The sequence below is a fragment of the Haliotis rubra genome, unplaced genomic scaffold, assembly GCF_003918875.1.
Source record: "Haliotis rubra isolate DU_JTF1 unplaced genomic scaffold, ASM391887v1 Scf48, whole genome shotgun sequence".
Lineage (NCBI taxonomy): Eukaryota > Metazoa > Mollusca > Gastropoda > Lepetellida > Haliotidae > Haliotis > Haliotis rubra.
The window spans coordinates 481,992-554,080 of NW_025767168.1; the positions used below are offsets into that span (position 1 = coordinate 481,992).

At 38.1% G+C, this 72,089-nt stretch overlaps 1 protein-coding gene across 1 annotated transcript; it reads left to right on the forward strand.

Moving 5' to 3' along the window:
• The first annotated feature begins 1,017 nt into the window (after positions 1–1,017).
• Positions 1,018–42,426, forward strand: LOC124290963 (neuronal acetylcholine receptor subunit alpha-10-like). Its single transcript, XM_046727806.1, has 7 exons — positions 1,018–1,283; positions 3,873–4,092; positions 28,593–28,801; positions 33,904–33,948; positions 34,300–34,409; positions 37,623–38,158; positions 39,189–42,426. The coding sequence occupies exons 2-7, from the start codon at positions 4,029–4,031 to the stop codon at positions 39,821–39,823; spliced, it is 1,599 nt and encodes a 532-aa protein (XP_046583762.1). The 5' UTR covers positions 1,018–1,283; positions 3,873–4,028; the 3' UTR covers positions 39,824–42,426.
• The last annotated feature ends 29,663 nt before the right edge of the window (positions 42,427–72,089 follow it).

Genomic DNA, 72,089 nt, shown 5'->3' on the forward strand with positions numbered 1-72,089 from the left:
CCTCTTTCACTTGTGTGAGGATAATGCATAACGCATCTCAGATGCTTATTGGTATCGCGTAATTGGAATGTGTGTTTTTTCTCAAATGATAATCAAATTTTTTGTTCTTTTCCATTACGGACAAATATCACGGGTCTTATGGGAATAATCTCTTGAGAGTTAACATGCAAATTGTCATCTTCATATTTGGGAGCATTCAGACTCATATTAAGTTCGTCAGTGTTTAAGCTGAGGTATTAAGGCTCTCTGTTCCGAAAAAAACACATTTAGATCTATGCCCGTAGGCATTTGCATGTTTGGGGAAAGAAAAGGTGAAAACAAATAGAACGAAATAAAATAAAAGAATAAAACCCGTACTCAACAACAACAGGAAATCTTAAACTTCTGTGTAATTTGAATCAATTATGATTAGAAACTTTATAGGTCTTGACAAATATATATAAATATCAATAAATACATAAATGTCTTTTCGCTAGAACCTTCTATTAACATTTTCTTCCTCGTGTTTCGGATGTGATACTTGTAAATATCCACTGTCGTTTTAATAAATCAATATGCAGTGTTAGTTACAATGTCCGTGGATTAAATGCTGGGCATAACAATGTATGTCAAACAAAAATCTGAATATATTATCAATACATTCCAGTTAGGATTTCAATTAATGGTCTTTGGCAAAATGTTTTGGTATAAATGGTCCAATATATGAAATGAACACATATGCTTAATTGTGTATAAACATTCCCAATCAAGACAGTTGTTTAATATGGTGTGATAATCATTACGCCTTTTGTTGACATGTCCGGTCCGTGTTCATAGTGTCGCCTCCAGTACGACCACCCAAGCCCGACAAAAGGCTAATAGAGAGCTATTATGAGGAGTAAGTCGCAGGGGATATTCCGCTTTCACTGCTGTCGAGCTTAGAGGATGTATACATCACATTTGAGGCTGTCAATCGAAGGCGGTTCCTCCAATCAATAGCAAGCTTGGAGCCTAGACTCAATCCTGCAGTCACTTGGTTTGGTTTGCAGGAGCAGGTAGCACCATGTGCTAGAATGCTGAAGAACTGGACACAGATAATCAATGACAATTCCTGGATTATACTGCTGTGTAGACAAGACGAGTAGAAATATTACAAAACAAATATTTGAGTGTGATTTGTCAAGCTGTATCTGTTCTGTTAGAAAGCGGGACCGGTAGAGAAGTGCCTGCCTGAATAGCTGCTGATACGTTCTCGTGAATAAGGAACACGCACATGGCTTAACTGATTGTGGACTACCATTAAGGTGAGTGTATGCATGCAATGTCATGTTTCCGTTATTCATTACATCAGTCATGAAACTGGTGATGTCGTGGCTGTGTCGAATACTATGTATGTGTTATTTGTCTATATTGACTACCTACATGTATATATACACATTTGGGGAAGTGCATGTACCGTAACTACCCTTTGTTAAACTTTTGGTCGCAAATGTGTCAATCAAGAAAGACATTTTCATATGTAGAAATAATGACTAATGAAAATGAAGGTGTCTTACCGTTATGAAAGCATGTGTCTTGTTTTGCGAAATGGTTTAGGAAAATCGTAATTATGTATGATAGTGCAATAAGATAATTGTCTAGTTCCTTAAATCTTCTCTGTTAGCAGCGTTTTTTGCATCTAGATTCTATGTCCCTTCCTCCCTTACGATTTTTGCGCTAAAGGAACGCCTTGTAGTCAAACGGTTGACGAACAGAAGAAAGGTGAACATTTGATCTTATGTTTAATTATTGGTCATGAACCTGCCATATCTCACCACTTTCAAAATACTAGTAGATGCAGAAGACAGTGAAATCAACAGTGAGCTGAAAGTTATACTAAATTTACTATGATGTATAATGTTACTGTATACTTCAAATCACTTTATTGAGATAAATATCTCTCATGTGTTTCAGATCATACTATATCCCTTTGTATGAGATGTCATACTATGTCCCATTGTGCGACTACTATCTGAAATTTGACGTGAATTCGAAGTGTTCGTATTTTGAAGAACAGCCCAAAATAGTTATCGATTTCTCTTATTCCTCGGCATTGTATTAAATCTTTCATAGCTTTCTTTTGACCTTTCCACAACTGGAAGCTTGATATGGGAACAAGAGCCATCAGAATTATTCTACTCAAGTATATTTCTGCTGAAATTCACTCAGTGCAGACTATAATGCGTATGACGTCTTTGGGAGCATTCAGACAGTATCTGTCGATAAATGGCGCACAAAGTTCACATGAATATAACTTCATTAAGGAACATGGGCCGAGCTAAAGCTAAAGAAAAGCGATAATCTGATAAAGAAAAACCCGAAGAATGGTCAGAAACTGAATATGTTAAAACAAATTTTACGGTTCCAGATCATGACCACATATTCTGAAGTCAAGAATATATGTGGCTGTCATTGCTTCTAATCTTGGAGTATAATGGTATTTGGGGGGGGGTAGTGTAGCATATCGAATTACTTTACCAACACCCACTGAGGCGATGTGATTTCACTACAATGAACACATCATAACATCCTTCACTTCACTTTGCATTCATTATCAATTCCAAAGTAGATCATAATCATAATGAATGGTTCTTGACATAAAGGCTTGTTCTTACTAAACTGGTAGATTCAGATTAATTTATAGGTTATAAATGTCTATCAAGGTTACACGTAAATGTAGTAATTGAAACCGATAGCTTGAGTTCAAGCCAGGCAAGTACCTGGGCGTATTTACGCAGGCTATGTGGCAAGCAATGCCAGAACACAGAGCCTAAATGAGATGCAGATTATCTATGGAATCATTGTTTCTATCATAGCTCCTGATTATCTATTATTATATCTATTTCTAATGTAGATGAAATGAAGACTAAATTCGAATAGCTTATAACCTATACTCCATCACTCGTTAGATTTAATGTAAAACGTCATCGCCAGAAAATAACCAGTCTCTATTGGCTAGAAAACAAAACCGCTGAATATCAAAAGGATGAATCACTGAAGACCAATGTGGTTAGTTTATCCTGAGATATTGTACACTTTTATATATCTTCTACATCGTTTTGACATTACTGATAGTGTGTGCACTTTTATCAATATCAAATATAAATATATATACTACATATTCCAGCGAAGTTTCGAAAAAAAACCTTCGAGTTGAATATTGCTGTATGAGGTCGACAGGTGTTTTTCTCAAACGTGGATTCTATTTTGTTGCCCCCTTGACTTGATATTGAAAGGGTACACTGAAATATTTAATGCATTGTGAGTAGAAATGCAATCGGTTTTGTAATAAAGCAGATGTATAATTGGGCTTTAACAGGTATGTCAGTATTGACATGTTCATGAATATTTAATACCACCACTGAGAGTTATATTCAACTTAACACGGACGTCCTGCAACTGAAGGATGTGATTAAGGTCTTTGCTGGCTATGCCCTTTCACGTTTATTGTCCAATTATCATCAGATGTGTTGGAAGTTCAAACGAATAACAAAGATCCCTTTTGGTGACGTCACAACATATGTCATACACCGGAAACACGTTATAACATATAGGATAATGATGATCTATGATTGATCTCCACGTTAACGGCGATGGAATCGCCCCCGTCATTCCACAACCATGTGAACTACGAACGAAGTGAACAAAAAATACATTTCTTTCCCATTTCCTTTAGCAAATACAGGCCCTTAATTGATGTGACCTTTTTGTGGGTATGGATCCACTTGATATTGAAAATTACGCCTAAACTCGACAAGCAACCTTTCTTCTCATCTGTTGGTTTAAGACATGCAACAGACACTATTCATGTTGCAAGAATTGTTGACGGTGTCGATAATTGTATTGCTTTCCAGATTCAGCCCAATTGGAAATATCTCAAGATTTCCCCAGTACCAGAGTGAGGCATTTGTCCGAATCTTACATGGACGCCTACCAGAGATGACAGCCAACTACTGATACACGGAACCATCCCCTCTCGGACCGCACACCCTGATGGGTGAAGGTACCCTATGATGATTGTGGACAACCTCTGTGTGTGGATTAGTGTCCTCAGCTCCATCCTAGTGTATGGAGGTAAGGCTTGCTTGACCTTTCTCGGACTTGTCCGATCAGGAGATTGCCATTTGTAATTAATAAGTTTAGAAATTCCTATGTGGCAATTTTATGAGACTGTCTGGATCAATGATGTCTCGGATGTGAAAACTAGCCATTATCTTGGGATCATGTCTCTATATTTGCTACAAATTATGATTGATGCTGAGACATAAATTAGGGGAAATCAAAGTATTATTCACATTCTTATTATGGCATTGCCTTGGCAAATAGTTTTACCGATGTATTAGTTGCAGATAAAGAAGAACCCCATATGTCACAAGATGAAACATTAGCCTTGTTTATATTAGTGTTGTTATGTGTTATTTCTTCACCAGATAATACCAGTTTGTTGGCATTTTACATCTGTGAGCATGTGTATGTGCATACAGGAATGAAACAGCTTTACAATCAGTACAAAAATATTTTTAACAATAGTTTAATAATACGCGTAGAACTGAACCAGTTTAGTTGAACCACGCCTACGAGTGCGTTATATTCACGTACAGGTATTGTATTGTTAGGACATGTTCACGTTTAAGTAAAACAGTATACATGTACAGTTATTATGAAAACACGTATACCTGAACGACAGTGTAAAACAAAGGAAATATTTTTTATTAATTGTTTCTTTGTTGACCGTGCAGTGTATTTCCAACTGTTGTAAGATAACTGAAATAATAATTGCGGCTTAAAACTCACTCACTCACTCATCCACTTACATCTTCACATGAGTGAGTGAGTGAGGTTAGTTTTACGCTGCACTCAACAATATTCCAGCTATATGGCGGCGGTCTGTAAATAATCGAGTCTTGACCAGACAATCCAGGGATCAACAGTATGAACATCGATCTACGCATCTTCACATGAAAGCAGCCCCAACGTTGCATTGTGTCCGCTCTAAACCGAAGCGACACTTTCCTAATTCCCAAAAGATATTTGAAGGAACCACTTGAGACATATTCAAACATGAAAAGCAAAAGGAATCACATTTTTGCCGTATCTTCTTAACGAATCTTCTGTCATAATCTTGCATTTCATAATTAAAGCCACATCGTCTAATTAGTGCCATGATGTATCCGCTAACATCACAATGTCCAGATAATTATACACGCTAAACAAGCATTAACAGGAGTGTCCTCATCATAATCCATCACAAACCTAATGCAGCGAATAGTACAACCGGTATTTTACGCTGAAATACGCAGTCTCCATGTTCTTAAGCCTGTCTCAGACATTGAAATCCCCGCTAGAGTAACTTCAAACGTGATATGGCATAGCGTCAGCCGAGCAAGCTCTCAAGTTTCACCGCACCGTATATCGGTATAAGTCAATCGGATCACTGACAGCTAAAGTCATTTGTTAATGCAAGAATAGTTATTGAAACCATACTCGTCCGACAAACCAATATCTCCCTGTTATCATGGACGTTTGCGGATGATTCCAACCCGCTGGCAAGTCATTTCAGTGACCAGAATATCGGGAGAAAATTCTATCTTGAAATACACAAGTGTGAAAATCGTTATTACGTTACATGCGTGTTCACAATCTGCTGACATACGAATCCATTATAGACTTATTATTGACTCACCAGCATCGCCTGTACAGAGAGTGCCAACCTATATTTTACCATGACCGCCTACACAGACAGTTTAAAAGTGTCTCACCTTTCTCCACCTACACAGACTGACGACCTTGTCCTATCTCTTCACAGAGAGTCCCGACCTTGTCTTAACAAAATCTTCTTCACAAAAGGTCCCCAACTTCAACATGACCGTCTAAATTCATGCTGCAAGTCCTTGACTTACCATGACTGCCTACATGGAGGAGTCCTGGCTTTATCATTACCTGCTGAGTCCCGACCGTGTCATAGCATGATCGTACACATAGAGGGTACAAACCTCGACTTAGTATGTCCGCCTATACAGAGGCCCCAACCTCTTGTGACAATGGCCTCCTAAATATAAATATGGAGCCCCGACCTCCTCTTACCATAACCCACGCATGCTCTTCCCATGACCGGCTACACAGAGACTCCCAGTCGTGTCTTACGATCACTGTCTGAACAGAAACTATGCCGATAGAACTCTTGTTGCACCATGGTCGCCTATATCGTAAGTGCCTATATCATCTATAGGCCTAACAATATTTTGCCCTGGTCACCTGCATGCGGTGCATGTTCCAATTCTCCTTTTGTTCCTTCACGGTCATGACACGAACATGCCATTGTAAACAGGATTTCACAATGACCATACCTCTAGGTTCATGCTATATATAAAAACAATTATACCTTGCGTTCCCGATAGGTTTGTCATTTTTTGGAGACACACATGCCCTTGGCTACGTCTGGCTAAGTGCGATTGATTCTGTCCGCAAACCAAAAGCTTTTAATCTCAGTTCAAAAACAACATACAGACGCAGAATCGCCTGCATATCGTTATACAAAGTTTTTACCTTGTTGATATACTGTAAGGAGTGGAACACATATGTCATGAAGTGTAGCGCTGTCTTTACTGAGTTGTGTACACAGTATGGACAAACATATCATCCATAAGGATACGTCCTGCATCACAAATTCATCCTTGTGATGAACACTATAATGTAACCTGCCAAAGGTCGTTTGGTGCTTTAGGCATTCGTATATTTTAGATCGATTTCTTTGTCATTTTGGGTTTGTGGAGTAAAAGCTATTTATTCTATAATTATAAGTATAATAATGTTCATGACGAATGAACATTATTCTCTAAGAATCTTTATTGGCATGTTGAAGTTTGATGTTATTATCATGAATAATGCCCCTTTGTCCGGAAGAAGAGTAAGTCCTGAAAAAACTGAGTATGCTTAATATAGGAGTCGTTGTTCATGACGATGTTCCTTGTCAGTTATTGTCTAACTGCATGTAACGAACTACATGTATAAGAATACCAGGATATGTCAAGGGAAGTACATGTAGTTTCCAACATGTAAGCTATCTCTTGCCCCTTGTCAAGAAGAGTAAGTCCTGAAACACTGAAACACTGAAATGTTTAATAAAGGATATGTTATTCATGACGATGTTCCTTGTCAGTTATAGTCTAATTACACGTAACGCAGTGTAAGAAAACCTCTAAATGTCAAAGGAAGTACATGTAGGTTCCTACATGTAAGTAATTACGTCTTTAACGTTTATATTTGTTTGTGTCGTTAAAACACATATGCGTCCTATAAACATTCTGTCTAAAAGATATCTACATGTTGGTAACGGAGACCTGCCCGGAACTCAAGTATGACGAACACATGCTGTGTAATGTATAAAAGCAATATTCTCTCCAGTACATCTGTCAATCGTTTCTTTCCTTACAATGCGCTTGTGTAATTTCGCTATGTTTTGTTCATAGCACGAACGTTTAAACGTGGTAGCTAGTTTCTTTACCCCAAAGCTTTGTTGCTACACTTAAGGACCACTTCTTACCCTCGCTATCCTCTGTTTTCGAGTGACAGAGGACGTACTGCACGTCGGGTGAAGGCGCCATCTACAAGATACTGAGAGCCAGTTCCTTGAATGTTTTCTGAGCCCTAATGAACGGGTAGCATCAACACGACATTGTTTTGTGGAGACCGTTTTGTGGAGACTCTTGCGTATACATCTTTGAAATTACAGCCCTCGTTTTGATCGGAATTGGTCCATAAACATTGTTATTTCATGCTCGATGGAGTAATGATTTCGTGTGGTTGAGTTTTATGTTGAGAACCATTTAACATTAAATTGATAATGACAAAATGACTAATTATTGACTCTGATGCAGAGAGATAACATTTTCAGAAATAAAAATATATATATTCCTAATTAGGTTTTTAACCATCTAAAAAATTATGTTTGCGTTGTAATAAGAAGACGGAAATACAAGAAAAACGTTTTAACCAGTCCCGACAGTGGATTACTGGGGTGATTAAGTAATTGAAGCTTGTAGTTCATCGATCGCTACAGTCGATAAACACGGAAATATACTGTTTGTTGTAAAATCTTTTCGGTATCGATATTCAAGTCATTCGTTACTCTTCTTCGCGTAGTCCAGTTTGCTGTTCAGAGAGGTACGCCAGAAGCCTGAAATTGTGGCTTCGCATCCCGTTTCATCTGGGTGTGACAGATTCATAATAGTCCTTGAGGTTTTACCAAACTAGTAAATGTCTAAGCCCGGCATCACTTCGTGATTTCCCCGTACACTGCGCAGACACTTTGGGACTACATTTAAATGTGGCGCTTTGTTATGTATCGCCCTTTTAGCTTTGTGTTTTACATTACAGTACCATACATCCACAGATAAGTGTGTATCGGGCAGATTGAAAATGCAGCAGTTATAAATCATTGATTATGTTCACGTTAAGGTATCGGTAGAAGCTAATTGATGTGTGTGCATAATTTTATTATGAAACGATTGCACTTCGTACATTTGGTTGATCAGCTCAAATGAACATGTTCAATATATTATTTTATTAACTATACTATAAATACCGTTATTTAAAAATGCATTTATAAAATACTATTACGTTTGAAATAATGTCCGTGACGTCAATACGATCAGATTATTGCCGTAGGAAAAAGCTAAACGTTTCGTTACAAGCCTTCAACTATATAAAAAACAATATGATATCAATGCCTTTTTCTCCGTGTGCACATTTTGTTCATACATAAAACGCAACAAGAGTACTTCATGTTACCCTGCCTGGACATCGACATTAAGATGAGAAACCAAAGTCGGCTCGCAGTCAATATAATATGTCTGGATACCCACACTAATATCACAGTTGAGTAGCACTGTGAAACTATCTTGGGTCCTGGCTGGTATCAGTAGCTACAGACACACAAACACACACACACACACATAGGCATCACTATTTGAGTAAACCAATCTTACACATTTCGAATACGTCATCCTGAGTTGAAAATAGTGTTGCCATTTTCAGCTTCCTCGTGTTTTCTAGTGCACCCATAAAACATATTACTTCCATGATATTGATTGATGTCATGTGACTGCATAACTATGCCCACATGTCAATAACAGTGTAGCTTGACTAGGAAAAGAACTGCGTGATTGCATGCTGATAATTCGGTATCAACACATATGCTAATCTGCTTGTTACTGAAAGAAATAGGAAGGCAAGGGCTTCCTTTTCAACCTGATTCTTGATAGTGACATGTGTACAAGAAGAAAGGGTCTTCTTGGTGCCGTGTTCTGATCGCATGCTTCTGTTCCATAGTCACTCTCTCTATGTCCTTAAAAGCGACCGACAGAAACAGGAAGCCGAGGTTCCGGCATCGGCAGGAGCATCCAAGATTTCCATGACTGTTCCAGGCATAAAATGCATTGCCACAAGAAGTAATTTTTTTAAACTTTCTGTATTTCCTTATCAAAGATGGTAATGGGTTATAAAAAGAACTGTCTCTACACACGATCTTGGAATTACAGATTTCCTTTTCATGTGATGTTTGAAGCAACGTGAAATTCATTCGGGCACATGATAAGTAGCATCGTTGCTGACACGAATTTGTCTTGATAACTTATGTTTTTGAATCTTTGAATAATTTGCATGACATCTTTTGGGTTGTAAATGTTGCCCACATCGATACTAGGTTTCATATTCCGTTAACAAATACATGTATATGGTTACACATTTGAAAACATGTTTACGTGAGTTGGTAACTGAGGTTCGACACTTCTGTAAATATTTGAGTAAAATCACAACGGCTATTTTAATGATGTACATTTGAATACTTATATTAAATGCCTTTGTTGTAAACGGACCAACTTACTTCTTTCTATTGTCAGACAGACAGACAGTTTTAAATCACTAAATTATTGTCTTAATAAAGAACTATGAGCTTTTTAATTATAAGCCACCTGAATAATAAGCATTTCTAAATTCTGCATCTGATTTTCACTTAGTATATACCATTGTAATCAGTGTTATAGTTAGAATAACATTTAGCTTTCTAACATACAAGCATCGACAATCGACTGGTCAAATAATGGAAGTATGTAATCAGGTTATATACTCAAGCGGCTCAAGCATTATAAATACCCCGATTCTGTGTGATCTGAGCTTGTGACCCTGAAGGTATGTGACAAGTGTCCAGTAATAGAAGGGATCGCTGCATGTGTTTACATGCCGTCTACTTAATCAAATCATTAGTGTTCCTTCTGATACAATATTTGATAAAACACTGTAAATCAGCCAAGAGTATTGATTCCAGGGGCAGTAGCCTTATCGTGACCAGCGGAATGAATCCGTCTAAGTAGGAAGAGTGTGATAGCATGTCCATCTCGCGACCTCCAGATGAATGGAGAACGGAGATAGTGTAGCAAGACCATCGGTCAGATGAGGTTTTGGTCGCTGATAACTTCAGGATAGTGTTAGTGTGTTGTGAAATGTCAGGCGGGGATTGTCTTATGTACTTTGTTATCTGAGGTTTGGGGAATACCGGCATTTCTCTAAGGTTCTCACGACACGAAGGCTGTAGTCCTTATGTTCAAGTAAAGATCAACTTGTCACTATGAATGGTTGGGACAATCAGATACAATTCTCAAGGTCCGGCAAATTTATATCACAAGAATGTAGTTAGGCTCCTTTGGATTACGAGTCAACATCAATATATTTCCTAATATATCAAGTAACATATCTGGGACCAGCCACGAACCTGGAAGATCTGGTAAGCTGGCAGGTATTGAGAGACACCCTTGCCCTAATCATCATAACATTTCTCTGTAATCACAAGCATGCATTCCCGACTCGTCATGAGACAGTAATGACACCAGGTGCTCGTGAAAGGAGGAGCGTATCCTGTCCCATGAGTGGCTACTGAAAAGCAACCAAAGGAGAAGGAACGTCAAGAGCCCACACAGACAAACATAGGGACAAACTGCACAAGCTTGATCATCGGACATGTATGACAAGGGGGTTAACATCAATCTTCCAAGCATCAATTTTACCTTTATGCCGAGCAAAATGCCAGCAACTCCAGCCGCCATCTTCACATTTCACAAAGTTCGAGGTGCAATCGAGTCCGTCCTCTCAAAGGTCTTAAGGACTGGAAGCTTTTAAAACATTTCACGGTAGACGTGTGGAAAACATTTCCGAATTTCATGGGTCAGTAACACAAATTCATTCCAAAGCAATTCTCCATTTGGACTTGTACCATGTGTTCCCGTGTTTTCGTTTCTTTGTTTGGGTGTTATGTTTTCATATGGATAATTGACATGCCTTTGCATAAGTTATTGAACGGCGCAATCAGGATAAGCTCACCTTTCCGCGAACAACTAGCATATTACTATTTGATAGCGATTCATAAAAAAACATGTAGTCGCAATCCTACGATGTTAAGCATAGGTATCTTGGGATCGGGGAAAGGTGTTTGCCGCTGCTTTTTTAAAACACAAATTGTATGTGAATATATAAACAGGTGGATGCCATTCATTATCTGATGATATCAATATATAACATCAATATCGTCATTTCATTGTTTATATACCAAGGCAAACTGGTCCTAAACATACTTGATTCAACTGAGATATTAACCGTTTCTGATAACCTTATTAACATTAGACACAGTTGGTTCGTGACAATGAAGCCTGATTATATTTTTTCGATCGCATAGAGTTTGAGTTATTACTAGATCGAGGCCGATGCGAATTTTATCCTGGTCATATTAACTATTAGATACTGTGCTTGACAGTGATTTATGTGCTCCAACGAATCGTTCAATTAGTAACCTGCGAGGCCCCGTACACTGGTCAGCTACTGCAAACAGTACGGTGGTCACCACAGACGAAATCAGAGCAACCGCAATCTCTCTCTCTCTCTCTCTCTCTCTCTCTCTCTCTCTCTCTCTCTCTCTCTCTCTCTCTCTCTCTCTCTCTCTCTCTCTCTCTCTCTCTCTCTCTCTCTCTCTCTCTCTCTCTCTCTCTCTCTCTCTCTCTCTCTCTCTCTCTCTCTCTCTCTCTCTCTCTCTCTCACACACACACACACACACAGAGGATATTGGGTACGACAGAGAATTGTTACTAATCTCCAACGGATATCACCTAGACCCCAGACCAGTAGCGATGAGATTTTAACCCCAAACGTGTTTCCGAAGTATACACTGGCGTCCTAGTTGCACAGTCACTATCATTCCACTCCTTCATGGCATTGAATTTTGTCAATGAGTTAACATTCAACGATTGTATTACAGAGGACAACAATTATGTTTTATTCAAGTGAAAGAAGACTAACATACTCGATGTGAAAGAAATTCCAAGTAACCAGTAACAGTCAGCCCTCGCTTTGCAGTTCAGTATCTGAATTTCCCTGCCAATTTGCATAATACCTATATAGAGACTATCACTTGCCATGAGATCACGTATGAGTAATGACAGTGAACATAAAAAGTATTTCAGCCACAAGCGTGGGACGACATTGCTTTCCATAATTACGAACATTCTACGCCATCGATGTCATTACGGTACACGTGTGATGGATGTTGAAAAAATCTCCTTCCGTTGTACGATTGATTCAAATGCTTTTTGCATAGACGTTTAAGACAGCGTTGAAAAGAAATGAGAATGGTTCTTTGAAGGACATTGGAGTTTTAGGCCTTGGATCTGTTGTCTAGAAGCAGATTCAGTGTATCATGCTGATGTATCTATCGCTTTGATTACACACTATATGCACAAATCATACCATAACATTACATAGATAACCTATTTTAGTTTCCATTTGTGTTATTTAATTGCCCAGGATCGATTCTATGATCATTAAGCTCTATGTCCATCAACTACCATGGCTCCACACTGCGTGTAGAGGTACTGCAGCCACAGCATGGCGAGTCAGTGATAGTCGTCGTACACAAATACGTGTAAAAAGTACAAAATCAGCTATTTATGGGATTTAACAGTACAATGGCACGTACCAAGTAAATATTCTTTTAGAATAATGTTCATTTAAACTGAAGACAACCATCTGATAAGGCCTGAGTAATCATCAAGAATTTGAAAGTTACTACCATAAACGAAGTAAATCGTAAAGACCAAAGGCGGCGTTGTGGTCATCTTTCATTTCTTCATCTAACATATATGAAACTACATATTCGGTTTATCAATCTTGGTTTTGGAAATCGATTCCCCTGAACAGGCATCTGAGTTATCTTATAATAGCCTGCCAAGAAAACCAGTCGTTCTGTCATATCTGACGCGGCAATCTGACCGTCTCTATCAACTGGGGATATAAACACAGCATATCAGTACACATTGGCGAAGATAAGCTAGTAATTGTACAAACTAACAGCTCCATCATGTCGCGATGGAGTTATATACAACTAAAAAGTATTTCAAAAGATTTTTTTCAGAAGTGACTTATTGGCAACAGGAAGCAAAGAAGGGAATGATCAGTAGCCACAGACACACAAAAAACATACAACACAGACATTCGTCTCAAAAAGTAATTGCTTTTTAGATCGCTGGAGTGTAATTATCTACCTTCAGGATCCAACCGCAAAAGAAACAATCGCAGTGGCGAACGTTCAACACCAACTTACCGATTTACTAAAAGGTGCAAAGTGTATTTAACCTGACCAAGGGACTTGATTCAAAAGAAGGCCTCGAATGTTCATTTAATTTGCAAAATGGAAAGTTCGCATTTGCGTCTTACCAATCCGTGTAGGGAATTCTATTATGAATGCAAGCGTTCTAACTTCCATTATCAAGCTGATTGTACTCAAGCGTGCGCAACGTCTCCATAGATTTTTGTCCTGAAAAGTTAAACTCATTACTGTTCTTTTTCTTATTCGAAAACTATGGCGTAGAATAGATTGCAAGCGCAAATGGTTTCCCATCCCGCCAATCTAGTATGAGTAGCATGAATTACAGAACAACGTCTTCGCATTCAAAACATGTATTAGCAGGATAGTGGTCATGGTTACATGTCTGCTCTTTGTTGTTTTAAGTTATTCTCTGTGATCGCCGGAACTAACATTGGTTGTGTGGGCTGCAATTACATACCCATGCCAACTGTTAGTCCTCAGTTGCGAGTCTATCTATCGACTGTGGGCACATTGTTGGCTGTATATTATGTGACAGTTAACATTTGATGCATGTGAGTCTGAATCACTGACGTTCTATTCTTGTTCAAACACTCCTGAATAATCCATTGATTTTCTGTCCCGACCGTTATTGAAAGGTGGAAGCCAGAATCGCTACATCGTCTTCCCCATCGGAATCATTACCTATGGAAATTCTCTGTCAATATTTTTAAAGGCCATCTTCAATTTTATATCTGTATTGTAGAGATACGGGAAATGGATATGAAGTGCGTATTTCATGAGGGTATCCTGAATAATTGATACTACGATACATTTGGAATAATGAATTAGTACTTTCTAGATTATACGAATCAATACGTTTTAGATGAATAAATTATCAATCAAATCTGAATCACTCTTTTGACACCAGCATGCCAAAGCAGTATCACTTTAATGTTAATCAATCCCTGCAAGTGCACTAATCATGAAATGAGTATTCTGTCAGTATCAGTTCCAGCACTCGTCTTTGTTTGATCGACACAGGAAGCTGCTACCCATTCCACAAGCAGAGAGTGTTTCATCACTGTGTATGTAGCTGATCTGACACAATTCCTACATTACCTTAATAATGCCTTAGGTCTGTGAAAACTGATTCCGTGTTTGCGTCCAGTTCAAGAGGATGGTTAATTATGTCTGAACATTTTTAATGTCTGCTGTCTCGAGGAGCATTCTGACAATCCAGAGACCCCTTTATCGTGTGACATCTCATTACAATAGATACTATTCAAGGCAGAAGTGTCATGTCGGCCAAAGTGAATCAATAGTAAGTTTTTTCAATTTATTTAAAAATATTAAAAGTCTGCGCAAAAGAATACCCAGTTTAAACATTCCCAGAAACAGATTCCATTCGGTGGAAATTGTACTGAAATTCAGTGATGACACCAGGGTTAAGGCAATGGAAATTTAATCATATGATGAAATATCAGCCATATAAGCATGCAATTCACAAATGGCATATTGTTACATCTAAAAGGATGTGTAAACGATTCCTGGATTCTACATAACACGACTGTTCGCAATACATGTAACACCTTCGGTACAACGCATTTGCTGTCAGTGAGTGAGTGGATGCCATTTAACGGTACTGTTCGAGAGGTTCTAAGAATAGCAGGAGCTGGAAAATAATCGAGCTATGATCAATCAAGCCGGTGACCGAAGTCATGAGCAAAGATCAACATTCTGAAAGTAGGAGGACTCCAATCAGTGAAGTCGCCTGATCCCTGTAAGTCGAAGTAGGCCCAAGGAACAAGCATTTGATACTTTGAATATTTCCCCTGAATACTCATGAGGAGGTTTTAATTTCGATTCGACAGTAATTTGTGTATGCGTACTGGCTAAGAACATTTTAAGCAATAGTGCGTCATCATTTTTAAAGCAATGGTCTTGGATGCGAGGTTTCCGGGGCAACGGGTTTTTACTGTACAGGGTCAATTGAAATGTTGACTCTGCCTAATTCTTAATTCGGTGGCAAATCGTTAACTGTGAATAACGTCATGTCCTCCTTTCACTTCAGTTGTGAATGTATTGGAGGAACATCTAGTTTAGAAATGAAATCCATGTGAGATTTCTCAGGACACTTAATAAATTGAACACAGTGTTAAAACAGACGAGTAAATAACGCCAGTAGTTTGGAAACGAAAAATATCAATTAACAGTATTTAGGCAACTGTGGTATAGCTATGCACATATTGACACAAACCATTCAGTAACCTAACACAATCGGGAGACGTCGACTGAATTCTCCAAAGGTCGAAGAAAAAACATTGCCTTTAAGATCACAGAACTTCTTTCCTGAATAATGATAATCACCCAATGCTATGCCAAGCTTTCATGTTGCATTTGCACATCATCTCGAGCTAGGGTGAACTGAACTAATGCGCAAAAGATGAATTATGTATAGAAAATACCCTAGTGGATCTTCTTGTTTGGAGGGTGGAATGGCTTCCAATAGCACACAATGATCGTACGGCATTTGACTAGTGGTGATAAGAATAGTAAAACCACTCCCAAGTGTATCCACCAATGGTCTTTCAACCTTCTGGACAGGGTTACAAGATCACGTCAAGGCAGTCATATTCATTAAGGACGCTATGGCAAGACGCATTGGGAATCCTTTGATGTTGATGTTTTAGCAAAATGACGCTAAGACTTTGATATATATCAAGTGATGAAAAAGCCGCCTTGGGTAATTGAAACTCTAACACGTGACCCCAGTTAAAAGCAATTGTTTCCAATTATTGTCGGTTTCTTGTGGTTTTTTACTCTTAAAACTAGATCGCAATGTCTGAAATATGGTATATTGTATGCAAAGGTATTGACTATATGGATAAAAAAAGAGAGAAAGTGTGTCTTGAGGTTAAAACGCCCCATTGCGTATCAAATCCAGGTGTTTTTTCATGATATGTGATTTAAATCGTTTATCATTATTCTTTTTACATAATTCCTACACATGAATTTTATTAAGCTAAGGTAAAATATGGCTCAATGCTATTGATGTTGTCAGTATATGTATATTTAAATCCCCGGTTGAATAAAAGCAGAAAAACTCACATGCTTTATCAAATCATATCCTTTACACACCAATGCCCTATACCATGTCACATTAGTTTATGCATCTAATCATCAATGACTAGGCCACCCAAATTCTCGAACGTGCAATAGTCTAAATCAATAGCATTGTCAGGTTTTTGAATTATAAATAAAAAAACGCCATTTAATTATCTAGCTTGTCCATCTAATCATGCATTTTCACCGGCGGAGAAGCTTGCAATTTTCAACCGTAATACTCGTCCAGGTATTACTGGGACGAAGCACAATCTCCAAGTAAAGAAATGTTTTCCACTGTTAGTTGTTCTGTGTTCAATTATAGCATAGTTGATCCCCAAGCCATGCAGCATATCGGATAGCATGCCTTTAGCACTAATGACACCGACTGCCTCCATCGAGAAGAAGCTAGGCTTGCAATATCTCCTTTGAAATGACCGAATGTGGCCCTATGTATGAAGGAAATTAGGTTTCTACATTCCAAGCTTCAAACAGAATTACGCAATCTCATGCGGATGGTGTGTAAAGAGCTCACTGCTTAAGTGCCTTGAAAAATGTCCATCCAAGCCCTGCAACTGCAAGCAGTCTTAAATGCATGGTGATATGAAAAACTCCCAGAGAGAAATACAAATGATACCTCGGCGTCCTGGAATGGTTGTCAGCATTTGGTTTTGTTGTGACATTTATTTCATTAGCAAGAATAACCATACGTCCCTCGGCCTAGGTATTATGCAGCACTGTTAGTTTGACCGACCAAAATACTGTCTTGCGTGATAGAATGTGTATCATCACTGCATGCTTTACACACGAGAGGAATATATTCATTTTGCAGCCAAATAAAAGCTGTTCCTTCCAAACGTAATACATTCTGTTCGACGATCAATGTTTTAGTATGGGCACATAAAACTGTAAGGTTATGTAGTGGGTCCAATCTTGTTAACGCGTTACGACATTCGATACTCTATTGTGAACAACACAGTGAATGCGGCCAATGCCAGAAAACTTTAAAATATGTTATGTAGCCATTGAGTTGATATATGCAATGACACATCGCTTAATGAACATACGGTGCATTCTGGTGTGTAACTAGTAATTACCCTCATTGTTATAGTAAAAAGCTTTCAAGATGTATTTTAATTTATCTCTCTGATTATTGTAATATATTTTACCCGTATTTAGTACTCACTGCAACTGAAAGCCCTTCTTCATTAACTTCTTTGTACGCATGGGGTACAAATATTCTATTATGGAATGTCCCGTTCCAGACAATAATAGCTCCAAATAACTCAACCAAAGTCTTTTGCGCAGCTCTATATCCCCAGACTAGGCCGCCGTCGCCGAGCCTTGGACATTTTGTGGATACAGATCCTGATTAATACGATCTGGATTCATAGTTGCATCGATATCATATTATTCAGGTGGGGACAGCCTGGTAGCTCTTCCCTAATATATATTACCACAAAGCATTTACCACAAAATCATTGTCTCCTGCATTGATACTTCTGATTATCTATGGTTCTCAGCTTCGTATTTTTCTCGGTACAGTAAAGTTACAAATACGAGAAAGAGCAACGCAGCATATAAATATTTCAATTTTTTTTTTAAATCAAAACTGAAACAGACATTTATACATCTACTTGTATCTCTGTATATCACTATACTTATCTCTAGTTACACGCCTCCCACACTAAAGAAACAATCAGTAGTTCAGTCTGTGTAATTCATACATCTACGTGTATCTCTACAGACATACCTCCCACACTAAAGAAGCGATCAGTAGTTCAGTCTGTGTAATTCATACGTGTACGTGTATCTCTACAGACATACCTCCCACACTAAAGAAGCGATCAGTAGTTCAGTCTGTGTAATTCATACATCTACGTGTATCTCTACAGACATACCTCCCACACTAAAGAAGCAATCAGTAGTCTCTGTGTAATTCATACAGACTATATCTCTACCATACCTCCCACATTAAAGAAGCGATCAGTAGTTCAGTCTGTGTAATTCATACGTGTACGTGTATGTCTACATACATACCTCCCACATAAAGAAGCAGTCAGTAGTTCAGTCTGTGTAATTCATACATCTACGTGTATCTCTACAACATACCTCCTCCTAAAGAAGCGATCAGAAACAGTCTGTGTAATGTAATTCATACATCTATGATCTCTACAGACATACCTCCCACACTAAAGAAGCAATCAGTAGTTCAGTCTGTGTAATTCATACGTGTACGTGTATATCTACAGACATACCTCCCACACTAAAGAAACAATCAGTAGTTCAGTCTGTGTAATTCATACATCTATGATCTCTACAGACATACCTCCCACATTAAAGAAGCGATCAGTAGTTGTGTAATTCATACGTGTACGTGTATATCTACAGACATACCTCCCACACTGTAAAGAACACAGACATGTAGTTCAGTCTGTGTAATTCATATCATCTACGTGTCATCTCTGTGTACAGACATACCTCCCACACTAAAGAAACAATCAGTAGTTCAGTCTGTGTAATTCATACATCTATGATCTCTACAGACATACCTCCCACATTAAAGAAGCGATCAGTAGTTCAGTCTGTGTAATTCATACATCTACGTGTATATCTACAGACATACCTCCCACACTAAAGAAACAATCAGTAGTTCAGTCTGTGTAATTCATACATCTACGTGTATCTCTACAGTCTGTGTAAGTCTCATACATCTATGATCTCTACAGACATACCTCCCACATTAAAGAAGCGATCAGTAGTTCAGTCTGTGTAATTCATACATCTACGTGTATCTCTACAGACATACCTCCCACACTAAAGAAACAATCAGTAGTTCAGTCTGTGTAATTCATACATCTATGATCTCTACAGACATACCTCCCACATTAAAGAAGCGATCAGTAGTTCAGTCTGTGTAATTCATACATCTACGTGTATATCTACAGACATACCTCCCACACTAAAGAAACAATCAGTAGTTCAGTCTGTGTAATTCATACATCTACGTGTATCTCTACAGACATACCTCCCACATTAAAGAAGCGATCAGTAGTTCAGTCTGTGTAATTCATACATCTATGATCTCTACAGACATACCTCCCACATTAAAGAAGCGATCAGTAGTTCAGTCTGTGTAATTCATACATCTATGTATCTCTACAGACATACCTCCCACACTAAAGAAACAATCAGTAGTTCAGTCTGTGTAATTCATACATCTACGTGTATCTCTACAGACATACCTCCCACATTAAAGAAACAATCAGTAGTTCAGTCTGTGTAATTCATACATCTATGATCTCTACAGACATACACAGTCTATCTCCCACATTAAAGAAGCGATCAGTAGTTCAGTCTGTGTAATTCATACATCTACGTGTATATCTACAGACATACCTCCCACACTAAAGAAACAATCAGTAGTTCAGTCTGTGTAATTCATACATCTACGTGTATCTCTACAGACATACCTCCCACACTAAAGAAGCAATCAGTAGTTCAGTCTGTGTAATTCATACATCTACGTGTATCTCTACAGACATACCTCCCACATTAAAGAAGCAGTCAGTAGTTCAGTAGTTCAGTCTGAAGCAATCAGTAGTTCATCTGTGTAATTCATACATCTATCTCTACAGACATACCTCCCACATAAAAAGAAGCAATAAGTGAACCATGCATCAGTAGTCTCAGTCATGTCCCACATAATTCATACATCTGTGTAATTCATACATGCACGTCTATCTCTACAGACATACCTCCCACATTAAAGAGGCAATCAGTAGTTCAGTCTGTGTAATTCATACGTGCACGTGTATCTCTACAGACATACCTCCCACTTTAAAGAAGCAATCAGTAGTTCAGTCTGTGTCATTCACCCGTATGCGTGAGGCTGTATCACTCGCCATTTGTTACTATAGACTTTTGTCAGTACGTGTCATACATACACCTACGTGTATCTCTACAGACATACCTCCCACATTAATGAACCAATCAGTAGTTCAGTCTGTGTAATTCATACGTGCACGTGTATCTCTACAGACATACCTCCCACATTAAAGAAGCAATCAGTAGTTCAGTCTGTGTCATTCACCCGTATGCGTGAGGCTGTATCACTCGCCATTTGTCAGTACTTGTAACCCATACACATACGTGTATTTCTACAAATGTACCTCTCCACACTAAAGAAGCAATCAGTAGTAAGTAAATCTTACATTTACGTGTATCTCAACAGACATACCTCACAAACAAAAGGACCAACAAGTAGTTCAGTACGTGTAACTATATCTTACATTTAAGTGTATCTCAACAGACATACCTCACAAACAAAAGGACCAACCAGTAGTTCAGTACGTGTAAGTATATCTTACATTTACGTGTATCTCAACAGACATACCTCACAAACAAAAGGACCAACCAGTAGTTCAGTACGTGTAAGTAAATCTTACATTTACGTGTATCTCTACAGACATACCTCACAAACAAAAGGACCAACCAGTAGTTCAGTACGTGTAAGTAAATCTTACATTTACGTGTATCTCTACAATCATGCCTCCCATGCAAAAAGACTTTTCAATAGCTATATTTGTGTATCCGTTTTGTATCAGTTAGAATTATGGCAAATTCTCAAAATCCCTCAAATGGCAGCAGTATTTATATGCATTGGTGTGGATAGACTCTGTTCTGCCCTTGAGCAATCGTCTTGAGCCAGAGAAGTTTGACAAACAAATCTGAACTTGAAGGGACACCAATTACTAATAAGTAAGGGGCTATGCCAATTACATCCCCAACTCAACTTATGAAATGAATGATGTATGCCGGAGGCAACCATTGACCATCATGAGCCCATCATCCGCACCAGAAGATAGTCATCGATTCTGGAACTCAATGTTCATCTTTGGAATAAGAGGCAGGTTTCTAGCAATTGACTCGTATTAACCTCATCAATCTACTTTCTACATCGGACATAACTAACAAGAGGTATCCGACTGAGGAATATGTGGAGCGTTTAGGGGACGGTTTATCATTGACAACTTACGCATTCTTTACGTCCTTGATGAAAGTAGTGAACAATAAATGACCTGAAACGATACCTCGTTGGCCCTCACACAAGAGAATTTTGAGTGAGACGTATGACGTGTTCGTATTTCAACGTTATATGTATGATGTGCGCAGATAACACATGCAGTGAAATATATGTGTTGATATTAGTTTAATGCCCAATCGGTATTCAACGTTTCCTAATCGATAACGCGTCATCATATAATTTGCACGATATCTTTCCTTTCTGAAGGTGTTTTATTCCTCTGCGCAACAATTTCTCATATATGTTACTCAACGAAAGGACGACTTAGTATGCTCTTTATAATGAATTTGTAATTCACCAGAGACCTTCTTCAAGGTGAAAAGGTGAAGACAGCATATGGATGGTAATACTAAAATTGTCCGCTTGAGGGATGCGAATATTGAGTTTAGCGAAGGCACTGATTTGATGGGTTGGCTATTAACCTAGCGGCTATAAATGCTTGCTATGTCACTAGAGTGTGAAACTAAGATGACATTATGTGTTGGAAACAGACGCTACAAGATTATAAAACAAAGAAACGATAAAGGGAAGAGCATCCTGCGCTTTTTTTCCAATAAAAGCCAACAGTGACCCCAACTATCGCCATGCCTGTCTGACCTATCTACATATAATCTAGAAATCAATTCTTGTAGGAAACTGTAAAGACACAACACAATTTCATGATTGCGGTCGACAATCTCCATAAAAGTCACGCCAATTCTGATCAGCCAACTCATGGTGGTCCTCGGTGTCGTTTGCCCTTGAAAAAAGAACTCACCTATAGGTCTCGCTGATTTGGGTGAATGAAAAACTGCAAGTTGCTCAATTTTAATGTTCACTGGTCCGGAAAATCATAACTGCAGCCTGATCGAAATCTCCCGTAAATTAACACATTTCACGGTGTGTGATTAGAAATGTATTTTCCGGAGTAATCACGTAATTGCACAATCTCGTGAAGCCAACGCTTTATCCGCAAACGTCATTTAAAAGGATCTCACAATGGAACCCCAAAACGCTTAAATCAAGGAAGACTGTGCCTTATAAAATGGATGCATTCTATTCTAGTTTCCACGCAATATTAATCCAAAGTTTCCGTGATGTGGATTTACGTTGTGCAACTGGACTGAGAATACAATCTGTGCAATATCCCTGTCACTGCATCATTAGAGGTGAAATCCAATTGTCGTAATGTTGATGTATATGTCTGCGATTGTTTCCGCTATTCTTGCTGAAGTGCTTGCTCGTGACGTAAAACGATATTTGTGAATTAGTCACGAGTATATTCTTATCTTAAGGACGCAGTTATCACTCTTAGTGCAGTTTTATGTGACTGTAAAAAGTGTGATATTTATATTAAGTATAAAGGAATAATCTAATGTTTCTGGGTACACATAAAACCGTGTCTTAAGTCTGTTTACGTCGGACAAATATGTTTAATGTTGCATAAATTGTAAATTATAACAAAACTACAATCATGTAAAAGATAATCCATATACCACGGGTTAAATGATTACCTTTTTGATCTTAGTCGTAAACGTGGGCACTTATCTGCCTGTCTTGGTGATTAAGGATATTTCTCGGAAATTTCACTATCATTAATGTATATGCGTTCATATTACTATCAGATGTAAAGCAAGATTGTAACCCACGTATGGAGACGTTGTACTTGTCACTATCTGCAGGGCCAATAACATGTTATAAAAAACAACAATGTCCCTTTGAAGCTACATGTAAACGCCATACTAAAACACATTTGTATCATTGTATTTCCGAAAACACGCGTTGCCATGGTTAATGGTGTGCCGTTATCAATTGTCTCGTCGGGCCTCTTTAATTATACAGAGACAATTTAAGAGATACAGGAAGATTTTCAGATAGCCACCTTATACATTTTGTTAAATTATCACTTATGGTATTACAAAGCATACTAGTAACATTATGATCAATAATGTGTTGTTCTGAAAAGTATAATAAAAATGATGCTTGCCTTTGCTGGCACAAATATCCAATCAAAATGTAAAAACGTTCAAGATTCTTGAACATGTCAATGTAATTTATAAGCACCATCATATTCATCTAATTTGGAAAACCTTTGTCTTCCTATAGCTCAAAGCAGCATTAAGGAATTCCTGTATAACGAGGTCTCAGAAAGCTGCATATTATTGAAATCTTGTCAATTGAAGGCAAACATCACGTTGTAAGGACTGAAATGGGATCAATATTTTGTTCAGGGACACAGTTTGAAATATCAATGTTTCAAAAGATTATATTAACCGCCTTCTGAAGCCAGGTAAATCAGTTTTGTCTGATGCGATTTTCATGAAAGTTTTACTATAATTCGAACTGAAATATTTAGTAGAGCAATCCGTGTAGTTCTTCCCATCAGTGCCAAGCAGGGGGTTGGAGTTTGACATAAAATGTAAAATGATCTCACAGACGTATTAAAACAGATATCGGTTTTATCAATGCATGCATGTGGTGCAGTGACTGGGAAGTGTCGATTGATCCCACAAAAGGGTTACGCGATGTTCCTATGCAGAAGTGAGGGAGTACGAATAGTTAAATGCGTGTGAAGCATTCAATTAATTATGTCAAGTATAGGAATCCGCAGTGCTATATATGGATCAATAGTTAATATAAGGACAAATTGCAAAAACCTCAGGAACAATGACAAGGAGGATAAACATCTCCGTCCGACACTCATTACCAATGGCAGTTAGCGTTTGGTGCATGTCATGCTGATGAACGACTTCAAATGATAACACATCACAACTGGTGCCAGAACACGTTTGCCAAATATGACATTTATCAATATTTCAGAATATTTGACGAGTATGAACATCAAACAAGAACAGTCAATGCCACTTTAAATACGTCAATGTTAGGGACCAAGGTGTAAACGAATGCTCACGTATTCCGATCCTTGAACAATATTTTTAAAGTGACATAGTTTTAATTATAACTTTTTTTAAACGTTGTAATGACAACATTGTATAAACTTCATATTAGACGATTTCTTACCATTTAAGGAAAAACCGTTCGATAATATTTGAAGAGACCGGTTGTACAGGTAAACACCAAAACGCAAAGCATCCAGGACAAACACAGCACGACAACCAAGCTCGGGGAGTGTTCCCTATGAACTATTGAACGGCATATATCCGGTTACGTAAATGGAACTACTAGTGTTAGTGTAAAAGGTATCCTGTGTGAAATAGTATCAAAAACAACAAATGATTCACATAAAGGATGACTTGATACTTTCTCTTCCTGTTCAATTATGGAAGTATCTGCTCATATTGTATTCAGTTGGTTCTGTTAAAGGCGCCGCCATCTAGTGACATTATCATCTTGGGTCAATAGAAGGGATCGTTTAGAGTAAACATTAGCAACTGCTGATAACTTCGTCAACGTGTTTACTTTTTCACTATCGTGACGAATAGATTACACCCTTCTTATAGATTTTTCTCCTGAAACTTTTTAACTATAGGGCTTACTTTTTTGGAAGTGTCAACTGCATGTTAAAGGGATATTCGATCGACTCATTCACTGCGTGAACCATTACAACCAATCTGTGCTATTCCGAACTCCATAGTCAGATGATTTCGTAACTTCCTCATGTAGCTATCAATTTGTGATGGATTTTTGCAGATAAATGTCGCAAGTTAACTGAACTAATTCTCCTTTGGGATACATATATTAAAAGACCAAGAGAAAACAATGATAACCTGGTAGTCATCAATTTGGTTTAGAGACGTTGCAAATTGCCACCTTAGCATTTAAGCCTGATGTGACTATTAAAACCAGATTACAACTGCCTTATAACAAGACTCCTACTGTGTTAGAGTGAGGACGATGTTGACATTTCCGAAGAGTTTAAAGTTTCTAACTTTATAAATGGTTTAGCTGTGCAAATATCACAAATAAAAAGACATTCAGGAACAAATAAAAACAATAGAAAGGTATACAGAGAAACAAAAAGTGCCTAGGTGGAAATGTGTTGTGAGAATATGATAAATCAGATGGTGTTATAAGAGTTAAGGACAATGACACACGCATTATGCAGATTGACCAAACTGTCCTTGACGAATTCCCAGTATGTTCCTGAGAAAACAGGGACCAAAGAACGGTAGTCTTCTATTCATAAAAACCACGTCCTGCATCTTACAATCAAGTCAATCCTAAAAGGAATCCGGTAACATTATTCTCCTATGTACCGAGCGTGATATAGTGTGAGAGTGCGGCGATCATCAAGTCGTCTCTGGACATGACCTGTTGACCAGGCAGCACTCACAACTGCTGATAAATGAAGCCAAAAAATGGAATAACAAACTTGATGTATGGGCAGGGTAGACGTGCTTTTCACGACACGATAGGCTTAATAAAAAGTCCCTGCCAGATCTATGTTTACCACGCAAGTTTCATGGGCATGTGAAGGAGCTCCACGCGAGAATGCGAAAGGGCTTCTTCAAGGTTCCTGACGCTCTGAGCGTTCCTCGTTATCTCAAGAAGGATCTCACTGTGCCTGGTCTGCTGAGAATGCCTATTGTAACTTTCCGAGATGTGTTTTTCCTATCGTCTCTGAAGTGTTGGAGTTAACTAGATGACTGAGTTATTGACATTTGACAACCAGGTTCGTTACTGGAGTTTTTAGGCTACGTCCATAGACATACACAGAGAAGAATATTTATTTCTGGACTAAATTTCGTTTTAGCCTTATACCGTATGGAATATCTATTAGTTACCAATGAGTATCATCTTATCTATTTGGATCAAGGAATTGTTCGTATGTCATTCTTTGCAATAGTGTAAAGTGAGTTAGTCATTGTGGATAAAACTACTTTGAGCAGTGTTCCAGTCATTAGGTAACACGGATATATATATATATATATATATAAATTAGCGACCCAACGGACGGCTAGCTAAATAAGCATAAATGGGCACGCTTCTATGGTATGGTCACTCGTGTATCCACAATCACGAAAAATGTGAACACACAGAGGCATTCTGCAACGACATGTTAAGCAATTAAACTACTGAGAGCAATATGTGTGTTTGCAAGCTTATTTACCAGAAGGTCAATACAATTAATAACAACTTGGCGATTTCGAGGCCAGACACAGGAAATCTCATCACAACGGCTCATTAAAATAATTATAAGAATCTGGAACAACCCATCCAATCCATCTAATTTTACCTTTCTGATAATTTTTAGTGAACAGAAAAACACAAGGTATGTATACTCATGAGTGTATTGATTTGTTCAGCACTTAAGAAAGTTTGAAGCTCTTAGTGAATCATCTTTGTTGACATACGCGCTTGTTCTATATCTCTCGCTGAGTTTTAGCCTCACACAAACAGTTAGCACGAAACGAGGAAGAATTGAATTTCTGCACGTTGTATCACTACCGACGGGGAAAACATACCAACATCTTCGACGGAGATATATTACCGTATATATGCCTGATTATGTTGACGGCCATGATGGTGAATGTTGACATATTGTTGATGATGATATATAACCCTTGTATTTGTTTCAGATGAGCCCGCGTGTAAACTTAATATACATTTTATGTAAAGTCATGTACAAAAATATATTACCAACATCTACAACAGTGACATCGTTCCAAATTGGAAAGAAATATACTACCCATCAACAGTTTAGACTCACCTAAAGCACTCATTATATGTTATGTACAACCAGAAATTATTGAGAATTTAAGATTGTATATTTTAAATTTTTTTTCACTCATTACTCACGTTTTAAATGTGAATATTAGCAGAACATAACCCCAGATTCAAAGACAGGTGAACAGTTAGTATTTTGTCAAGTCAACATGGGCAGCAATGCAGGCTTCAATGCGGCGGGGAATACTACTGATCAAAGAAGTTAGAAAGTCGTTGTCCATGCTGTCCCAATGTCGGACCACCTCTTCTTTCATTTCAGCAATATTTGTCAGATTTTTCTTATTGACACTTTCCTTCATATGTCCCCAAACGTTTTCTATTGGATTTAGGTCAGGGCTATAGCTTGGCCAATCTAATAATGTCATAATTTGGGTCCGAAACCAAGCCTGTGAATGCTTTGAACGATGTTTTGGGTCGTTGTCCTGATGGAAAATCCAAACATTTCCATAGAACACGTGAGCAGATGGAAGTAAAGCACTGAGGATCACTGAAAATGTCGTCTGCTAGCAAGTAAACCAAGGGGGATAACTCTTCACAAACTAATGAAAAAGGATTAACGGAGTTGTCTCTATTGAATGAAACCAAGCACTTGAGAGCTGGTCAAGGTTTTTTATACTAGAAATCTAATGAAACATATTCCTAAAATTCGCAATAATTTCTGGTCATACTATACATATGGTTACATCGAAGATGAATGTCTCCACTAACTTGGGGGAACCAACTGCAAACTTTCTGCAGATGAATTGTACGAGGACCATGCATTAAATTCCTAAAAGCATGTCCAAATATCGTCCATGTGAACAGTTGCGTTTTGGTGTAAAGTTTTGTTAAGAATTCGCCAGTTTTCACTGATTTTCAACATTTACCGAACTCATGACAATAATCTTTTCAACGTTACGAATGTGTTTTACAATACATTAGTTCATGTGTAAACAATGGAATATTTTGCAAAATCAAGTTTAGAACAGTTGACTGAAGAAAGTGGCCACATTTACACTAGTGATGGGTAGTATATCATGACGACATAGTGTAACAATTGAAATCTTTATCTTGTACTTTATCTTGAACCAATATCTGCATCTGCCATACTAGTTTCAGGATGCGGGGTAAAAGGCAACGTCGTAGAGATCAAGCTGGTGGAAGTGCAAAGGACAGCAGAGGAAATGGCCAACATCCCTGATGAACAGAGGCTGATGAACCACATCATGAGGGGCTATGAGAAGTCAGTGAGGCCAGTCCGGAATGCAACAACCCCAGTCATTATCAGAATGGGATTAACGCTAACACAAATATTTGATATGGTGAGTGTGTTTGAATGTGCTGAAGGTTATTGGTAATAGATTTGTCTGGCGTGCTATGTACACATGAAATATATGGCATTTGGTATTGTGTATCTTGATGATGACGACACAAGTGACATTGTACACAATAATATTGTTACTGTCAACAAAGTGTTGAGCTGCATTGTGCGCAGTCGGCCCTGAACAAGCTCGGCAGATGATGTTTTCTTACCACATACTAATATGGAAATCACTTAACATCCACATCACATACTCTCATAACGTTGTTATTTTCATATATTGCCAACGGGATAGTCTACATGTACGCAGATTTTATGCATCCAAATTAAAACAAAAAAGATTATCTTTAAGTACACACGAACTGAAATATCGATTTGTGTGTCAGTATTGTACAGCCTTAATCGCATTTATAAATGTATTTCGAATTATGAGTTATGAACAACTCTAAATGTGGGTTCAATCATATTGGATGGACTTGTGAATTAAACATTGTGAGATTCGTTCTGTATTCTCTTCCCTACATCTCACACGACAGGTTTCGGGTTGTTGTCAATGGAGATGATATCATCCAGTGATAAGTTGGAAAATGATGGTGATGCAATGTCTGCATTCAATTCAATTTCCATTAAAACACAAAAAGAATGTTTGGTTTACATATATTGTAACGTGCGGATTTCCAAGTTAACCGGGCGGTGAGGTAGAATAGTGGTTAAACCGTATGCTCTTGGCCTTGGGTTCGATTCCCCACATGGGTACAATGTTCGAGGACCATTTTGAGTGTCTCCCGCTGTGATATTGTTGCAATATTGCTAAAACCCAACTCACTCACTCCAAGTTAACCATTAAAACACAAAAAGAATCCAACGTGAAACCGTCAAATATTTACCAATTAATAACTGTACTCTAACTTTATTACATTAGTTCCACTCAATACAAATATCTACAAATAAAATCTGCAAAATATAATGATATATCCACAAAATGACTATCGAGTAACGATTTCTTGTCTGTTTCAGTTCAGCCACTATCAATCATGGTGTATACTTTCTTCTACTCCACAGTTTATAACGAACCTAGATAGTTCATACATAATCGATTCGCGGAATCTGCATTCTCAATGAAACGAAACTGGGCAAACTGGGATTACATGATTCTGGTTGAAACAGACTGATTTGCCATATTCCTCAGAATATTGATTTTTTGTTACAAGCATTATGCATGTACTGTGAACTACGGAGATAGAAAAATAGTTTTCTGCAATTGTGTTTTAATCAGCTTGTCCATACCTGACTACCACCGCAGCAAGCGCTGTATTTGTTAACTTCTTTTCGAAACGAATTACGCAGCACTTCCTTGACCAGAAGTGCCTTACTTTACTAAATACCAACATGAGACCTGTATCTGTATGCATTCGAGTACTTTTGCTCGGATTGGCAAAATCAAAATATGGCACATTAGCACGACATTTTATATGAAGGTATACTAATGATCCTATATCCTTCCATAGTTGTCAAATATCCAATTACTAACAGTGATTTACCCACCTGAGCTCGTAATTAAATGAGACCAGTGAAACCGCATCATCTCCTTCACATTTACATCTATGCGTGAAAATATTAAACGACAAAAATATACACAAGAGCCACTACTGCAGCTTTCTGATTGTCAATATTCCCTTTTATGTCGAGCAATATTCCACCAGCTCTAACCTTTGATGTCTACATTTCACAATTTAGAGGTACAATCGATATCTTCTTTACTCGTTCTCCGACGACATCAAAGAGCGTCATTCCACCCTTGCCGAATAGTCGCTTATCAAGGTTTTAACAATCAATGCCTTACAAAGCTTTTCAAAACCACCCCGAGGACAGTACCTAATTATACGAGTCTGGGACAAAAATGATGTTTGATACATTTGCCTAGTATTAAAACATGGCACATATGTTCCCGAGTATTATTCAGACGGACCCTTGACTTGCCTTTACGTGTGTTTGTGACATGTGATCAACAGACAACACCAATGTATCGGGTGTAGTAATGAAGCATATGAGTTCGTGATGAATCGTTTATCTTGTCATTTCACGTTTCTGAACGTGATGCATTGCGAACTCACTACTTACACGTGTTATCAATGTACAACTACACTCATCTCCCACCAATCTCCAGACTTTAAATCCCCAAAAATGTAATTGCGAAATATAGACTTCTTATGAAATCTAGACAATCCAGTAACCATGTTTACCGGCTTTCAGCATCCTTTGTGCCTCCAATCTGGGCTAATCAACGCGCGAAGCATTACGCTATCGATTCTCCTTTTCTTGAACTATTTAAAGGCCTCCATGAAAACAGCGCGAGACATAAAACGTAACAACCGTGAATATTTTCATAAACACCTTTTTATTACATTGCTCGACATTTTCAGTAAAAACTACTTTCGTGCAAGAGTGATTGGCGTTGCACCCGTGCTAAGTCATTTACGGTACCCTTGCTTTTGATATATGAGAAGACGAGGCCATCAGCATAGATAAAACATTACGATCAGTACATTTTCTCCTTTGTTATTGTTTAGCTACGTATGTACGAATAATAACATTGGTGTCTTTTCAACATCCCGAACATCACCCTCCGAAATGATAGTGTACTCCCACGGTAGAGTGTCAACCCACGGATAACAACCCGTAACCAATCAACTCTCTTCTAATAAAACATCAAATAGAAAGTTCAAACTTCATTCATAAATATTTTACTGACAAGAAATTAAGTTGTTTTTATACCTTTTGTTTGCGTGTTCTTTCCACGCTGTTTCACGAAATTATTCCATTCCAAAAACATTATCCATGATTGATGTGTTTGTCAACGGACGGTCGGATAGAAAGCGTACACTCGAAACAAGATTCACAACGGAATTCGTTAGTCTCATTTATACAATCTTACAACATAGTCTAGTCATTATTTTAAACATTCGCGGGAGGCGTCATGGCAACCTGTTTGTTACTCAATGAGTATTTAGAAAGGGGATATTTAGCAATACATTGCCCAACACAACTCAACACACACGCACACACACACACACACACACACACACGTACGCACGTACGCATACATACACAAGTTCATGTTTGTCAGTTGAACCCTGTTTGATATTTCATCCAGTCTGGACAAGACGGTGATATAACCTGATACAAAGGAACACTCAGCTGTGATGAAGATCACTTGTCTAAGATCAGACCTTTACAATCACTTTGAACTCGAGCACATTTCCCTTGTGAGTTGTTGTTCAGGTCTGCACAGGTGGAGCTGTTGAAGTCGCCGTGATACTCTTTGAAGGTATCTGATGAAAAAAATATCCAATTCCATCCCTGCATATCAACAGGAGCCTTACTTTTATCAACAACGGCGCTGCTTCCACCTATCAATTAATTACCTATACTTCTTGTGAGACTGAATAAGCAACTAATGACCCAGAATACGAGAAGATCGCCCATTGACATCTTACTTTCACTCGCGGAAGTAATGGAGTATCATAGCCATTGATTGGGCGGAAGGAAACATCACGTCAAACTCACAGCATGCCAGCCTCATTTGACATGCAGACAGGGGACCATATCATAAGAACGATTTTAGCAAATGATTTTAACATGAAAGGAAATCTGAAAACGGGCCTGTATCTATAAACAAAAAATGCTTGCCCAATTTCAGATGATGGTGATTGAACAGTCACTAACAGTATAAACAATGTCCATGCATGTGATACCTTCCCTCCTTATGTTATTGTGAATAGCTTCAGGCTAATGACACCATCTCTCCAAGGGGAAAAGGACGGAAGCAAAATCTGATTGCAAACTATATCCCGTGTCCAGAATTTCTGATCCAAACCATGTTCTAATGTAAACAAGGAAGTCAGCGTGGTGGCGAATACAGTTGCTCTCATTACTTCGACAAACACCCCCTTAGGGGGGATACGACATCATCCTCTTTTCACTCTTAAATACAATTCTGCAGATCCAAAATTGATCAGACAAGGCTAGAGTAAAAGCTGAGGGATAGCCACGTCCAACCTGGCCCACTCTTGTTTTACATAGTTTTCCAATTAGCGGTATTAGGTTTCCATCAGGCAATCTTGTGGTTGTCCTCGTTTGTGAATGAACTTCTCAGGCTCTGCATACATGTTGAACATTGCCAACATTAGCATTAGGATTCTGTTGCTATCAACGACGACGTTGCAACAGCAACGTCACGTGTTGGAAACGTAAATAAAGCTGCTCAAAATACGATAGGAGTCTTCTAAATCCCATGTGTAATTGTGCACTCAGAGGACTTTAAAATAACTTAAGCAGAGGATTATGTCTATTTCTGTTCTTCGACCTCCCAAATGGAGACACTGTGCATGGGCCCCCGACACTGTCTAGAATTAAGATTACTCAATACTGCCGTTAGGGTTTTCCCCCAGACTGAACCATCCGAAGAACATACGTCATTATGGCTCAACGATAGATCTGTTGTGTAAAACGATAAACGTAACTATTTCGAACCAAACTGTAGTCGTGAGAATCCAATATGTCTGAAGTTCTGCTACAATACAGTTCGCTACTTATCAGTGGCTGCCTGTGGTCAGCTAAACGTACTGACATATGAAAACCAACTGAGTCGATTATTTATGTCATTACAAGAATTAGTCCACATAAATTAGAGAGAACTTTTTGCATGGCCAATCTGCGTATAAACTGTAATACAGTAACTTAAGTATATGCTTCCTTTTATTGGGGGAAATATGAAGACAAAGTTAGAAGAGATGAAGAGGAGAGAGCCTTCCTCGTCAATTTCCCTTTCTAAAGCTTTCCAAGATTAATAAGATGTCAAAGAAAGCTACCTCTGTCCTTCGTCCTTCTAGATAATTACTGCAGTTTTATGGTGTAGACTACAAACCTCTGCTTCAGTTATGATCATGTTTTCGAACATAGGTATTTCTGGTTTTGATTACTGTCTGAATACTATGCCGTGGAAAATGTCATGGGCACTTGTATGTACACCCTGGTTTTCTTGGATGTGGCGCATTCCTGTATGAATCTGATCACTCACCGTTTGCCCTTGTTCTGTTTCAGGATGAGAAGAATCAGGTTCTCGTTACAAACGTGTGGTTAGATCAGGTAAATACAATTAATAAAAAAAACATTATACGAAACATTATAGCTTTGGCAAACACGTAAATCCCAAAAACAACTTTCTGTGAAATGAATGACCCAGTTGTAATTGAAACACACATGATAAGGAAATCATTAAAAAAGACAAAACTTACTTTTTTTGTCCAGGAAGCCGTAAAATAATCCTGGAAAGTGGCAAATCGATTTTTGAAATGAATGTGTTACATAGCATGTACCGATCAGGTACCTCCAAAACTATAACACCCAAGTATTTATCGATGGGTAACAGTTATTGAACGAATATAGCATAGGAGCCATCTGCTTCTCCATGTACAACAGTGCGTACTCTCTTTTCAGGAATGGGTGGACGAATTCCTCACCTGGAATCCACCGATGTTCAACAACATCACTATGCTGAGGATACCGTGCCACAAACTATGGCTGCCAGATATCGTACTTTACAACAAGTATGTTCACGTTCTTTCTGTGTGAGTGAGTGAGTGTGAGTGTGTGTGTGTGTGTGTGTGTGTGTGTGTGTGTGTGTGTGTGTGTGTGTGTGTGTGTGTGTGTGTGTGTGTGTGTGTGTGTTAGTATAATTGTATGCCGAAATACTGCTTTCGCTGCTTTACCCAAGCTAACAGAAACGTTATTTGAAGGTACCGTTGAAAGTATACTAACTGTAAGAAAATGTATTGTTATAAACTTAAATTTATATCATACTTAAGTAAATGTAAACAATAATCATTATATCATGTTAACTGCCCCACGCGTGTCCGTAGTCACACACTAAGTTCTAGCAGCCGTTAGAAATGTTGTGTTGTGATTTCCAGCCATTTACCGGTCAACTGGAATACTTCAGCAGGTCCATGCTCGCACATATTGTCCCAACATGTATTAACAAATATTAACATATTACATACTTTAAATAAACACGTACTGTAGATATCTTAATGTACATATGTCTACGAGATGTTATATGTAAACAAACATACATTTACATAGTTTATGTCTCCATTTGTAAAACAGTAAGGTGACTTTATCGGGCACAATAACAACAGTCGTACGTTGTTCAAATATGGGCCATCTGATTTGTCAGAGTGGATCAATGAGTGAGGTATAGTGCCATAGGTAGAACGCAAGGGAACTTGAATATACCGAGTCTGTGTCAGAAAGCTCCTTTTGACTGTCCTGTATGAAAACTTTGTAGTATTATAACATAACCATTATACATGCATGTGAGCATGGACACATTTATTGTTTGAATAGAGATACTAGTGCAATTGACAAATATATATGTGACATATATTATGTCACATGAAAGCCAGGGAATAAGGATTTTAAATTATCCTGCGAATCAGATTCCAATGAACTAATCATTAAAAATCTCGTGACTATTTGTCAAAAGTTACAGCAACTGTCATCCGATGTTTACTGACAGAAAGGACATTTGAATTTTCTAGATAGACTATTATGGTAAGAAGTAGGAATCTGTAGCCCATCAATGATCTATTTTGATCTATGTTTGTGTTTGACTTGTACTATATCTCACTAAACGACGGGTGACTGAAATTATCTGAGCCAAACTTTGATGGACAACGTTGATGGGATTTGATTGCTAATATATTAAAACTTAATTCTCATTGAGCTCTTAGAGATTCACACATATTTAACAACGATGCTGAAATACAAGGATTATAGTGGTTTAGATGCATTCTGCTGATGGTGTGAAATGTTACTCGTGTCATCACCATTCACATATATGCTTGCTGGATTGCTGACGGCGCCAGATCTGGAGAGTACGAGGGATTTTTAAAACGTTCAGTGTCACCGTCATGTATGACTGCTATGGCGGCAACAGAAGCGTGGGCAAGTGTATTGTCGTGTAGGGACAACGCATCTTCAGTGAGCTTTAGCCTTCGTATCCTCAGGGGTTTGCCCACAGAGAAGAGCATAAATTGGCCATTAATGGTCTGACCATTAAGGAGATATTCCATCAGTACTGAAGTCGCTGAAAACCGAAGTCATGACCTTGCCAGTTGAGGGAAAATGCTTAAATTGTTCACTGAAAGCACCTGAGTCCGATTCTAACTACGTAATTTTCAACGGGGGTTAATGAACCTAGATCGTGGAACCCTGTGCCATGTTCTAGTTCATTCCTGAGAATTCCACTATATTCGCACGTGACGCGTGGTGAGTCTTCGACTATCAATTTAAAGCATGGATGAAGCGCAAATTGTTACTGATTCATCTTCGAGTCTCTCCCTTCCCTTTTGAACTTCGATACTTACCTCTTTACAGTGAAAAAAGTGGAACACCATAGCCCTAACGTTCAGACCATTTCAGTTGTAATTTTGAAAGTTACTGCCCCACTGTGTATTTAGTTCACATGCAGCTGTAAACAGTGAAAGTGTTGTATTCTATTTCATACCTGCAAACTGTTTTGTGTGTACTTTAAATATGCAAATCAACCAGTCCTCGTACATTGTGTGCAAAATCTGATTTCATGACCACTGGTGTTGATTCAGAACACATGCTTTTTACATAGCCAGATCCATATAATCGACTCATACTATCGATTTCTTATGATTATGGAAAGGACTTGCCGCTTTTATTCCGAGGCGTGGATGTTTCTCTTGTTGAAAACTAAATGGCATTTAACTTTACTTCTTTTTTTAAACTGTATTTGATGTTTGCCACACAGAACATCGTGTGACTTTGAGGAAGGACAGTATTTAACTGCTTGATATGAAATTTCCTTAATTTCACCCTCTCACAGAGAGCAATACTATTGCCTACGCTAGTTGCATAAATGTACTTCAAAACCTCTGAAACCTTTATCAATAACGTATATACTTAGACCAACAAACAGGGACACGAGAAAACGTTTCCAGAATGTAACCAAATGAAAAATCTCTAAATTCCAAACCTCGTTGTGTAAATCTACTTCAAAACCTCTGAAATCATATTCATAACGAAAATTGTGCGGCCAACAAACTAGGACACTTGATAACGTTTCCTTAGTGAATGTAACCAGATGACAGAAGGAATAATCTCTAAATTCCCAAATTTGCAGAGTTCATAAATAGATTTTCTGCGAAAAAATTAAATCATACGGAAGGACATGTTACCATAGTAACAAGAATATTATAGCAATCACACTTGTGCTACTCTAGCCGGAATCTATGGGTTTATCCAGGGATCTCAATTAAAGTGTCATTACTCCTATTTTCTGTATTCGTGTGGCATTTCTTTCTTCAACATATTTCACACGTACATATATATGCATGTATGAAAGGGAATATAGAAAAATACCAATGCCTTTATTCAAGTAGGAATGCACATATTCCAAGCAAGAAGGGATATTGACAGCTGCAAGAGCATTGAATTCATTTTATCCTTTATGTAATAAACTGGCACAAGTAGATCTGTAAATCTCGATCAGATGTAATGTGTTTTTTTATGCAAACTATTCAGAAATATTAGAAATAGATCTGATAATAGAGATGAAGCAATAGTTCACAGAACAGTACTTGATAATTTACAAAGTGTAATGACTTTACTCACACATTAAAAGTATTTTCGACATTGGCTTTGGAAACCATTGATAACACTCAGTCCGTCAGTGGGTGTCTTAAAAAGACAGTCTTTTGCTTTCATAAAACAGTGCACTTCTTTTACAGTGCTGCAGAATATACTGACGGACTTATGCCAGCCAACGCTATGGTATCTTCGGATGGTAACGTGTTTTGGCCTGTCCCAACCAAACTCCAGAGTTCCTGCAAGGTCGATGTCACCTATTTTCCTTTCGACATACAGCGATGTCGTTTAAAGTTTGGCTCTTGGACATATGATGGCTATCAAGTAGACATCACAAACCGGACAACAGAGGTCGACTTAAGCAACTACGTCGTCAACGGAGAGTGGGAACTTATACGCATAAGAATTGTCCGCAACGTTGTGCGGTATGCTTGCTGCGACGAGCCTTTCCCTGACGTGACATTCTACGTCACAATTCGACGTCGCACGTTGTACTACATGTACAACGTGGTGTTCCCGTGTGTGATGATGTCGGCGCTGACACTGCTCGTGTTTTGTCTTCCACCTGACTCGGGTGAGAAAATAGCACTAGGAATTACTGTGCTGTTGGCGTTCTCAGTCTTCATGTTAGCAGTTGCAGAAAATCTTCCTGAAACCTCCGAATTTGTTCCTCTGATAAGTAAGTATTGGACACATTATTTTCTCTATGTACATGATTAACAAGTTAAGTTAATAATTAAGTGGTTCTAGATTCATTTAATATAACAACAAATATCATTTCTATCTTAATTCCAAAAGTAAATGGGTTACATTTTACGTTGTATCTGTATCTGGGTGTGTCACCTTACTATGAAGGAAATTCCATTAATAATAATTTGGGACCCAAACTCAGTGTCACAGGATCGAAGGAAGCCTCAGGGCTGTAACTCAGACGAATGATGACATGATCATCCTGCGATGATATATGTGAATATATATATATTGTTGTTATGTATTACATGTTGCCTACATATCGGTACTCTTAGGTTTACAACCTTTGAAAGTATATCTTCCTTTTGCCGTCATCAGCAAGTCAAAATGATATAATCGTAAATTTGTACCTGATGAAAAACTAAACTCCTTTAACGATGTAGCCAATCTGTAGTGATCTTTACTTTCTTTGCAATATTTCATAATTCGTTTATATGTCTTCTCAAGCAAAAAGATTACAATATCTGATTAGCTAGCAAATGTTGGTAATAAATTGGAAATAATGTCCCAAGGTAACATTTCTGAGTTTGCAGCGTAATCCAGCTTTCAAACGCCTCTTTTTCTAATTAGCACTGAATGCAGTGTGTGAAAAATCGATATATTTTATGTCAAATTCCAATATTATGGACCCATATCAATTTTTTGTTCAAATCTTCCCATGCACAAGGAACAACAATGCCCAACAGCTACCATATACAAAGATCTAAGGGATGACAACAAAAAGACTACTTTCCAATTTCCAGTTTACAACATTCTCGGAAAACTGCTAAATCCTTGCTTCAGGTAAATGTAGCATAATTACAAGTCGACTACTCGGAGCCTGATTTGGTTAAATGACTTGGAATGCCCTGCTGCTACACGATATGATATGGCTTCAACCCACACACTGAATAGCTTAGCGCCCCCAGTGCTGACTCTTCTGACTGCAATTTAAGGATTCTTTTACTGTTATCTTGCAGGCATCTACCTGACGATAGTGATGTCGCTAACATCTGTTTCCGTCATCATGACGGTATTTGTGTTGAACCTCCATCACCGAGGCCCAGACAAAAGGGCAATTCCAGGCTGGCTGCGTAAGATCTTTCTTGGGAGCTATCGTCATCCTAGTATATTCCTTTCCAACAACGACAGGTGCTTTCTTAACCATTGCTCGTCCAATGAGGGCAATTTCATGAGAAACTTGTCTCTGAAACTAACCTTGGAAAACATTGCCCAAGAGCTGAAAGATGAACTCAGTTTAGACAATGGTGTGGGCGAGCCGCTGCCAAATGACACGCATAGTCAGAATACCTCCCAGGATAGAAGGGACAGGGCTTACCCTACATTGTCAGGTGTATCGGGTGAACATAGTCATGGACATTCCAAGCAGTCCAACTCCAGAGGAAAGTTTACCAAGTCTTACGAGGACATTTTGTTTTCTTTAACTCGTATTCTGGACAAACATGAGAAAGAAGAAAAAGATTATGAGGTGATGCAGGACTGGCGTCGCTTGGCCCAGACTGTGGACAGAATTCTGTTCTGTATATTCCTTGGTGGGACTGTAATTTCAACCTTAGCTATCCTTGTTATTGCACCGGCTACACAGCCTGTGTAATATAAATCTCATTATCAATTCAACTGTTATAGTGTGACGCTTTCAATAGACCTGTTACAAATGATTCATTAACATCACGATCGGGCATAACATGTCACTTTCAATAGCAAATATTATCTTTTTCCCCCCTTATTTTGGAGGAATTATGTCAAGGAACTTCTATAAGGGTGTTGTTCTATAGGATCTGAAATTGTCACTACGTTCAAGATTTTGTTCAATTATGAAGATACTTCTTAGTGGTGTGCCTTTGACGAATTCTGTCTCCGATTGTTTAACCGGTTTATCGTCTGTAATGTGTTTCATTTTATTCAGATCGAGAGCATGCGTCCGTATATAACAATGCCATCACACCACAATGTCAAGGTGGTGCGGTTATTATCTTTGTGTGACAATTCAATTTCAATGTCAACAGCTATATTTTCTGCAGAGCTTAATTGTTCTCAATGGAGACAACGATAATCATTTCTCGTGTATCTTCCGTCGTGTCGGGTACCTGTTTGTTTGTGTCACGGAGGCGTCATGCGACTCTTGCTGAAACGTTAAATGAGGGTTACATTATTTATGGCCTCAGAAAACCTTTTGAAAGGTTCCATGTAAGCAAGTGATGGGCATTCCAAATTAATGCAGGAGTTCCCGAAGAGATGATCGATGCAATCCGTTTTTTCACTTTCCCTATGTTCCCATCGTTGTTCAGATGAACACTTGACTGCATGTGTTTGCTGCAGGTACCACTGACGAGAAAGGGCACACTCACCTTTCCCATGACAAGTATCATCACAATTGTATAGCAATCACACGAGCATTGCCGTGATATTGTCGGATGGCACAAAGTTTTCTGCGTTCGGCAGATGTTTTGTATGATTATGACAAGAGCTTTTGTTTCCATATTACTGAACGATATACAGTTGTCACGAATGTTCCTGTACGCTGCGGTGAACAGCAGGCTATTTTAAATCAAGGATCTAATCATTTCCTTCCAGACAGACGGGTTATCTTCAGAATGTCACAACTTGTGTATGAAAGGACATTTTGTTGTCATGTGGCTCCTTAAATTGACGGAACTATTCTATTTACTTTTCGTGTGCTTTGTATTTGAATGCATGAATTACACATATTATAACAGTTCAGAGGAGGGAGCAGTCCAAGCTGCATATAGATAATAATCATATATGCACCAAGTTTAAACATATTGAATATATTCCACATGTCCCATGAAATACAGAAATTCAGGAATTGAAACAAAATATTTAAAAAATGTTTATCGACAACAATAAAGTATTTATTTAGCGGTTTTCATTTACATTATGAACGAAAATGATCACTGTGATACCATTTAGCCTCTTTAAATCATTTTATCACGTTTCAGGCGAGCGACATCTTCAGGAATCTGAAAAGGGACACGTATTAAAGTTTCAAAGTTTCAGATTAAACGTTGTTTCTTTTCACAGCTTTCTGCCCTTTCCACTCAATAGGTTCTATTTCTGAGCATAGTCAAAGCTGGGCATTCTTCTGCACTGACGTTTTATATTTGCAATGTCGATGCAGATAATTTCAACGACCGGCCTCAGGATGATAGTGTCGTAATTGCATTTCGATTTAAGCTTGGTGCATATAATAATGAACATGCTGAAGAGCTGTATTTAGTTCTTGTTAGTTCCCGTTATCTGCCCTCATGCAGCTATGTATAAGCTTGAATGTTATTGTATTATAGATTATATTGTTCTCTGTTAAGAACAAATACAATGTTATCGATATCATGGTCATCAAACGTTCAAACAGTAATGTTTCAATGTTGGTTTCATGTCAACGACATAGTTAGTAGCGCCATGAAGTATCAAGAGATATGAAAACGTCCCTTGCTTTATACTTTGCTAGCACTTAAATCGGTCGTAGAATAAGCCTGCATAGAAATACTGCATGACTAAACAAAGTTAAATATCACCCGATTAGTTCATGTCACTAAACTTATAGTGTGCAGTACTATAAATGGATCAGGTAACCCTAGACAGGTTCTTTGTCGTGTATATCATGATATTGTTGAAAGGCAAGCCAAAGTCTTGTTAATATGAGAGCAGTTTTGTAAGTACGATAAAGAACATATACTAACGTATGTATAACCACAACAAATGCTGACGCATTATTTTTTTACCAGTAGTAATTATATATTGGTATCCTCACTACCTAAAGCATTTGTACTAAAACTGCCAATTGTCAGCTTTCCCCGCTGTCAGTCTTCAAGCTGGTGCTGCTAGTTCACGGTAGACCGTGGTATGCTTAGATCTTACTTCCTACACCCTCACGTTTTCACGAACGATTTCATGCTTTATGTTACACCAGCATATAGGTACGAATGTCGCAGATAGTGTAATACTTCAAGGAATCTCAAACCTTTTAAAAATCTGTGATGAATGTATATTGTTTCTTACTTTTTATGTTATGCATGTATAGTTTCATGCTTGTATAGTTTCATGCTTGACCATTTTGTATATTATATAAATATTTTTTGCTTAAAATAATATTTATGCTTCTGACTATTTCAGATTATGTACCAGGAAATATAGATTGTTTCAAATGTATTGATATATTAAGTACTGGAACCCGTGCAGTAACAAAGTATCTCATGTCCAAAAACAACCCCCTCTCCACCCTCCCCCTCAGGCCCTACCCTATCAATTTGAATGGCCATTCCCATGGGTGTAATGTCTTCAGGATAGCACTTATCAATTCCATACGCTCACACTGAACGATCTTTCAAGCAAGACAACGAATAAGAATTGTTTGTAATTATCAAATGTGGGTAATATATTTGTTATTAGATCTACGCATTGTAATAAGATTAACTGTTCCAAAGAAAAGAGAAATATATTTATCATTCGTACACTTATCGACAAGACTTGGTCATAGGTTAATATGCAGAAAATGAAACTTCATTTCGTTACTGCTACTACATATAAGATCGTACAAAAACATCGATCTGATCTGCAGATCGAGAGGGTGGACTGAGGAAGAAGTATATTGTTGTTATGATCGATTGCTGCATTAGTCAATTTGACAAAGGTACTGATTATGTTAATAGTATTAACTATTGACTGTCCTATCCAAGGACTCGGTGTAAATGGAAAATCGTTTTCTCTCGCTCCAATATATATAATTATATATATATATGCTTGAGCTATTTGTGATGCTTGTATATCCACTGGTTTATTGCACTATTTTATCTGTATATAGAGCATATTACTATTCGGAAATCATACTGTATATGTGTACATACTTTGTGTCAAATATATTAAACATAAAACTTGTATCTGCAGAAAAGGTTTGTTGGTATTCATTTGCTAAAATTCATTCTTTATTGCTTGAAATCTGTGGTTTAAATGTATGTCCAGTTTCATTTCCTCTTTGTTCATTTGGTTCATTTAAATGTGAAATAAATTGTTATTTGAATTAATCCGTTGACATAACATTACTAGCTATAGGTACATCGACGAGAGACAGATCCACCAGATGATAGAGCTAAACTGATTATATAGTTTTATGTATGCCTGACATATATATATTACGCACATTTTACTCACACGAACATACGACACAAAGATGTATACGTTTATCAAGACGATGCCAGATATCTAACTTAATTTGCACATCGTATTATGATGAAGAACACGAGTTTCTGTTTCAGAGGGACATTCCCAGTACAGGAATTGTTTGTCTGTAATGACATGATTGATTACAGTTTTATGGGAATAGTTGTTTGGCGTCGCGGCTGATTCCTCTGCTTCCTGTTACTAAATGAAGTACCTCAGACAATTATCATAATTAGCATCCAGTGTGGACTAATAATAAAATACAAAGATAATGAAGCGTATGGGATTCCCCAAATTTTTCGAGGTGTGAATAGAGAGCGATAGCTAGACAGACTGCCAGACACAGACAGAAAGTATCAGGATTTTGTTTATTTAATGCATATATACCTGACGAATTCTCTGTTGTATTCATATGTACGCGTGGGTGCGTGCGTACGTGTGTGTGTGTGTGTGTGTGTGTGTGTGTGTGTGTGTGTGTGTGTGTGTGTGTGTGTGTGCGTGTGTGTGTGTGTGCAGGGTATTTGCCATCATCTTCAGCTTTCACTTGATGTTGGTCGGAATCTGTTATTCTCCTGGATCACAACTAACGCTCCATGGGGAAGATTACACGGAGCTGATACAGTATCAATCACACCTCATTCGCTGACTTACGCGTGGACGTGTCAGTAAACCGTTTAAGAGGGTAGGCTTCCAATCCTTCACTATACATTGATTCACGGTGAATCTCAGTATTATCTGACATGTAGTAATATATTCATGTACATACTCTCTATACGACAGCCTGAACAAACGTTGATCGTGAGTGAGTATAGATCGTCACGTCAGTTACATGCGGTACGCAATCTGTATTTGTGGAACGAAGTTCAAGTTCTGTAATAGGCCATGCAATGAAAACAAATGAGAAAAGAGGTGGGATGAAATTAGGAGACGAGGCCGTGGTTTCGAACAATTGAGTTCCACTCTCATGACAGACGCTCTGAGACCACTGTCAATGCGGTCTAGTTATATAACAACATATTCGACATAAATTATTTTTATATTTGTGCATTCCCTGCAGTAAACCTACTAGAAACTGTCACACTGAAGGTCAATGAACAGACTGGTGACAAAAGGTATCTCTGTACTCAAGCATGCCAGACCAAATACTATAGAATGGTACCAAAATACTCTGCAAGTACACCAGTAATGTTGGCTCCAGATGCTCGGAAGTGATACATCATTCTGTTATATGACACCAATGATCTAGTTATACGGTATATCATGTTGTCCTCTTCACCTCTCAGCCGTCGGTCAGCAGAGCTGCACATTTCCAATAAATCAGCCCACTCAATCTCTGGTCAATCGCTATTCAGACAACTCTGGTGCAAAACGTAGTAACTAGTCCTTTACATCAGTATCTCGTCTCAATGTGGCAAGACGTCGTTTCCGGGTCCAAATACCATCACAGAAGCTTTCAGAGTGTTCTCATTTCTCTACCCGAATCTTCCTCTTGATATAGGAGGCAATCTGCGTGACAGTTTCGTAACTACTTATTTCACACATGTCCTAAGCGCCTTGCTGAGCCTATTATAGGGAGACTGATGGCTGAAGCGAGTCGTTATTGACCAAGTCAGATAATAAGGTTGTCTTGTACTGCTACCAGACCCCATTGCCTCAACACTTGAATGTATCTGGTTGGTCGTTACATTCGATTTCTCGCGAGGTTGCGTTAGGTTGAGAAATTACCACGTCTGATTTATGAAAACTAAATATGTACAAAACTGTTGATGTAAAAGGTACGCTATTACATTGCCACAGAATACATTAAAAGTGAATTTATATTGAAGCGTTTACATTAGGTCGATCGACTGACAGGAACATATGACCACACAAATACCGTACACGTCCTCCAGTTACCCAAGGAGATTTTTCATTACTATTTTCAAGGTAAACAATTGTATGCGAAATCGTTATACATCATTAGGTTCCATATACTCTGCTTATCGATTTTATGTCCGGAACGATTTGTTATCATGATATAATGTCAATTGCTACATGGAATGTAATACCTGGCTGTCATAAGCGACCAATAGCTTCTGATGCGATTAACTCACTAACTCTGAAATGATATGCCGAACAAGCCTATAAAGTGATTATCATCAGATAACAACTGACAAGCGAAATGAGATTGTGGCGATTGTGACTACAGTGTCAGATTCCAATATCATTTAGGAGGAGAGATACTGGTGTCTGCAGTGAGACATCTACTGGTGATACAGGCTTGATAATGCATGAACTCAGATGAAACAAATGGGCTTTGGACGTAAGTGTAAGTATTCAAACGTGAATGTGAGTAAGAATGATAAAATAATACTGGAAATGTTTTATCGGGCATATACATCTTTCAAGCCACTCGCACTTAAAAGAAACCTGCCAACCACAGCAGATCAACACAAAGTGCATTTGTACCAATTGTCTTTTCTCACCTTTTCATTTGGAGGCACATCTGTATTTTCTGTAGCAAAGGCTATTAGAGATGAAATGATAACAAAATAAAGACGTATATCCCTTCGTCATGCCCGGGGGTCCTTATATTCGTTGTGATCCTTATTTGGTGACGGTACAAACAAGTAGAGAGGCATGTCAAACACCTGGAAATGTGGTAATAACTCGAGCAAACACAAAGGTCACCTTCCTATTCCCCCGATAACAAATGACATCTTTGACATCATTAAACTGCGAATTGTGAAATTTCTCCCTGACCAAATGTTCTTATAAAGCCTGCTTGAAGTGTTGAAGGAATAATGATGCAACAACATCCAGCTAAATCTACCAATATTCTCAGGCTATGCTAAAGATTGATTTCAATCGCTACAAGTTTTCCGTCAATATTTACGAGTCTTCCTTTTGCCGTGTCAAAATCACTAATTAGGCGCTATGAAAAACGGAATCTAAATTGCCCTGCAGAGATGCAAAGCCAGATAAATTCTACTAATTTGTCCCTTTTCCCAAGTTCTTCGAACATTTTGATCGAATTCGACACTCTCAATCCCATCCTTCCTGCATCACAGCCCCATAATGGCCGGTCAGGATGCACCTTAGTGACATTTCTAGTACATCAAGGCCCCTTCTCTCTCATCTCTGGCGTTCCTGTAACTACACAGTTGGCCTCACGTTCTCAGCTATAACTATTAATCTTCCCTTTGTGATATGCAGGCCCGCTTCTGTAAGCCCATGTAATAAAATGTGTCTACCAACTAGTAAGGAGAAATATCTGTCTGCACCTAAACTAAAAGTCCAATTATCGGAATAGCATTCAGGATAGGCACACTTGTTTCAGGACTAACTGAAAGTTACTACTCATACAAGCCCATTCCCTGAAATAATCGAGTATTAAAATCGTTAGCCGACTGCGAGTTCTCTGAGCAAGCACATACATGGAATATCTCAGTTGTAGGAACAACATAGATGCACCAGATGAGAATCACACACATTAATATATTACACTTACTTCGTGCAAGAATCCTATAATAGACATAAAGAAGACGTATAACAGCATAATTGTACATACGGACCACACAGACACTTCGTAAACCAATCAATTAAAGATTTGCAATAAACATGTGTTCGAGAAAATACATACAATAAAGACTGCATGTCATATCACATGCATGAAAAAGTACATGTACAATTGACTACATTGCATTATTGGAAAACTAGTATTCCAATACAAAGCGTGTTACAACATTGTACAAGCAAAGCATGAAATACATGAATCGGCTTCGGTAAGCAGGTACTCTGCTTCTTTTTCAGTTTCTCACACGAAATATGTCATATTCTAATAAAGATTAAAACCAGGAATCTTCTTCTATGATGAATGAAAATTAATGTATATATGACATTTCGAACAAAGAGTATGAATATACGATACCATTTATCGATAGCCTCCCCATTAGCTGTTAACCCATTAGTAATGTATACGTCCGATATTAGAACAGCTTATAAAACATGAAAGAAATCCATTAATAAATTTAAATCTATATAGCACCACTAACCACTGTCACAGCCACACACTCATCGGTCACGAAAATGAGCGGTCACATTAAGGTCTCGTCTTCGGTTTAGAACGGCTTTATTCTGGGTAGTTCCGTTAGCATTGAGGCTGTTTTAGCAGTCTCATTTCAACCAGTAACCCATCACGTTATTGGTGGACATGATTACAGACCGCGGTCATCCTCTGCGTCCATGCAGTTTGTCAATCTCATGCACCATCATCGTGAAGAACTATAATGACAGCGAAGGTTAGTTAAGTATAGCCCAAGTAGGACAAGTCCTGAAATTGAATTACTGTTTCTTGGGACTGTAAATTGTTTGCTGAAGTACAATTTCAAAATATGTTGTTAATACCATGTCATATAAAGTTATAAAAGTTCCCATTCCAAAGGTGTTGTTCATTGTTCGCCTCCTCCTTATTAAGTAAAGTCGGAAGGAAGGAGGTCGACTTCAGACACATATGCGAATAATCAGAAACGGATATACTCCTAACAGTGTAACACCCAACAATACGACTTTCTTACAAGCATCTAAAATACTGTGTTATAAATCACTGAGATGTCGGGACACCACTAAGCCACTGGATTTACCTGGCACTGAATTTCACATGGATTCTTCAACAGGTACTTTAGTGTTCACGATGGCGTCAGATTCCACTGGAATTCCATTTCCACCCTTGTCGAAATGACATGACTATGTGTCTTGGCGTTTACAATAGCTGGAATATTGCTGACTGTGGCGTATAACTAAACTCACTCACTCACTCATTCATTAATTAATTGAAATTACAAACAACGTGTATATTCTCACGCAACTGACATAGCTCCATCACAGTTGTTTGACGAGGACATGCTCGGTTCCGTAATCTCGGCGACGAGAAGCTTTACACTCTTGTTTCTCGCGTTGTTAAAATAGATCTTCTAATCCAAGCAATCAAGCTAGTGTTTCTTTAAAAGACATTAAAGGAAATGTCTTCATCGCATTTCAATAAACATTTAGTCAGTTCCCTGAAGCTATTCCTTCATTCGTTTCTTTTGAAAGAGTCGAAATACTATCTCGGCACCTTCAGAAATGACTTTTTGAGAACAATAGATAAACAGACATGCACAAGATACCGAGGAAAGTTTGCTTCAAGACCTTTTTATGGTGGTCCTACTAACCACATTAGTTAGTGTAAGCTGAAAATAAAATGTTTCGAATGATTCCTAAAGTGAACTTCACTTAAATCACGAACCGTTACAGCGACTCCCTGTCTGGTTAGTCACGTTATGGGCCTCAAGTTGCAACAGAAATACCCACTGCGCCGTGTGGAAGCATCAGCAGGATCATCGGAAGCATGTCAATAGCAAAGCCGTCCACATCAGTGCCGTTATAAAAAGTCGAACTGCTGGTTCATATTTCAATAGATGCCAATAAAAGTTTGAAGAAGTGAATATTTGTCATGTGAGATTTGAATTATGGTATCACTTTGCACTGTTTGCAGTTAGAAATTCCATTGCGTTTGTCCGTTACAATCGAAAAATGGCTTTCATTACGTTGTATTTTTTGTAACAAAAGTTCAAAAGTGTATGTACTGTATAAAATTAAAAACTTTGCGAATTGTGCTTGTAATGTGTTAAAAGTTTACAAAAATGTTAACATGCACTTACTCAAAAACTGTGAACACATTACCACAATGTCTTTCAACAAAATCAAGTGTAAGATCCAATTCAAAATTGAATCTTTGATTCTGATGTGAAGACAGAATGCTTATAGCCAGTTGTTACACTAAGACGTCCTGACAAAGGTTTGGGTGAAAACATATTTGAGATAACATGTCCATATATCCAACATATGTGTATTTCAGATCCGTGATTGGCTACTCCCTGGTAATGAACTGGGGTCAGATTGAAGGACTTCTTTCGGGATTTTTAATTATAATTTCTCGAGCTGGCTTAGAGTGTTCAATAGACATTTTTTTACCAGGCGTTGATAATGAAAACACTGAAATTCATTTGTGGAGGACCCCAAAAGGTATAATAGGGAGCACTATTATGATTCTTGACTTTCGTGTTCATCGCGTACTCATTTATATTACAACTCGTTGTTTCAAAACGGCAAAATAATTTAACTGGCTGCAAAATTAATGGTATTTGAAGTAGTGATCTGTTACCGTTCTGGCGGAACCTGGGACTAAATCTATTGTGATAACAACCCAGACACTAAGCGAATGTAAACGCAGTTCGAATCCAGGATCACTGCTTCTGACACGTCTAAGGATCATCACATGACGCTTTACAGACGTCGTACGTCAGTCTTTCCTCAAATCATTAGAGCTATTCTTTGTCAGTTGGCCTTCGAAAACCTGATGCGTTAGAACACATTCAACAGGAATATATGCTCATGCTTATAATCAAACACATTTATCGTATTACATTAAGCTGAACACAATACAACGAACTCTTTTGAACATGTTTTAGATTACGAGTTTGATCTGGGACTATATACACAGTATATTATATGATGAAAGAATTATGCCGCTGCGTTCTAGATGGAAAAAAACAATTGGAGATAAATTGATCACTCCCCAATGGATAACGCTCAGCATCAGGCTTATTTTTTCTGTAATTTGTATCCTAATACTGAAACAAACGATACAGGTCACGACACAAAATAATGAGGTAATATCTATAATTATGAATAAAACACAACGTCAAATCGCGCTGACCACGTGTCCCCCAAGGCCATCGCGTTAACAAACGATCACGCAACCACGCCAAGCATGTGAACAAGTAACTGCTTCGGATCAATTTAGGCGAGTTGCCTTAAAGCCTTGGCACTGTGAAATCCCTCCCTCGTATCTCAGGTCTATTACCATGATGGTTTAGTACACTTTACCAAACCTTCATTAACACTCATTCACACACAACCCTTTGAAGCTGTGCAAATATCCGACTGAACCTATGACCATAGAGCATGATATTACCCATACCACAGGGGTCTTATTTTCTTATTGATTATTTCAAATATTCTTCCAAACACTTCCTCCGAATTATCTTTACGGGGTCTCTGCCACCTCGAGATTTCCTTGCCCGTTTTTATTGAACATTCCACATGCGTAAGGTAATAGAGTTTAATTTCGTCCAAGCTTAATTCAGCTACAGTGCTTGCGAGTGGAAACTACCTCAGAATGGCAAACAGGTGTGCTATTTGCCCGTCGTTATGAGATCGTTGTCACCTGCCTGGTAGCCAAAATGAGTTTTCGTACTATTCTTTGTTGTTTTACTGCTGTTGTCAGTAGCAGATCGGAATAATGCGATGTGCTAGTGCGCTTTCGTACAGGTCAAACATGTTGCATGTTCTTAATCTATTGCTTTGTCTCGCTGAGTACCCGCCTGAATAGCCAACACATCAGCAAATATGCATTATACGTAGCCAGGGAGAGGATTACTGTGTTTCAAAATGGCATTGCGGATGTTATTAATATCTGCCCCGCAAGAGACCTTTATGTTATAAAGGACGAAAGCTATTAAAATTTATTTTTGGCTTTTTAACACATAAACCATCGCCTTATCAGGTGGATGATTGTGACACGGTTACTTCAGCATAACAATGTTCTCTCACATATGTTTCTTCATTTAATTCCCTGAAAGAGAAAGAATTATATATTTTATATGAGTTTTTTCATATTAGTACAAATCCCATGTCTACAATTATCGTTTCTATAAACCTGAGACAGGAGATGTTTGCAGGCTTCTATTCACGCATAAGGGGAATGGCACGTCCAGTTTAAAATGCAATTTAGCACGGTTAAACCTACACTTAACCTAACTCGTACGATTATATAACTTTGGAAATGGCGTCAAAGAGAAACGTTCCAACTAATTAACTGTAACCGGGTGAAACAATGGTGAGTGAGTGAGTTTAGTTTTACGCCACGCTCAGCAAAATACCAGCTATATGGCGGCGGTCTGTAAATAATCGAGTCTGGACCAGACAATCCAGTGATCGACAACATCGATCTACGCAATAGGGATACAATGACATGTGTAAACCAGGTCAGCGAGCCTTACCTCGCTAGTCGCCTCTTAACGACAAGCATGTGTTACTGAAGGTGAACTCTAACCCGGATCTTCACGGGTGAAACAATCAATGACAAACAAAAAGAAGAGATACCTTACTACGGCGTGTGATTCATGACATGGCTCTGTTGGCACCAGTGCGTGTATTGGCCTCTCTGAATGGTAATGGGCAGTTCTTGATCACTTCATTCAAATCTGTTTTGTGAGATATTTGATATTTGTAAACAGGTTTTATCTGAAAACACGAATATTTGCGAGAAATATGATACACCCATCCCATTTATAACATCATAAGGTTATAAACTATTGGAATTAAACATAATTTTCCAATATGTTGTCTTAGGAAAACAGATTACAAAGTTGTGATGACAGTTCTCAATAATGTTTGACCGAAATATGACACACCTCGACCCTTATAAATGTCGCAACGTGTTGCAATGATGTATTATATATTCTGGACCTTCTCCCACACACATACCGCCTTCCTACATATGCAATGAACCACTCTAGTTACGCCGAAGGCTGTTTTCTAAATATATTGTTTGCGTGTTGTACGTATATGGGGCACCATTACGAATCTAAAGGTGTCACTATCAGGATTCTGTGTATTGATTCCTTGATTAAGATGTATATACATTGAGTGTACTTTTGCTCATCAGGTTAGGTTGATTCAGTAGCTACTTTCAAACATATTACCATGAGCTATTTGAGGGAATCCATATGCCAAAGGAAATGGCACAAGCTTCCACACCACTGTTTGGGTCTGCTATCACACGTAAGACTATCTACGTACACATTCCATTAATCTCTGATGTTTGCGTGATAGATGTTTGTGAAGCACCGTGAGAAATGTTGAGGTGTTATTGTCAGTCGTCTGTGTATTGTTTCATTAATGAAGATGTACGTACATTGACTGTGTGTGTGAAGTTACTTCCATGGCCATTTAGAAGCAAAGGAAACTTGATAGCAGATGTTGAACAAAAACTCATCTTGATAGTTATTACATTAGTTTAACATAGAATCGTTGTAAGTGCAACAGAGGCACTTGGATTCGTCATCAACTCACCCATGCAAACAATCACACAATCAGTCAGTTACCCACCCCAAAAAAGAACATGATTCTAATTAGCTAACTCAACTGAAACAGTTATTATAAGAAGCCTTAGTTAACTATGAAAGGGCTCATACTTAGCAGTCGCCATGGAACAAAGGTCAAAACGTTTAAAGATTACTGATTTAGTATTTAAAAAATTCAAATTGCAGTCCGATGTGTGTTAGAGGATGATGCTCATTACATATGCAGCTGTACAACGACATAGCATACTGCCCTTTGTGAGCCTTGTGACGTACCGTGGAGTGCCAGTAATTTACATTGAGATGAAAGAATCAACTTCATGATGTCTACATACATGTACAACTTGATTTTACACATACAAGAGAGATAACTACAAAACGAAGATACTACTCCGGATTATCCGATTCATTCCATCGATCACAAAAGGCAAAACAGGGGGTGAAAAATATTAATGAATCAATGAAATTCATCGATAACACATGTACAAAGGGAAGCAATGTGAGTTTATATCTTACTATGATGCATTTATACTGTTCTGTACTCTTGGTAATCGGGCCCCATGTACATGAAGCCTATGTTCCTTAACTACCGTTGCAGGCCCGGAAAATTGTATTTGACTGGACTTTAAGGCAATGCAGTGAATAAGGCAACATATACATGTAAAGAGCGTATTTACGTAACACAAAAAATATGTCGTACGAAAATAGCATTTCCTTCCATTCCACAGGACATGATGGCGTCACAGAATTCTTATCCTGAATAGCTCGCAGTCCGTTGTTGTTGTGAGAATTTGGAGAAGCTTTGTTAAATCTGGCAGTTCCGTGTCTGCCAAGCCTATAAAACATCATTACACAAATCCACCTCCTCCGCTCCGCCGCGATGAATGATGGAAAGGAACTAAATACTATTTCCCTGGCGACTATCTTGTTTCGACACAACTTGCGACAGCTCATAAATCAGACGATGCTAATATTTGTCTCACGCAACTGCATGCCCAATTCTTTCGTGAGTTTCAATCCATGGTGTGATTGGCATTCGGGCTGGGACGGGTAACCTGGATACCCGGGACGGGTGGGTAATGAGTTGGACCCGGGTACCCGTCTCAATACCCGGACCCGTTATGATCATGTGACTAATAGATTAAACAATGTTATATGTTATTATTTAATGAGTAAAAGGTTGTATTGCCTTTAAAGATACATAATGTACAGTCACCTGTTTTTGGCCTCCGAGCTGAAGAATATATTGACATTTCTTACAAACTTGATGTCAGGAATTAACATAACAGATATCAGGGTAGAGTAAGGTAATAGGGGGTGGGATACCGGGTAGAAAAATTTGGACCCGTCCCAGCTCTACTTGCCATAATATAACATTGCTTTCCTCTCATGTAGAACTATAATATCGCTTGCTATCACCTGCCGGAACCTTTATGCCAGTGGAAAGGAGACATTTGAGGACAGGTACCTGTCATTGATGTTTATCTAGAATGCGTGGACACAACCAATTGATGCATATAACTTCAGTTCTTTTACTTCTTGAGATGTAATGGTAACGAGAGTTCTTTCACGAGTATTTTTCCAACCAAAACTGTTTTTGAACGAGCAATTATGTACATAATGAGCCAATATCAACATTAAAATCTCCCTCCTCACAAAAGAATACGAAGAATCCTTTCATTTGACTGTAAGACTTCACGTTGTACGTGAGCTTGTAATCATTGTTAGCATTTGCACTGAATAACAATCTAACGCAACCCGATCCAGGCAGCTTCAAAAGAGATGCGCTGAAGCCTATGACAAATGCGTAGAAAAACTGTCGGAGATCCTTAAATTACGTAACAATTATTTCCTCGTTTGATTTTGAGCGTTAGAACGGCCTTACAAATCATTACAGCATTAAAACATATTTTAGCGTGATTGGATGTTGTATTGCTGTGTACCATTACAGATGTTTCCAACGTTTCGAGTGCTTGTCGATGGCCAGGAACAACTGTTATGCCATGTAGATCTGTGTTCGACCCATATATTGAAACTGCATTTATACAACAAGGCACATGCTGATGTTTTAAATAATATAATGACGGCTATTTCTGTGAGCGCCAGTGCCCATCCAGTAGTGCACGCTCACGGCACAATAAAACTGGGTGCATGGAGCTTCAGTTTTGTCACAACTCGCAATCTTTATTTCAGTATAGATGTGGGCCAACGGCCCCTGGTACAACATTAATTGGCCCAGTACACATATATACATATATATGTGTTACAGAGATGTACATGTAGTAGGAGGTAGTTCACTTTACTATAGCATGTATGTCTAAGCTGGGAAGCATGGTAAATAAAACAGGCTAAATTTGTAGCAACAGATGTTTGGTTAGAAGACATGAGCATATTAAATTTGGTCACAGTAGGATATTCGTAATATTTCTTGGCAATATATCGTTGACGTAGATTATCAAAAACTGTACAGATCAATAAAAAGTGGTATTCTGTCTCAATATAGCCACAATTACAGACTTTACAGATCCTTTCATTCCTTGGTACATTGCGATATCTGCCTTCCTCAATGGCTAAAGAATGTGAGCTACAACCACATTTTGCAAGTGCCAGTCGAAACTTATGGACTGTAATTACTGAAAGATAAAATTCTGCTTCAAAAAGTTGTTTGTACAACATATACGAGTTAGACGTAGAGCTATTAACCAAACATGTACGCCATTCTTGTTCATATGAACATTTCAAACGGAAAACAAACTCTGAAAGAAAAACTTCAGCACAATCTACTTTTTGTCTTTCCCAAATGTATCCAAAACCATATTCATACAAAAGGGATCTTATTCCTGAAGTCCAATTACGCTTTCCATTAACTGACAATTGTAACAACATAACATAACAACTGTTTTGGGGGAATCGGTAATCTGGCATATCAATTAGTTTTAACCAATATTTCATACCATTTTATAAGCGGTTATATAAAGAGGGTATCTACCACATTCTCCTCGCACTATGTGTTTGGAAGTTGCGGACTTAACACCCAAAAAGCGTTTACAGTTTGGTTATCATTCAGCTGTTATATTTTTGGGGTCATCCATGACTGAATTTCAGAGGTGCAGACTACCTCCAAGAGTGGAAATGATATTTTTCGAAATATGCAACACAAACCCCTCAACTCTCTCTCTATAGATTGACAACTGTCTCAAACGTGAAGGTCAACGTTCATCCAAGCCTATTCAACTAAAATACCTAACTCTGTCACACTTTTGAACACAACTATCACAAACATGTGAAGCCGAAATCACAACACAATGTCATGCAGAATGTCAACTGTTTTCACCAAACTATATCATCAGAGGAACCCAACTTTATCAACTGTGAAGAGCCAACCCCATAACAGTGTTCGCCTAAGAATCTTCATTCGTTGGATCTTGCTTTCTCCTTCAGAGCTGAGCAAATGTACAGGCCAAACTGTTCTATAGCTGTGTGATCACAAATTTGAAGCAGAACCCTTATAATGCAGAGGAAAACTCCCAAAGTTGACCCCGACTACGTAAGTAGATTTTGGTCGTGGTTATTTCTTATACATGTTACCATTAACAGTTAATCAATGCGCCTGAACACAACCTTCGGCGCTTCGAAGTACATGTCTCTCGAAAATGTTCAAGCATCCGATCTTCAAATGGACGTTGTACACAACAACGTTTTTACAATACAATATGCTACTGTACGTCATCATCCATATTCAAGGTTGTATTGTTCATTATATTACGATAAATATCCCGGGTCTCGGCGTTCGCTAATGTATAAGATAATGGATCTCCATCATGACTTCAATTTGATTGAAAACCTCTTTATGTTACATCCGGTTAATGAAAACGTAGTAGATGAGTATTTGTCGTAGAAGATATAAAATACATTTCAATTGTATTTGGACGCCTTTTGTATTTGTATTGTACTATACTACGACGCCGTTAAGGTATGATTTCAGTTACAACAGACGAAGCGATTCCGGTCGCCAATGAATGGGGAATTGTGTTTCCAGACAACAAGGGTTCCATCCAATGAACGGGGATTGTGTTGACAGACAACAAGGGTTCCAACCAGTTACAAGCGGATCCTCGCTGCAAAGGGAGGTAGCATTACAGCAAACACATGGTGTAACATATGGCTTCTTCAATATAAACCATTGTTCAATATTGTAGTGTACTGTCTTGATTCAGTGTGGAAATAATTTCGTTTGAATACAAAGCATACAAACATTCTCCCTTTGTGAATACAAGGTATATATGTCTTCAGTCATATCATGCGTATTTATGTTTACTTTTTGTGAGATGACATTTGCTTTTTCAAACTACACATGACAGTTTAGACAATTATCCAGAACGAACAGTTCATCATTTCAATTTAATATGTCACAGCAGGCAATTGCAGTTTACACTTAACTTTCCCTGACTGAGTGTGGACTAGGAATCACGCAAACAAAACACTCTAATGTAGTGTGAGAATATATTTATTCGTAAAATATACAATAGAAAACAGAAATTGACAGTTTGACTTGGGGACGATTATCCGCACGATTTCCATAAACCGCTCGATCTGATGTTCCTGTAGATTCCTGCCAGAAACAGACAATTCAGGCTTTTGAAATTATGACGCAGAGATGTCTACTACCACTTATATTCTATATTCGTGCACGTTACATTTTATGACAGCGCCATGAGCGATGTTACAACTAGCAACCATTAGCATGTGTGCATATTGTCACGTCACATTATTCCATAAAATGGCGTCAGTACAAATAGGTATTGTCCCTGCACACAATTATTGAGAAAACGCTCTTTTTCTCTCTGTATTATAACTATGCCTTTGGATATTGTTTATATTTACTAAACATGGGAGTCAGTTCCACGCAGTAAATAAACCCTAGATTCAAGAAGACGTACAGACATTGGTCGGCGTCGAAATGGTTGTAGTTCAGGAGCTGCAAGACGTTTCAGTGATCTATTCATATAACTGTCTCCTCCACGTTGCCTTTTACGGCCAATGAAAGCTGTTTCGGTACATAACCGAGACGGATTATTCTCTGGCGTGGACATTTTATATTCTCTACTCATTCCTCCGATGGTCTGTTGATACTTTATTTGTGGACCAAACATAATTCACATACCTTTTCTATTGTAGGTGGACGAAACAGGATCTTACCTCTGAAATACACAATGCCATTTAGAAAGTGGTCAAATGTAACATATGTTATATTTGGGATTACACTTTCTAAGTAGAGTACAAATTCTAGTACTTTTTGAGTTGCGCCCCATCCGGGATTCGAACTCACACCCTCAGAGTCAGGCACCTAATCGCCAGCACACAAAGTCAGCCGCCTAACCCGCTCAGCTACCGCGACTTCCACAAAAAGTCGGACAACTGGTAGTCTAGACTGCGGACTTTGTGTACCCCTCTGATGAGTGTAAATTGGCACTTGAACTTGAACTTTACTAAGAAAGTGTAATCCCAAATATAACATATGTTGGATCTTACCTCGACGTGGTGACTGATTACGACATTTGACGCATAATCCTTCGAAGTGACACACTTCCAGGAGAATCAGTGTTCCTTAAACATGTGCCACTGTTGCATCCATTCTTGCGTGTTACTATTTGGACACAGCCTGTTACAGCATCACTACCAAACAGTTTGGTTCATGTATGCTGCTGTTGGGCAGGGTGGCTCATGACGTAACCGCTGTGATGTTTATGTAACATTTAGACAATGTTTAACGTGTAACGTTACCAGATAAACACATAATCTGTTTTGTCTTCATTCAACAGAAAGTAAATATTTTGGACATGTCACAACCACAGACCTGAAGATGGAGATTAGAACATACGGCAAATGGACATCCTGTAACGGTCCAAGGGACGTCAGCGTTGTTGTTTTAACATGGAAATATTCCTCTGTGTAAATTGAATTCAGAGAGGGGGCAAAACATTCATTGACACAAGTGCAGAAGTCTTAGTCTTTGGAAAGAATTTTTCTTTTTATCGTGCGACAAGCAATTATTCTTCTACGTTTCTTTGGCTGTATTTGTACTCTTTCATGTAGCAAAAATACTTTACTTGCGCATCGCTTATACGAGTCTAACTTAATAATGGCACGCAGATGGTGTAGTTGAATGAAGGTTAACTTATCATTTTATCACACACTTTACGTGTGAAGATTATAAAGCGGTTACTTAGAACTGATGTCTACCTAATACGTTATGGTAGAAGTGTAACTGATGCCAACAGCCGTTACATGAAACTGTAATAAACGACCCATCATTCAATATAAATGTTTTAAAACTACTAACAGAAAAAAACAATTCGTTTTAACATGATTATTTAATGATATAACACGAACCAGAGTCTTTCGGTATCTTTATAAAAAGAGTAAGATTTTTTTCCAAATACAAGCTCTGAGAACCAAAAAAAAGCATTGTCCTTATTCCTTATTATCCTGCCGCAGAGTTCTCCCAACATCCGTATTGATTATAAATGTCACGATATTCTTTTCTCATGTCATGCTATGTTCTAGATAACAGGACTGATCAGTTTCCTCCCTTCTTTTATATGTACATGCCAGAAACCATTGTTCTAAGGTTTCTTGAAATGTTGTAAACCATAAAATAATTAATATCTAACTTAAATTTGTGGAATTCGTTTCTCCGAATTTTTGTTGTGTGCATATAATGCGTTTGTCACTAACCATAGGTAGCTCGAAATCAGTTATATCATTCATAGCCCCAAGAAACAAAACGTTCAGGTAAAATACTTTGTTATCATTTAAAAAGGGCAAACGTGCAAACATACTGAGATTTTATCAATTAGACATATAAGTAATGGTATACCTACTGCTGCACAACACATTCTCAATTTCAACAAGTAATTATTCACAAATGTATCTATTCCAAACTGTGCGTGTTTGTTCTAAACTGTAATTTAAAAAATACTGCAGGATTCCATTTAATGATCGAATCATGTGATACATTTGGTACCGAATCAAGATGAATTGGCCTTTTGGCCCCCCTTGACAGTTTTATATGTTGTCATTGCATGCTATTTAACACCTAACTGCAACTAATGCGTTTTCCCAGTATTGATATTGAAATATTGCTTCCTTGTCATGATTAGATGGAAACGTCGAACATTGAAATATTGATATAGTGTCTGTGTAATTCAACGTCAGTGGAGGCTGAGATTACAAGTTAATTGTTTGGTGTCCTTTGGTGCAAAAAACACATTGCCAAGGTGGTTACCGCTTCGGAGCTTGCAACTACTGACATGAAAAATTGAGGGATATATATTACAAAGTGTGTGTGTGTGTGTGTTGAAAGTTAACATCATTATATTAGGTTCCAGTAAATCAAATAGAAAGGACAACAACGTGGGATACTCTGAATACATTGTGAGCCTTCACATCTTGACTTCATCCTTTTATTCTCAAATTTCAAAAACAGACATCGAGTTGCGTAAATGACTAGCTGCGTGTATTAGACACGATCGCCAGCCTTGGTTCTGCTCATATAATGCCCTTCACGACATGTTCTCAATTCTCAAATGTCCCAGGATGCAAGTGCTAAGATTACTAGAAGGATTGGTGGGTTTTCCGTGAGTGCACATTGGAACAAACTACAAATCAATTCTGTTGAAATAGTGTTTTCGACATGCCATGGAGTACTTGAAGTATTTCCCGTTAAGACATTAAAAGCAATTAACAATAAAACAATCCCCATATAATGGCTTCTGTTGGATGGCCTATTCCTGAATTAGGAGCTGCCATGGCATAACGCATGAGAGTTGTGCACCTGTAGTTGTTATATATTCAAAGCAGATTTGAAACATGGGGTCTCAGGACCAAAACAAAATCATAACGATAATCAATTTTGAGTATCTGTGAGATAAAATTTATGAATTCGTCAGACGCTGGTTCTTTGGACATGTATTGATTACCGATTGGAAGTCAATAACCTGCAGGAATTGCGTAATTGAAAATACTGGAGCGAGGCATGGAGTGTAACATATCATGAATTCAGTGATTAAGAACCAGGATAATTCTTCAAAAATTTATGGTATAATTCATCGATCATTTATATATGTATTGACTCTACGCATAAGAAAACTAACCTTTTTACTGAAATTCCAGTGGAGATTCATTGCACCTTCATTTATCATATTGTTGCGAGTCGACCACTAAGCTGAAACAGTAGGTAAACCAGAAATGTCCGTAAAATAATTATGTGTGAAACCAGCAAACAACGAAGAAAGGTAATACACTCAACAAATGTATTCTAAATGTAACTAAATCTACAAAGCAATGCGAATTACTACAAAAGAATTGCATATAACAGAGTACATGCAGACCAATCCTAACAAATAATTCGGGTTAGAACTGGTCTTCAGCAACCCATGCTTGTAAGAGGCGACTAACGGGATCGGGTGGTCCCGTTGGCTGACTTGGTTGACACATGTCATGGTATCCCTTCGTAGATCGTTGCTCATGGTGTTGATCACTGGATTGTCTGATCCAGACTCGATTACTTACAACCCTCTGTCATATAGCTAGAATATTGCTGAGTTCGACGTTAAACGACAAAACAAACACACTCAGCATTCTATGTCTTATGATATGGAAGAAACTGTTATTATTGTTTAAAGATTGTCAGTTGGGTAGCTGCTACACTCTGAGCATCACGATAATTGATGAAGTGAATAAGGTAAAGCGTCGCGTCAGTTATATTTCAGCCATATAGAGCGAGACCAAGTTCTCACACATTCAAAAATTTACATTCACGTCACATTCAAAACACACACACTTTAACACTGCACTTTGTTTTGCAATTTTAAACAGGAGCTATAACAATATTACTTACATTGAAAAACTGAGGCTACGAGCTCCAATTTAGAAACCAGCAATAAGATACATATTTACAGTATTTAATACAGATCAATTTCTTTCAAGTAATGTATTATGAGGTGCCTGCTCACACGGCGAGATCAATCTTTCAGGTTTGCTGTTTGATATATAATGTGAACGCGTGACGTCATGTCAGCAAGACAACCATGGTCACATACGGCTGACCATTCTTAGAAATCAGTTCCAGGACTGAACGGAACCGACTAAGGAAGCACGACATCCGGCCCCGAAGGCCTGCAATACGCCCAATTTTGCTCCAACGTTACCCACAGGCACGTCTTGCCTGATGCAGACAGCATCTACATTGCAGGAGACAAGATTGGGGTCCTAACAAATGATTCGGGTTAGAACTGGTCATCAGCAACCCAATGCATGCTTGTCGAAAGAGGCGACTAACAGGATAGCGTGGTCAGGCTCGCTGACTTTGTTGACACATATGCCAATTGTGTAGTTCGATGCTCATGCTGTCGATCACTGGATTCTCTGGTCCAGTCTCGATTATTTACAGACCGCCGCCATATAGCTGGAAAATTGCTGAATGCGGCGTTCAACAACAAACAAACCAAACCACGCAAACTATAACGATAAGCTCTCTCTGGCGGAGGGCCACAGCCACCATAGCAATACTTGGGCCAATGACATGGTATTCACACATGTAAAGGTGGTTCACTGTCGAGGGATCTGCCTTGCAGTTATTGAACAAGACTTTCATCGACATTCTTCAGAATTCAATATTCTAGGCTCTCTCATGGGTGATGCCCACGGTATTGGCTATGTGACCTGTAGTGTCATTCATAATCATATCATGTATTTGTCAACGGGTCGTAAAACAAGGATTTTCACGGTCCAGTGACCGAAGCACCTTACACGCACATCACTGTCTCACTTCGGGTTTGCTTGTCATCATTACGTCTTTAATAGGGAATGTGTTGGGTGTCCGCCCGGGAAAGCTACATTTGAAAAATACCAATGGCCGCTAAAGCCACAGCTCAAGAACAAATCTCAGTGCCGCGAAAGCCACTATAAGTAAGGGAATCAATACCGTTTTCTTTCAAATAAGCGTCACCCAATGATCACAATGGATTAAAATTGTATCGTTTCATTGACTTGTCCTTTGTTTGTTAACCTATGTTGGGCGGCTTATTCTCGTTCATGTTTTTAGTTAACGTATGATACCATTAATCTTCTTATGTTTATTCTGTTCTTTAATCTAGCATTCTCTGCTTTTATTGTAGATTGTATTATCTTAATTCCTATGTATAGAATCTGTTCTGAGATAAAATGAAACATGCTAATGGGTCATTCTGTGGAAAAAGTCAGTTTCAGCTTTTGCTCTTAAGAAAATTTTACTTGTATTTTTTGTATTTATATGTCTTCATGCAAACTACTAGGTTTGCACGATTAGGATATTGCATCAGTAGAGAAGTTTGGACAAGAATTTTCCACAAAATTAAATGTGACGTTTCAACTTTAAATCAAAATGTCATTACCGCAACTGCGGAAAAAATACTGATTTTGGAACATCTTACATAAATTTGGCATAAAAAACAGCTATGAAATGGAAATAGTTGTTAGGCGTCACACATATTGCTGCTTATAGTATATTTGTGCAATAAATGGTCATTCTTCTAATTGTTTAGGTTTTTTTTTAGTTTTTAGCATGAGTATAAAGGTAATGCAACAATAGCTCTTATCTCAAAATGTTATCAGAAAAGGATACAACATTGAACTAATTTGCGCTCCCATAAGTTAAAATGCTTCAAAGAAATAATTGGTTTTACAATCATAAATAATTCGTAAAAGGCGGGTAGAGGGCAGAAGGTTCACCAAGGACACGTGGAACCACTTTGGGAATGATTATAATCGGACCAATAACAACCTTGAGGGGTGGCATCACAAGATCAACCAATTAGCCCAAAAGTGCCACCACAACATTTTTTAGATGTGACGTAAAACCCAACTCAACTCAAATGAGATTGTCAAACTGTTCAAACGCGAACAATCATTTACGGAAGTTGCAGTCTTGAAACTGTCGACCTGCTCCATTTACAATGAACTATACTAGGCCATACTATGTGTATTCTTGTGATTGCTGAGAATTGATGATAATGTGAATTAAATATGAGTTATGTGAGTGTTATTATACTATGCTTGTTATGATTGTGAAACCTCCAGTGAATAAAACTGAAAATAAATGGTATATAATTTTGCTTTTCTGTGTTAAATACGGTACCCTATTACTGGGCTTAACAATGTTGTGATAGCATTGCCACCAAAGCCACATTCCGCCGTTGTTCTTCCGTGTCCTTTCCCGGGAACGCCACACGAAATTCAGCCTGTTTATTCTCAAATGTGGCTTTGCCGGGCTGTAACCATGTGTTGTCCATACCTGTTACACAAAAACAATTCTATCGCATACATTGTTTTGACATAGGGTATCCCGTAATCAAGCTTATAGATCTGTTAAAGACATTAAAGACTTCAGATTTACACTTAGTAGCCGGTTTATCGAGTTCTATATTGACATTTCTTATGTATTTATTACACAAGATACGCTCACCTTTTCGCGAACACCTGGTATCAACACTATTTCATAGTGATTCATAAACACATGCACTGTCATCGTAACGCATGGTGACAATCACTGGATTGTCTGGTTCAGCCCCGATTTGTTTACAATCAACATCATACAGCTGTAATACTGCCGAAACAAATATCTGCTCATGATATAGTCACAATTGTACAGTCGACGCTGCTTTTGGCATAGATTTCTTATGAATGTGGACAGGGTTTGGCCGCTTCTGTTAGTTTAGAAAACACCATTGGTCATTCCCTGAGCATTCAGGCTTGCCAGTGCAGATTCTCCCCTCCATCATACATGTGTTGAGTATATGAATATTGACTGTTTCCAGCGTTACCATCGGCAGGTCCGTTAGTTACACAGTTACTTGGTTGTACTTCTAATGGGTTCAGGTATTTCTTGTACGTTAATAATTGCTCAATTATTTGAAGGACGAACTAATCTGTCATACACATGTTTTATCAGACATGTCATGTTACAATTATTCATTTGTCTAGATTTTTACTCTGACGATTCCATTTGCTTGAAGTCTGTTCCATGTAAAATACACAGATACGAATATAAATATGTGATGTCAGCACAAATAAAACATAGTAAACATTTTTCAAAACCAATCAAGGGCATGCACAGATTAGATAATTAACCTGTAGCCAAAGTCTGGTCATGGTCTCCTGCATGTGCGTGGATGTTTATTAATGGTGTATATTGCTTCTGGTGTTTTTTTTTAATGGGTATATGGTTTTGACGAGTTATCCTCCCATTTGTCAGACATCCCAATAGTCAGACAGGTTAAAACAACAAACCATCTGGTTGAGGGCACAGCTAATCCCCTGCATGTTACCCCTTAATGGAATAGGAATAGCCCATAAAATAAATAACAGAACAGAACTTTATTACACTCTTTATTACAAATGACAATAAGTGATAACATTCTGGCGGAATAGTAGTAGCAGATTTTACAATTTGCATGATATATACTATCCACAAAAAAGAAACGCATAGGCGTTTTGCATTTTAAAAAATCTATTAATTACCTATTGTGTTCAAACAATCGTCAAAATATGTAACAAAAAGTGTTGATAACATGATTTTACACAATTGCACAAGTAAAAAATCGACTTTACCTGAAAATGTTGATTTTGCTTAAATTTCTTAGAATGCGGCATCGCCACAACGCAACAGAAATCTCCTTCCAGTTGAAATTGTACAGCAAATAGCATGCACTGTGTCTATAAAAATCCAGATTACTTTCGAAAATCGTCATTCGTTTTAAAGGAGTTTCAAGGTCAAATCACTACGCCACGTCTTGACGCCGCGACACGGAACAACGCCATTGAAAGAATGCACGCTGGAGATTACCAATCTTCTGTTGCCAGGCGTCTGAATGTTAGCCTGAGTACGATATCACGGCTTGCAGCTCGTTACAACCAAACAGGTATAACAAATGGCCGTCCCCGTACAGGCAGACCGCGAGTCACCACTGCAGCCCAAGATCAGTACATCCGTGTATTACATTTGCGTGATCGTACTGCCACGGATGAGAGCACAGCAGCCAAGGAGCCTGGACTTAGGAGGATGTCCGGTCAAACTGTACGGGACAGGTTGAGAGAGAAAGAACTGAGAGCCAAGAGACCCGACGTCGGGACCGTGCTACGTCGTCACTATCGCGCTCAACGTCTCCGTTATCTAAAACTATCCACTTGGTTGTATAGACATTTCCTTCTTCTAAACTAATGTAAAAATTCATGTACTAAAGTATATTTGTGGACGAGTTAAACATGTTTGAAAGTACAACATTTTCGCAACAGATTTCTGGGCTATGCGTTTCTTTTTTTAATAATATATTTACAGCTATATTGAATAGCATTGACATTTCAAATTGAATTAACTGTATTTTTTATCCAGGAGGAGAAGGAGACTGTGAAAGCCATACATAACGTAATCCAATGTTATCAAAAATATTCTCTATACATGAAATCCAGCTACAGCTGTGAATACCTTCATTGTGAAGATTATATACAATAGAATAAAAGATATAAAAGATAGAAGATAACTTAGAAGAATTGTTTGTACATAATTTAGACCAAAACGTTAACATACGACTTTTAACATCAACAGAAAGTGGGACTTTATCTAATTCACCATAAAGCATATACAATGTGGTACTTTTCTTTACATGTCATAATTTTCTCATAAAACATTTATGTACATTTTCAATATGTTGTAAATTAACATGTCCCCAAATTTCACAAGCGTACAACAAAATTGGTTTCACCATTGAATCAAAGAGATATATTTGACATTGTATTGATAAGTTTAACATTCGACTTGCTTGTTGACAGAGATTTGATATAGATAACATTTGACGACTTTATCTGACGACGTTATCTTCGGGCGTTCCTGTTACAATTACAAAGGAGATAACAAAATAAACAAACCGCCTGAAGCAATTGCCTATTTCGACATATCGTTACAATTTCATAAGTGTGGGTGAGAGATGATGTCACATTGACAAAACACATATCCATTGTAGAAAAACACAGATTCAGTGGCATTTCCAGAATAATACTTGGAATGGTCAGATATCGATCACAGCTTGATTAATTTCCACCAGACATCATTTTGTTTTTAAGAATGGGATTTACAGGGATTTTTTATTCAAGACGTGCATTCTTACTCGTCTGGAAGTTTCATGTCTTGTGTTCCACAAGTGAACACCGGCTCGAAAGATCTATGAAGCAACAGTCTTTAGTACCGTACTGAATGCCTCCGAAAAAATCAAAACGTTTCTAAATTTACAGTCAATCTAAGAAAACGTCATATTAGTTTCATTTTAATCGGATTGGGAGGTTTGCCATTGTGCCCTCGAGATCTGTAGAATGTCACTTGAGAATAAAGTCAACCCACCCTGCGACAAAAGCACGATTAGATCTCTAATCCGAAAAGTAATCAAACTTTTTGCACCCAAAATCAAAAGAAATCTACGAATATGGCATTTCATTTCATTTCATCTCAATAGTGACATCGCTTCGTCAAAACTGATCTTGCAACAGAGCCAAAAGGAATGAACAAAAAGTGACGCATTAGAGAAGCGAAGGGACATTATTGATACCCACTGTAGTGGAAGATGAAAACTGGTTCAACCACGTTGCTGTCGCAGGTTTTTTGCTCGTTTCAATCGAACTTGGTTTACATTTGATTCATTGTACCTCCGGAGAATGTTACCGATCTACACAATTGGTCATTATTTCTTTTTTTTTTGTCACTTTCTTCAAAGAAATACAATTTCTTCTCTCAGTGTGACGCGAGCTGACTGCTGATTATATCGGTAGGAAATGAATCATGGCTTTTCGTTCTTCAAAGATTAAAACCAAGCCCTTACGTCCAGTCATTGTTAAGTGCAGGCTATACTGCATGTCAGCCGTAGTTAAACCTTCGTGTACGTGGGGATGACTAAACTTTTCACGAACACCCAGTACAATTACTATTTCAAACAGATTCATAAACACATGGTATATTCTGACTCATTCAGTGGACACTTATTTCTTTTGATTGTGGAAATGGAGTTTTCCGCTATCTTACCCAAGTTAAAATTACCATTCAGCTTGTGCCAAGTAGACGTTATGGAAGGGCCTACATGATTTTGAGTTTTGAAAGGGGTCCATTCGCTTTACAGGGTCACACCGTGACATAATGTTAATACTGATCAAAGCCAGTCACTCACTAATCATTTAAGAGGAAGAAATAAGTTTATGAGGATGTGTTATACACACTGTATCTTAACATGCTTATAATAATGAGAGTTGTACATAAATTATGTCATCGACGTAAAATAGAACACTAAATCAGCTTTAAGGCAATTTGCTATTAATTGTTACGCCATATGCCATCAGCTTTAGTTCCGCGAAGTCGTGATGGTAGATACACATGTAATACATCGACACATGTATTATATAGTATGACCAGAAATTATTGAGAATTTTAGGAATAAGTTTAATTGGATTTCTATTATAAATAACCTTGACCAGCTATCAAGTGCTTGGTTTCAGTCAGGAGAGACAACTCCGTTAATCCTTTTTCATTAGTTTGTGAAGAGTTATCCCCCTTTGTTTACTTGCTAGCAGACGACATTTTCAGTGATCCTCAGTATAGATGATTTAGAGAAGAGGAAGTTGATTTTAGAGTATTATAACAAGGACATCAGATCAGCTAAAGTGATTTCAAGTAGAGCAGGCATCCCTTTGTCCACTGTTTATCGTGTTTTGAAAAATATTGCAAATGGATATGGCATTGAGCACCAGGGAGGCGCAGGTAGGCCCTGAAAATTGACTGTCGGTGACAGGAGGCGGCTTGGTACTCTGGTTTCTAAAAACAAACGAGGGAGTTTAGAAAACTTTAGGCTGGATATGATTGATAGAGGAACTGTGGCTGTCTGTAAGGAGACAATTAGAACTGAGCTGCATGCAATGGGTTGGCCGAAAAGTCGAGGAATTCCATCACCAATCATGAAAACTGAACAAAAGGAGCGAAGGTTGAACTGGTGCTTACAGCATAGAAATTTTAACTGGGACAATGTGATTTTCTCAGATGAAAGTTCTGTGTGGCTGTTTCCTAATACACTGAAATTCTGGACCAAACAAACTGAAAAACCTTTGTATCAGCGCCCAAAGTACAGTCCGAAATTTCACGTGTGGGGTGGCATATCTGTGTTAGGGGCAACGCCCCTCTGTGTATTTGAAGGGAATATGAACAGTGAGCGGTACACAGATATCCTCGAGGGACATATATTTCCATATGCTCACGTGTTCTATTGAAATATTTGGATTTTCCAGCAGGACAACGACCCAAAACATCGTTCAAAACATGAAGGAAAGTGTCAATAAGAAAAATCTGACAAATATTGCTGAAATGAAAGAAGAGGTGGTCCGATATTGGGACAGCATAGACCAGGACTTTCTAACTTCTTTGATCAGTAGTATGCCCCGCCGCATTGAAGCCTGCATTGCTGCCCATGTTGACTTGACAAATTACTAACTGTTCACCTGTCTTTGAATCTGGAGTTATGTTCTGCTAATATTCACATTTAATACGTGAGTAATGAGTGAAAAAAATATAAAAAATTACAATCTTTAAATTTCTCAATAATTTCTGGTTGTACTGTATACGAGTACGTTTTAGTTGGTTGATCAACTGCAATGCAGTGATCAACAGCATGAACATCGATCTACGCAACTGGAGTACGATGATATGTGTCAGACAAGTCAGTGAGCCTGATCACCAGATACCGTTAGTCGCCTCTTATGACAAGCATGTGTTACTGAAGGTCTCTTCTAACCCTATCTACACGGGTCGAGTACGTTTTAAAATGCCATTTACCATAACGCGTCAGTAGATGAAACCATCAGTTAAGACTGATGTGTCCTACAGATCGTTATGTACAAAGAAGTAATCCGATCACACATAATAATAATGTGATATTTTGTTTCTATGGTATCACAATATATGAAGCAGACTTGGCAGCAGTCATATTCTCTTCTCTGGGAAGTAGTTGAAATTCATCTTGGTTTTCTGCCTGAGTCTTATTTGTTGTTTCCTAAAATAACACAAAACAATATTTCATAAAATGAATAAAGTTAATCACTTTTATCATTCAAAATTAATTTTCACTACGTTTGCAGGTGCCTAGCTTTCAAGAAGAAAGGAAAAGGATTATAACTACTGACTTTGAACACAAATGACAATTACCGAACTTAGTATGTAATATTTTTAAAATACATTCCACAACTCCAGCCATGAGGTAGGTCAGAGTAGGCTAGTATATTGTAATAGAGGCAAATGTATGTGAGTGGCATTTGTTTGCATGTGAACCTGCGAGTTAACTTTTTCATAAACTGCTTGCTTGTAAAAAATCAAGATAATATCTTTACACACATGTTTACAAAGTTGTTTGAAAGGGCACTGATGGGACTTTCTAAACAGATGTCAGCATATTTAAATTATGTTTCGCTATAATTTTAAATGTTTGTTAAGTAGACAATTTTCCAACGTGTGTCAAGCATCTTAGTAATTATGTTAAATGATATGTGTCACAACATACAGTTCACACAGAAAGTTGTTCTTTTTCTGCAAGGTAATGTACACATTTGAAACAGTCAAAACAGATTGTGAGGTTGAATACTACATCAGTCAGGTATGTTGAGTTTGATCACTTGTTTGTTGTTAAACTCCGCACTCAGCTATATGACGTCGGTCTGTATATAATCGAGTGTGGACCAGACAATCCGAACAGAGTTATCATGAGCATCGTGACTTGATTACTGAACCAATCATTTTTTTTCAAGACAAAGCAGAAGCCAAATATCAGAGAAATACTTTTCTTGGTTTCAGTACAAACTATTGTGTTTAATGCTGCAGCAATATTATTTTAAACAGGACTGTACAAACGGCACTTTTGTACTTGTGTGTGTTGGTCTATTTGCATCCACTAATCTATCTGTACAGCAACTTTGACAGCATGACCATCAGCGTGGAACATGTCAACATACATTTGGTGTTCGTTGAATCCAAGTTCATTAACTAAAGTTCTTCGGTATTTTTTCTGACTACATTTAAGTATCTTCATGAATGTCCATACACGCAGAATATAATATGTTCAGCATTAACAACTGAAACGACAATCCAGTCTATGTTGATTCTTTTGACCGATTACTATTGACAAAAGAACAATCGTTATCCATAAGTATGGCAGTATCTCATTTCTACCATGAATATTTGTCATAAACTCTGAAACAGAATAGTTCTCTCGGAGATTGGAAGGTCTTTAGTTGCACATAGTCATCTCACTTCATGAAGTGAAGCTGCGAGGAGTTGACGAACATCTGTCTCAAACACGCCACATGGTGAATTTGTGAAATAAGTTGACTTTCAAAAAGCGTTAATGGCCATCTTTCATACTTTCGCACATGTGGACTTTGTGGTCTCTGTGTTTGCCTTCGACCGGAATCGAACTGGTGTCTAAAGATTAATCTTCTAGACATCCATTCAAAAGCTTAATTACTCCTAGTTTCAAGACTAAAACTGTACACTCTATTCCCCTACACATCAAAGTGTGAGGCCATCATACTTGTGATGAAAAAAGATCGCGAACCTTTCACACATGTTGGAGTAATAAACGTGTGAAAAAAGTGTATTGAACTTTAAAAGCCTCGTACTTAAAAGGACGATCAACTTGATACTTTCACGCTTGCTTCAATCATCAAATGGATCAGAGATCCAACAATTTGTTACATGTGTCGTGTAGGTATTGAAGCATCTACCTCATGCTAGGTCAATTGCTGTCCTTTGTCATTGTTTATGTTTTCAAAATTCGAAATTGTATTGATTTTTAAGGTAATTAGTTTTGGGAAAAGAAAGAAGCACTGACAAACAGCAGAGATTTTGCTTGCGTCGCCAAAATGTTTGTATTCATGGGCGTGAGTGTGTGTAGGAGGGGGATATAGAAACAATATAAGAATTCACTGTACATTTTAGGACCTAATTAAGTATTAGGGAGGGGTAGGTGGCAAATCATGGTGCTGTCCTAATACCGATGACAAGATAAGCTCTTCCATTCAATAAGCAATATATGATATTTTCGGAGATCTTTGCCCAATTATAGAAACTACAAACCGAAAGTTATGCCTGTGTACCGAGTATATAACCCTGTAAGGCACCCTGTCAACAAGCCATTAATTCAATAAATGAATTATCTTTGAAAGGATCCGTTTCCACTGCATTTTCCTGCATATAACCTGTTCCACTGCATCCAAAGCGTCATTAGCAGAGAGGACAGGTTGTTTACATGAACAGAAACTAAAGCAGTCTGTTAACGCTGACGGTTGTGTAAACTAAATCTGTGTTTCAGCAACGATCATAACACCACCACTGTTCTGTGTAATATGACATAATGACGAATAATTACTTTGGCAATTTTACAAAGCAATTTCACA

What these genes read in the sequence shown, in the direction of transcription:
- LOC124290963 (XM_046727806.1), top strand. Translation starts at nt 4,029, where the DNA reads ATGATGATTGTGGACAACCTCTGTGTGTGGATTAGTGTCCTCAGCTCC. An exon ending in TAACACAAATATTTGATATG is followed by an intron (nt 28,802 to 33,903) that starts GTGAGTGTGTTT and finishes GTTCTGTTTCAG; the next exon opens with GATGAGAAGAATCAGGTTCT. An exon ending in CAAACGTGTGGTTAGATCAG is followed by an intron (nt 33,949 to 34,299) that starts GTAAATACAATT and finishes CTCTCTTTTCAG; the next exon opens with GAATGGGTGGACGAATTCCT.